At 40.7% G+C, this 72,089-nt stretch overlaps 1 protein-coding gene across 6 annotated transcripts; it reads left to right on the forward strand.

Moving 5' to 3' along the window:
• Positions 1-4,185: 4,185 nt before the first annotated feature.
• Positions 4,186-34,911, forward strand: phactr4a (phosphatase and actin regulator 4a). 6 transcript variants are annotated; one of them, XM_084563470.1, is made up of 15 exons: positions 4,186-4,712; positions 9,741-9,864; positions 12,067-12,111; positions 20,306-20,476; positions 20,581-20,661; positions 20,766-22,070; positions 23,344-23,712; positions 27,297-27,873; positions 28,970-29,205; positions 31,176-31,338; positions 31,544-31,599; positions 32,528-32,589; positions 32,687-32,824; positions 33,337-33,413; positions 33,563-34,910. In XM_084563470.1, exons 3-15 carry the CDS (start codon positions 12,099-12,101, stop codon positions 33,576-33,578), a joined length of 3,264 nt encoding a protein of 1,087 aa, XP_084419596.1. In that variant the 5' UTR covers positions 4,186-4,712; positions 9,741-9,864; positions 12,067-12,098; the 3' UTR covers positions 33,579-34,910. The 6 variants fall into 6 exon arrangements, with proteins under 6 accessions (XP_084419596.1, XP_084419599.1, XP_084419598.1 ...); XM_084563472.1 differs by lacking the exon at positions 4,186-4,712 and adding an exon at positions 5,191-5,627; XM_084563473.1 differs by lacking the exon at positions 9,741-9,864.
• The last annotated feature ends 37,178 nt before the right edge of the window (positions 34,912-72,089 follow it).

Raw genomic sequence — 72,089 nt, forward strand, 5'->3', positions numbered from 1 at the left:
CTAAGCATTCTTCATAGAATTTTTCCTGTCATTCTGGCAAAGGTTTATCTCACTTGGCTTGGAACTGGTCTGGCTTTTTAAAAGGTGCATTATTATTAATGAGCCCTGCGATAGACTGGCGACCTGTCCAGGGTGTCTCGCCCGATGACAGCTGGGATAGGCTCCACCCCCCCCCGTGAACCTTCACAGGACGAGCGGTTACAGACGATGAATGAATGAATGAATTATTATTAATATACTGGCAAAGTCTAATCTAGACTTTCTATTACTGGTCTACATTTCAGAGCAGCGTAGGTCAAGCATTCTTTGCTTGGATGTATGGATTTCTGACGCATTCATCACATTTTTTGCAGGGTGAAAGGGGGACCTGTTTTACTTCAAGTCAAGTCAAGTCAACGTTATTGTCAATCAAACCATGCAACAGTACATTACACAGCAGACTGAAATTGCACTGAGACCTCCTTTGAATGCATGTTGTGAGTTCACAACAAGAGTGCCTAAATGAAAATGCCACACTTTAAAACAACTCTAGACCATTTAACTGCTTTATTAAAAAATATATATATAAAAATAAGAATGCATAATGAATAAATATTTTCACACCTGTCCATGAAACAGCTTTTGGGTCAAATGTCAGATTTGGGGGGTACATACCTAAGATCTGCATTTCCCTTTGTTCCATTTGAAGGTGAATACCCCCAGCTGAGAGTCTGCACTTTAGACCTAGGTTTATTATGTAAGTGTAACTTCACTACGTTTTAGGAAGAAGCTACATGCATGGAGCAACTGTAACTGTATGTCTACACTCAGTGGCAGGGCCTTCACCAGGCCAGCAGGTGGCAGACACATCTGTGCTACTGATGTGGCACACAGTCTGCAAAAACATGCTCTGCCCTCCTGCCATGCAGTTCAGCACATGGCCAGAAGAGATCACAATTTTCAAGCTTTCCAAAAGTTACCCCCAGCCACACACCTACACACACAAATCAAACTTTTAATAGTTTGTTATTTCTCTTCCTATTATAATTTAAATTTGCCTAAACTCGTTCTAATAAACAAAGGCTTTAAAACACACAAAATGAAAAGATCATCCCTTCATATTACCTTCACTCCAAAGACCTAATGTCTTAATGTGAGGAGATATGCACTATTTGTCTTAGCTTATTTTCCTATATGCATGTCAGGGCTGGGGACAGATCAGTTGTAACTATTACTGACTGAATACTGACCTCTACAGTTACCAGCGACCAGCTTCTTATAATTACAACAGCTTTTGACTTTTGACTTTTTAACTAAACGTGACTCATTTTAAACATGCAGATCTTTTACTATCAGAATCACTTTTTGATGACTGTTTACTGTATTCTCTCCATCAGAATACTGTACTGTATGTGTGACATAAAAAAATAAAAAAGCACTATAAACCAGAAATACTAAGTGCTGTGCATCAAAGACGCATATCAAATAAGAAATCCACAACCAGCAATCGCAAATCAACCAGATCCAGAGATTGCAGCCGACGAGTACATGGCTGTAACAGTTTATTTATAATAGTATAGCAATAAAAAAGGATGAAAACAACCATGCTGACTTCCAATGATAAATTCATACTTCTGTTTCTTAAAGGCTATGTCAATAAAAAAGCAGTCACTGTTAGGTTTATTCCTTCACACATGCAGACCACTGGAGATTTTCTTTCCTGCCCTGTGATCAGCACAGGCCTTTACAATGTCTTCATTCACCCTGTATAACAAGTGCATGATGTGAGTTCTAGCCCCAACAACCCAAAGTTTTCTTCAGCTAACACAGCGGGAGAGAGTTCATTCAAGCTCTTCTAGGATCGAATGAAAGATTCTGAGCTTGGAGATTGTTGTTTCAATTGGAGTTTTCACATTGCGTGGAAACTGCACAGCTGGTGCCTCACAGACCAAACCATATTTACATGTGCATCTTTACCTTGATCATTGTTTTCCTTCACTTGTATCGTATGCGTCTTGGGGTTTGGTAGTATTCTTCTTTGGTGGATTAAAGCACTGTGAATCAGTCTTGGAGTGACCAGATTTTGTTGCATTGTCAAATTATGTTGCCTGGTATGCTCTAGATTTTGTCCTTGTACCCGTAAGGAATTCCCATGTTTTGTCCAGTCTGTCCTTTTTAAATGTTGTGTATTTCCCATTCCTCTTCCCACAAACAAGATAAGAAATACATATGTCTCTGGGAGCTTGAACAACAAATGCGAGCTAATTTAGTTAGCTAACTAAGCTAATGCTACAGCACAGGGATAGTATTCACCTGTTGCTTGCTCTGTCTTAACTGTTGCTTGGTACCACCTATTTGGTGGTGCTAACTTTACTTTACTGTTTTCTTTGTCCCACTACTTAAGGTATGTTTTGTACTCTCTAAACCAAATGAATACTACTCCACATCAAAAAAGCACACACATAAGAATCCTCAAGCGATTCTCCACACTTGAATCGTTTCAGTTTGTTCAGACACCGTTTCAAATGATGTGGCAAGCTCCACTGATATATTGTCCGTGTCGAGGAATCACACTGTTAATCAGAGCCCTACTATAATCTGTCTCAACCTGTGCCATTCATCTTATGTCACGATTTGTATGTGCCGGTGTGAAATAGATGGAGCGGCATGGCTCCCGGTGATCAGTCCTGTGACTGATCGAGGCGAGGGAGGCTTATCCTTGCCCACGTTGACTGAACTGCAGCACAATGCAAGACTTATTGCCTTTGATCTGGGATTTTCTGTGCCACACCACATAGCATGAAAGTAGTAGGTGACAGGTGATGGTCTTGTTCAGTGTTCAGCTAAAATCTTTATCCCAGTGTGTAAATGTAGAGAAAAACCATCTATTTGGTGGTGCTGAGAGCCTTTTGATGATGCACGACTGCTGACTTTCTTTGATTACTTTTTAAGTCAGCATAAACTGAAGCATCATGTCCTCATGGAGCCTTGCGCTCTTCTTTGATATTTTCTTCAAAACTTCCTTAGTGAGGCTTCTAGTCATGTTGCCAGCCACGATCTCTTCATCGGGTGTGTTTTTCAACTTGGAGTGATACTAATTGCTGACCCAGTGGCTTTAACTATTTTCTTGTGTTCTTCTCTCTGTATATCTACTAAGCTGTTCTATAACTAATATTTTGAATTCTGGCTCTACCTGGTCGTCCCAAGCTGATGGGTCCCCCCATATGAGCTGGGTTCTGCTCAGTGTTTCTTCTTGTTAAAAGGTACTTCTGTCTTCTTGGGGCTTGCTCTGGGAGTATCAGACTCAGGAATAAAGTGTCTTGAGAAAATTGAGATTGTGATGAGGATATTTAAGAATATAATAAGTTCCTTGAAGAGATGTCAGGGAGTGCTTCCCAGATGGCCAGAATACCATTCATCACATCCAAATTGCTGGGATTGGGTTGGGTTTATTTGCTCTGAAGACTCCCTTGCTAAGACGATATAATTATCTCTATACAATAAAAAACTGGTGTGTCTTATTTGTTCTTTGTAGTATTACAATGTGGCATAGGGTTGGTGTCACTGGCTCACATGGCATAGGAAAAAACTGCAGTCTTCTTATTATCTAATATTCATGTAAAATAAATTGATTACACATTTTGTGTGGTCATATATCTAAAAAATAAGCTGAAGTATATTATATATCTTTGTTTATGCTATATATATTTATTTTTATATATACTTTGTACATTTTATTTTATATATATATTTTGTATTTTTTATACAAAAAGTAAAAATATATTCTTACTTTTGTATATTTTATATATATCTTTGTACACTCTAGCTCACTATGCTTCTATCTATCTATCTATCTATCTATCTATCTATCTATCTATCCAAATGATTTGTGGAGAGCTGGGGTTACGTCAAACTTACCAACTTTGAGATGAGTCCAGGTCCTCTTACTGTTAAAACGTTTTGTGACATTAATTACTCATTAAAGTGGTGTTAGGTGATTGGAGTGAAATTATATTAGTGAAATTTAAAGTGAATTATATTTAATAAATGTGATTATTGAGATTATTATAGTATTTATGAACATTTTACCTTTATTCAGTTGGGCTTAAAATATTTTTTCAGATCTAATTCCTTAACACAAGGCAACAAACATCTTTATTCTATAATCATTTCAAAAACTAATCCAGCAGATGCACTGAAGTTTGTCAGTTGTAAAACCACAACCATATTTTAACCACTTCTTGTCCTCAATCTACCAAACCTTAACCCGAGAGATGTCATTTCCTGCCGGTGTCCGGTCACGTGGTTCCTGAGGTTAGCCCAGGGTTAGCCTGTGGTGTTTTCTCCAGGTGGGGGAGCAGCCACCATACTACGTAGTGCGCCTGCGCGGCAGTATTTAATCTTCCTATCGAGTTAGCGTGTGACACCTTTTGACAGCAAAGTGTTGACAAAGAAGTTGCAAATACAACATTTAACTTCTTTCTCGGGACCCGGTGTAAATTCAGAGGAGGCTCATATGCTGCGTCTTTTCCCACCCGCTTCGGAAAGTTACTTTTTGCACTTTATTTGGTTCAAAAGGTATTTGGTAGAGCTTGTTCCGCCTTGCTTTCTCTCTGTGGTTGACAGCGACGACAAGTGTCACAAGTAATCAGGGCTCAATCAAATACGGGGAAAACGCTTTTCTGTTCCTTTGGATACATTCCCACACAAGTTGACCGGTTACCAGGAAAGAGGTGAGTGGCCCGTATACGCCGAAATACATAGGTCTCTGTGAACTCCAGCGACAAAAACGAGCTAATTTAAGTTAGCTAACAAAGCTAACGCTGCAGTACAGTAGGCACCTGTTGCTTGCTCTGTCTTAACTTCAGCTAGCAACAGCCAAGGATTAGCATTATACAGGTGGTGCTGTAATGCGTTTCTATCTTTAGCTCACAAACCACGTTTTGATTGACCAACTTAGAAAGAAGAAATGTACAAGTAGACCAAAAAGGACTGCATTCAGACAGTGCCACAAAGTGTCTAACTTTACACAGTTAGCATCTGTTAGCATCATCCTGTGTACATACCTGTTACCTTTCTGACGTTAGCTTCTCAGTATATGTAACATTAGCTGGGGCGATGCTAAACAACTGAAAGTAGCTTTCTATTGAGTGCTGTTACTCTTATGTAGCTGTCTGATATTCTCACGATTCTTAACTAGTGACAATGTCAAAACCTTTGTTTTTTTGTTTGTTTGTGTAACTTAGTACATTTGCATCTGAGGCGTCACTGAAAGATCAGACCTTTGCATGGAAGCTGCAGCATTACATTACATTACAGCGACCCGGAGGAGTCCTCAGGTGTAAATTATTTGGCTGCTGGGGACGCAGGTCGCCTCTCTGTGAAGCATTCCGCTGCATTCCATTCTCAGGCCCGTCTACTTGTTCCAACAGGCACCCGGTGTTTTCAGTACACACTAAAAAGCAGCAATACGCCCTGGTGGACTGTACAGACTCTTAGAAAGAGGCAAGACAAAATGAGCTTTAGTGTATTGTATTTGTTCTAGACAGGCAGCTTTGTAATCAGGCCGGTCATGTTATTGCGCTTTGTATACAGATAGTCGTGGATTGTTGCATTTGAAGAGGGATTACACTTATCAAGCAGAAGCGGTGAGTTTGTGAATTTGCTCTCATTCTAGCTACGTGAAGGTAGGTGGCATTGTGGAATGAAAGCGACTGATAGGGATAGGGGCATGCTGCAAGGTTCAGATTTTCACAGGATTCAAACGGTGGAAAAGGGACTTGTTGCTAATCTTGTTTACCATAACCAACACTTTGGCAGATAACCAACTCTTACCTTGAGGAGATTTGTACTTCGGCCTAGGAGGTAACATTTTGGCGCAGTCGGTACGATAGTGAGGACCAATCCTTGCTTACTTGTGTTAAACTAAATTAGAAAGCTTAGGTCATTTATCAAAGCATCTTTTTCTAATGCACCACTGTGCTTAAGGAAAGGAATGTGTGGCACATATATAAATCTAGCCATAACATAGGTTATTTCTAAAACAACGTTATGCCTCCTTGACGGTATCTATGTAAGCATGCTTTGTGCGTTTTAATCAGTTTTGAGATTGAGCAGTAAAAACGGTTTCTACCAATCATAGGAGTTTTGTTAAAACAAACCACTAGGGTTGCTAGAAATAGAGAAATAAATGGGGAGAATGTGTTTAGATGACATAACGTATGCGCTTGAATCCTGTTAGGCTGTCCGGAAGTTTTATAATCTCAAGTGTTTACCAATATCAGCAAGCTGTTAACAGTGCTTCATTGAGATCTAAGCAGCTCGCTCCCAAGCAAACTGCAGCTTGGCACATCATTCAGTGATTGCCAGCTTTGCAGATTGAACTTGGAACAATGGCTGATTGTGCTCTCCTCGAGTCTGCAGGGCTCTGGCTCTTTATCCGATGAACTGTGAGTTCTTAATGAGCTAATTGACCTTTGGCTAAGCCCCGCCCTAGAATGTAGATTGACCAATCACAGCCAAGAGAGCTCCCACAGGGGTCCGACACTTTTTCCACAGCGCTCCATTGACTTTAACGCAGGCGTCTCATATTTTCAGTTTCGGCAGGCTATACTGTCGGTATATATACAGCATCCAGGGTATGGATAAGCCCAATGATGTGCGCGCAAAACCCTGTGGAGCTAACCAAAACATCACCGTTACAGCTTAAGTTGCATAGTTGTTGATACGCTAGCACACGCTGAAGAAATACAACGTTATACGTGCGTAACATTAGTCCGTTTGCTTCGTAATAACGATTATAGAAGTGAATAGAGACGTACCCAGCTTTGCATGTACAGTGTTGCTCCTTGATATTGATACCAGAGCCTTATAGATAACCAGAAAACCACAGCCCAGAAGAGAATGTCGGACGTAGCAACAGTAACTAAGGGGGGCGGGGCTTAGCCAAAGGTCAATTGGGAGCTTACAGTGCCCAAACAGGATTGTGTACAATTTATGAACTACCAAAACAATGCAAACACACCATAGATAATTTTAAATATTGGATTTTTAAAAGGAATCTTAAAAAGATTCCTTTTAAAAAGGATCATCGCTTTGCCAAGTCAGGATAGTCGATTGTAATAAAACAGCGGTTTGGTTTCATTAGAACTAATTATAATGCACATGAACAGACTTTGTTTACGGGTTTAGTTGTTGACTTTGTTATAAAAGCACAGTTTTGGACATTATTTTAAATAAATGTGAACAAACACTGTGACTTCAGTGGCTATGCTGAGCTGTTGTAGTCTCAGATGAGGTGCATATTACATTTACATAGATTTGCATGTATTAACTTGACACTTTTGTGCCGTTTTTTTTTTTTTAAATAATTTATGGATAGAGAGTGAAAGACAAATTAGGTGAATAAGCACTATCTAAAACACACATAACTATTTTGATGGCAGAGAGCAAGCCTGGCCATAAACTTTACCAATGAGCATGACACTAGTTGACTTTAGTGGTTTGCAAATTCTTGTCTGGCTTTACAATGTGTGCTTGGATTTGTGAGATTAAATAATAGCTTAGTGATCAGATTGTTTTGAAAAGTGAAAGTTGGAGGCAAAAATACGACTGAAGGTCTTGGTAAGAGAATCACAGAATCACATAAAACAAGACACAAGTTAATTCGAAAGAGGGAACAAGGAAACCGGACAAACCGGATGAGCTCATTATAATCGTCTTAATTCAGATGAATGATAATGATTTTACACGTTGTAATGGTAGTTTACCACTGTGTTGAACTACATTCCGTTGCCAACAAACATGTAAGAATGAAGGAAGAGATCATGGTTGAATACTCTGTATTTTTTCTACCCACTTCAGTGGTTATGGCCTCAATTTACAAAGCCAACATGTAAGCGATGACATGAAACCAAGGCAGATTAGAGGCCAGGCTATCTCCTTTTTAACCTTTGGATACTCTGTAAAATAATGACAGGACTGGGTGTGAGTCTCTGTGTTCGTCCACCTTCATGTGGTGTCTCAAAGCGACGCGGGGCTCGAGTCCCCTGGCTCGGTTGCTCTAGTTTATCAGTTTGTATGCATGCACACAAACTGGTGCACATTAACTCTCCTCTGTTTGCTTTGCTGCCAGTCTGCGCCAGGACTGGAAGGATATTTGAGAACAGAGTTAGGTTGCAGTGGTGCTGAACTTTATCTAGTGAATTATTTGTGAGTTTGACTGTGTATCAGCTACAGTCTTTACTGGCCATTTGGAAACAATCTATTATAAATGGATCGAGTTTGTTTTTTAATTGGAAGAAAATCAAGCTAAATCAAACAATTGCTATTGCTTTGCTCAGATTTACTAAATACTTTGTGTATTCAGTAGTGATTATATTATGCCATTGATGTCCAGCCAAAATAAGTGCGCAGTGATTGTAGTGTATTAAGTCTAGTTCCATCTGGTTTTCTTTTACATTTGCTCGGTTACTATTGACAGTGTGCATATTAGAATTAAGTAAAACATCAGTCATTTCAATGGTCATCTTTATACATGTACTGTACATACACCAGTGAAAGACCATTATTTCCTGATTATGGACACCTTGAATGGCATTCTCCCACTTAAACTATGACCTAACAAAACAAAACAAAACAGAGCTTTTATTCATATTTTCATACATTTTTTCAAATCAAATTTCAATCATGTTTTTTTCACATGCCTTAATTTGGTTTTCCTGTTAACACCCAAGGTTTGATTAGTTCCATTGCAGCTTTCATAAGCTATAAATACAGTGGAAATATTTTTCATGAAATGGGTAAATGGGACAAACCCCAGCTACAATTTAGTAACAAGAGGTTTTTCTAGTCCGCTCATAGCTAGTCCACAACGTTATGCATGGCTGACAAACAGTAAATATAATGTGACAGCATATTTGACAACCAGACTAACCAGACTAACTTTTTAAATGTGTCTGTAATCTGCAAGTGTAAATGTTATCAGACTAAGAGAGATGTCCTCCCTTTATCCTTGGAACCCACACTATTTGGCCACTGAACAGCTGGACTCCAGCTAGATATCAACTATCCTCGTTAATAGGTGTCAGTTTGGTGACGAGTTTAGCCAGAAAGGTGGCTGAAGAAGTAAAAAAAAAAGAAGGCACACTTCAATATTTGTTTATTGCAAGTCTTATCATCATGGCAATACTGACCAGTGTTACAACACATCATAAATACTCATATTGTGCTGGACCACTTAGTAGGTCATCTAGAATCAATGGACGCTCTACGGCCAGTCAGAGTCAAGTATTCACCCGGACCATAATATCAGTATCAGTAACATATATATGTCAGAGAAGTGGACCAGGTGAAGACACACACTGCTGAAGAGCATGTACTGGGGAGCATGCGCTGTGTACAGTACTGCCAAGACTTGTCAAACCAGTTGGACTGAACTAAAGCTGACCGGTTATAGGGGGTTGACGGCCTCTGTTACAAAGGGATGTAAATGTTTATAGCGGAGTTGACTGTGTAGTTCACATGCGAGGTAATCAACAAATTGATTTTGGAAGTCCAACAGCATCCTGAAGTTTTTGTCTGCGCCGAAAAAGGGTGATCCGTCAAAAGGATCTGTGCTGCTTTTCAAGAAAATGGCACAAAGTAACACCTTATCTAGCAAACGGCTTACTCAGCAGGTTTTTAAAAAAGCTCAGCACCAAGGAGGAAGTCAGCTCTGTGTCCTCATGCTTTATGCCTCTGTGTATTTGTTTGTGTGACAGGACTGCCAGAATCAAGTCGCTGCTGATTATTTGTCCCACTGGAATTCACTAAAAGTCACAGTCAAACTACAAGGACACAGTCTCCGAGGAGGATTTTATTGATGATCAATGGTCGTCACGCAAAGTAAGTTGGCTGAATAAATTTTAATTTAAAAAAAAAAAAAAAAAAAAGCTTACTGGACATTTCCTGCACAGTTACTACAACTGATTTTACAGCTGCTTTATCAAAAAAGGAAGAAAATGTTCACGCTGTGCAGCCTAGTGAGTCACATGGGTTGGGTTTTACCAGTTTGTTCTCAAAAGACATTTGACATTCCAAAGTGCAGCCTGATACTGCTGTTAGTACCTACCTCTGTCGACGTCATTGTTTAGCCACACCTACTGATTTTAACCAATTACAAACAGGGGCATTGTTAGAATAGGCGCTGTGAAGCTCTCTGGGAAAGAAAACACAAATTGTCAGTTTGTCTGTGTCAGCTTGTTATTTGTCCTTGCAATCTTGATCTTGGCTGTATCATCAACCAGCTATGTCCCCCCCAAACACACACACACACACACACACTAATTTGCTCTTTCTTAAAGTTACAGGACATTTGTATTTGTACTAAAGACTGTTTCTATTATTGCAATCTGCTTCATTGCTTCTTGTTTGCCACTGCTGATGCAATGACTTGGAAACTATCTGAGAAATCTATGTTTTTATGCAGAGTGCAGCAAGTATCAGCCTGACTCTAGTGCAAATGTTATTTCCATCAATGGCATTTTGTGAGTCAGTCATGAAGACGGCTTAGAAAAGCAAGGCTGGTCTGACTGATTCATAAAGTCAATTCAGAGCTAATGAGCTCTGTCTGTTTAAAGAAGTGCATGTTCATGACTTCGCACAGGTGCATTTCATTGTAGCTTACACAAGGCTTTAATTTAAACCTCCTTTCAGGATAGAGAGTTTCCTGAAAGTAAGAGAGGCTTAACTTGAAACTCCCATTAGGGAAGGTGTGACTGATATGTGGTAGCTACACATATTTTAGTGCAATAGCTGTAGCTTTGAGTGGGGTGTATATGTTGTTAACAGCATTTTGGCATACCATTTGACAGATCTATCTTTCAGGTCTCTCTGACTCTGTCTGCTTGTCTTTCTATTCATACATTTGGCTGATGTCTGGTCTTTACTTTTAAGCCGTTAGAGGTTTGTTCCCACCACTGGGAGGGGTGGATTAGGGGATATCTTGATCTCCTTCTATTATTTTCATGGACTTCTTGATTTAATTTGCAGCTCATGCAACACCCCAACCTTCCTGTTATCTGCACTTAATAAGAATGGCCTGTTTTAATTCATGACTTTGTTAAGATTTAACAGTCATGTAAGGCTCTGTGTAACTTCCAGTGCCTTGTGCTGTGCACCACAAATGTACTCTCATGTAAAAACGTGATTCTAGACCATATTCTTGTTGATTTTATATATTTAACTTGTACAAATATAACTTGATATATGTGTTGTTTCTGGTGATGGACACGAGGACAAGAAGTACTCCGCAACAAAACTTTGGTTGTTCAGCAGTTAAATTGTAAATACTCAGATTATTAAATTCAAATTCTGACTATATGTCCTGGTGTCAAGTTGTATGTCCTTTAACTGGATTACAGTACAGTTTGGAAATCACTCTAAATTATTTTAAAATGAACATACATTTCTAGCAAGGCTACTAGCCAGTGTGCTTTTTGTCTGTCAATATTGGTCTCTCAGCTCCTTGCAAAGAGTTTACACATTTTCTCCTCCTTACTGCATTAACTATGATAATATCTTAATTTTAATTTTAGTTTACACTGTTTTCTCCAGACTAATTCTGAAACAGACCAGTCAGTTTCCCTATTGGTTCAGAATAGATGTTTTCATTCAGTGTCTGAGTTAATTAATGCACTATTTTGTTTTAGCTAACACGAAACAGCTTTTGTTTAGCTTCAGTCTACTCCCCATTAGCTGCAGACAACATCTATTCTGTTGAAGTGCCCTTGGAGTCATTCATTGATTCACTGGGTTGTAATAGAAAATGCAAAGGCTTTTCTGAGTGGAGTAACTTCTGGTGTTGTAATGAGATGCAAAGCAGGATGTTAAACTTCAGTATCGGGTGCTCTGGGATGCCGTATTCCCTCATCCCCTTGATGAAATTGTGTTTCATTTCAGCCGTAGATTTTTTTGTATTATCTCTAAATTTAGCTAAAGTGTGTCTGTTTGATGTAAAGTGAAAGGAATTCTGAAGTAAAACATAATTCCTTGTTATCTGTTTTGTTGTGTCGTTCCTAACTGGTCTTATCTGTTCATTTGGTTCAGGAGCTGCTGACTACTGACTTTTGGACACTGTGATGGAAAATCCTGGTAAGAAAACTGGACTGCTATGCTTGTCTAATGTGTTGCAAGATTATGCCAGGATTAACACAACCTTTTATCTGTTATTTGTTAGTTCATTCGGTGTACTAGTGAAAATGAACACAACAATCCTGCACTAAATCCTCCTTCATGACTGTTGTAATGTTCAGTTGACGTTGAGACAGTGTCAGAAAGGTGGTCATTTGTGAACACAGCAGTCGTTCTCTTTGTTAGCCTAGCCCACTAAAATTGGGTTGTCAAAACAATAGAAACATTCAGTAGTACTCCAAAATGAAAACACAGTTGAATCAACAGCTCTCTGTTGTACGAAAATGCTGAATACCACAACCCACATTCAGCATTAAATCAAGTCAACCTTTGGAGCCTGTATGAGTTTGTGCTGATACACCATCTCATTTGAAGTGCATTATACAGTATGTTGGCTGTTGCCAGAGTGGGTACTGTGATGACAGAAAGTAGTGACTCATCAGACAGTATCAGGTTATGAAGCTGTCCATTGAAGGGTTGGCCTTGTGACGCATTGCGTTGTTTTTCAACGCTGCCATCTGATTGGCTCTCACCTAGAGGACACACCTGTAAGTCAACAGAGCCGCTGGTTTCTCTCACAGGCACACATGGCCTTGTGTCTATTTCGCCACTAACCTCGATCATTTCAGGACTTGTATCACGTAAACACTCGCAAGGCCAAGGATCTTTTCTCTAGACTGAATTGCTGTAGTGTAGTTGAGGTACCTGTGGGGAAAACATTTGGGATGGCTGTGCAGTCTGAATATATACGTAAGTAAACCTGTTTTTTTTGTCTTGTGGATGTTAAATGTTGACATTTCAGTTCTATTTAACTCTAGTGTACTTTCTTGACTATTTGATTTAATAGAACATTTGAGACGGTATTGAAAGTAAATATTAGTTTTTGCTTTGTTACGCTGAAATCCCAGGATGAGCAGGATATGGCTTCATGTTATAGGTAACTGGGGCACAGCAGGAACAGATTAAGAAAGGTTGGTCTAGTCATCCCTGCCTTTGGGATTTTTACAAAGCCAAGCAGTATAAATAAACTTCAGCCGAGGAGGGCTGTCTTTTAAAAGTGTTTCTGACGAGAAGACATGGCTGTTGTTCTTGTATTTTGAACCACAGAAGTCTTCCAACATGACTCTTCTTCCATTACATTAGTATATTGTATATTTTAAGACTGTCATGACGGCATAATATGGTAGTATTTCTGTGAGTCATCAAGTTGATATTTTTGTTCAGTGGGCTTCATGTTCTCATAGTTTGACAGCCGGAAAAATGTGTTTGTCTCCACCTGCTGCTGCTATTAGGAAAGTGTCATATGTTTCAGTAGTAGGAGTCATAAGTCAGAAGGTGTCAGAGGTTGCAAGCTCATTATTTACCCATGATGGCAAGGATTCTTGTTCTAATTAACCATCCCTCTATCGAAAAGCTGTGGTGGTCTTGCATTCCTCACATTCCTGTGTCAAAGTAGTTCATGCAGTAGCTGTAATTGGACTGTGGAGGGAGCAACAGTGATGCCTGACTTGAATGGCGGTGATTCAAGTCAGGCATTGAATGTCCTCAAAACACATGGATTGTTTTCTCTCTCACTTGCCAAACATATTCTTAATTTGCTATTATTTTGTTAGAATGCATTTTTGGGACCTTTGGTATTCTCTTCAAGTTTCTGCATATGAGTGACGAAAATGATAATGAACAGGTTATTTATAAGGCACATCTTGTTTTTTGAATGACACTTCCATCACTTTCTACTAGATAAGTTTTGTTTGTTTAGCAGTGGAAAAGATGGTGTGACTGTGTTTATGTCTTTAAGAAGCAGGAAGAGGCTCCTACTCACTGATAACATATAATCTAATCACACTGCTCTGATAGAAATGAGCACACACTGCCCTGTTTCTGTGGATGTATCTTGAGTTTAAGATGGTTTAGGTCTTACTTTCTGTTAAGGTGTCGTTTTATCAGTATTACATCAGGATAAGCAAAACGTTTCCAGCAATAGTCTAGTTTTTATTTATTTCTAAAACCAGTGCAGGTGAAGTTGGGATTGTATCAGGTGAAGGTAAAACTGACTTGCTACTATCCAACATACATACAGTTTGGCCCCTGTGTAGTTTAAAAGGACAATCCCCAGAGAGTTACTGGATACCTGCGCTGTGTCACTTCCTGTTTTCTGGCACTGAGCTCCACCTTGGCCCAGCTCAGCTTCCACTTCTCGAGTTACCTTACCCCACAGAGCCCGCCCCTTGTCTTTCAGGGAGTAGTGTCAGTCTGTAAAATGGTGCTAGCAGGGGGCCCCCCCATAGCATTTCAAATCCCTCAAGGCTTGATTGCTGGACTGGCCAAGCCTCAAAGCTCGCCCGCTGTGAACTTTGCCCCTGAAAAATCTGCTCTCAGGAATGAAAGGCATCTGAGACTGCTGGATTACCTTATTGGCCTACCTTATTTATGAAGTCAGAGCTCCTAGAAGGGAGGTACCTAAGAACTGAGCGAGTGAGTGTGTTTGTGTTTTAAAGCGAGAAGTAGGAGGGAGGAAGGGAGGAAGGGAGGGAGAGACCAAATATCACAGGCAGAAGGGAGGGGGAGGGCAAGAACTACAGAGACAAGAGAGGCTAAACGACACAAGTGAGCAGTCAAGACAGTTTTGGGTTACAGGAGCTGTGTCTAGTTGGAGAAGTGCAAGGTGGCTTTAGGTTTTCCTCTCCGGCCGCGGGCCTCTGGAGAGGCAGAACCTGGCAGGCCAGCAGGGACAGGAGTCATAGCATGGGACACAGTGCTAGCAGCGAGACTGTGGCCCAGCAACCAGCCCAACACAACACCGGTGAGTTTGAGGCCAAGCACCTTCTGGTTGCCATGAACAGAATTCTGACAGATTTCGGACGAGGAAACAACATGGCAGATGTGTTTGCGTTTAATTGAAAGCCGCCAAGATCATAGGATGTGTATGAGCAGGTGTTTTCAAAGCAGGGAGAAACTGGAAGGCGACAGGTACAGACAGGTGTAGAAGAATGCATGCAGATGGAATGTGGCGATTGTGAAATGTGCAAGCCACACAAACCTCGCTCTGTCTGCTCACAGAACTCCATCTCCTTATGGAAGCATATCTGTAAACCAAGCTTTGGGGGTACAAGGCACCAGCTGACACCAGCTCTGCTCATGTTTTAACTCAACGACTTGTTATGTAGTCCACAGATCTACGGGGAAACATAAAGATTCTTTCTCTCTGGTTAAACTATTAACAGTTTAAACATTCAGAACAGTTTTTTCTGTGAAAAGGAGAATTTGTATTGACATGCATATAGTTCTTTGTAACACTACAGCTTGCAGCTGTAGTAATCCAGCATCTATGTAATGCTGGATTGTTACCATTCCTCTGCATAATGTTACAGAATTACATTTGCTGACACTAATGTGTAGATCATGGCATTTTGTGTTGATCAGTATTTTCTCTTTATGTTACTGTACATGAAACAAGTAACATGAGAACGTATAGAATGTATTTTTGCCTCTGGTATGCTATTCTGTGTAGGTGGTGTCACCATGTCATATGATTGGCATGAGTCATATGGACAACTTGACCAGAGCAAAGGACCACAGGGAATTGAATTAGTGGCAGCTGGTTTGTGCAGCTTTCATGCTTTTATTAGTCCTTCGTGTTTGAAGGGCTGAACAGTTACTGCCTGTGCTGTTAACATGCCTGAGGGTTTGTTTAGAGTTCTTTTTATAAATTCAAACCTGTAGCTTGTGTATTAGTATTGTAAGATTTTATTTTTCCTCTTAACTGCCCCTTACCTAATCTCTCAGAGGTCAGGGCCTTTAGTTCTCTGCTTGTTCTGTGAAAAGCACCCATCTCAGTGTTCTTCTGGAACACAAGGTCACCACATTACACTTTGCTTCTGTTGTAGCCATGTCACATCAGTATTCTCAGTGTTTACTGCCAGCCCGCCCCTCCCAGTGTAACGTTCACTGGCGTCAGAAATAGCTATGGGAGACGGTGGTCTGCTCAGAGTTCACTGACCTCTGTATGTCTGCATTTCAGCATATGCCTTCACATATGCCTTCACAAGATAACATGGATACTTTATGGAAAAGGATGTTTTAAATTTTTGTTACAGCAGTGGGTCATCATTTGGATGTCAGTTTGCAAGCATTTAAATTATGACTGTAACTGGTGACTGTTTTATTTTTAAATTCAATTATTATCACCCAGAATTCACTCAGTTTTCTACTTCCCAATGTGAAACCGAATGTCTTTTTGTCTGGCCAACAGTCTAATTTTGTCCATTTGAAACAGTCAAACAGAATCGTTAAAATAATAAATGTTCTCCAGTGTCAAAGTAAATGTTTTATTTTATCATCAGCTAATCCAAAGTAATCTGTGCCTATCGGCTAACAAAAAATATTTAAATACTACATTACACTGACCAGACAGGCTCATCTCAAACGTACATGCGCCATGTCAGACAGACAAACTGTAACAACGCAGAACAACAATTGTAATCGTCAAGTATATACATGTGTTTCTATCTGTTTCTAGTACAGATAACTAGAATCTAGTGTGAATACAATGTGACAGAGAGGGTCAGGGTTGAAGAGTACAAATCCTGGCATGTGATGGATGACATAGTGCAGAACAGTAGTTTGTAGCAGTTGCATGCTTCCTACGATTATATTGGCCTTAGTATTCTACAAATAATCAGAATAAACATGCTTCATCCAATAACTTCAATCTGAATACTCTGGCCCGATCGAAAGGAGTTTTCAACTCGTAGTTGAGAGTGGTTGTGTAACGGTTTGATTATCTGTTCATTTAGAAAATATCATATATTGGCAAAAACCCAGTGACATGATGAGTTTCTGGGAGGAACAGAAATGGTGGGAATGAAACGGTGATAGAAAGAATACAAGTTGTTCAAACAAGTGTAAAGATAAGGGAAGCTGGAATCAATGTGGGCAAAACGTGGGTCTACCTTGGACATCTTATTCAACTGAATAAATTGAATTTTGTCATTAAAGTTAGGATTTTTTTTTTCTACTTCCATCCTTCACTCTGCCAGGGAACATATTAAGTGCCCAGCAGAGCTAGCAAACTATTAGCAGCACACAGTAGATGGACAACAGTCTTTAGTCAAGCACATGAGAGATGGGGCTGAACCTGGCAGGCACTTTAAATTTAATTGAAGTATTTATTAGACAAAATGGCTGTAGGCCACACTAAACTACTCTGCCTCATACAACCCCTTTTTATCAGGTCCTACTCGACGCATTGTTACAGCATTGTTTCACTAAGATTCTTATCTCACATATTTTCTTTTTAACCACGTAGAAGGTGTTTTTCATCATCATCTCTTTCAGTTGTGTCGGGGCTACAGTTGCAAGTTAGTTAAGACACATATTTATATGACGTCTGTGTTGAATAATTAATAAACCCTGTTAAAATTGGATGCCAGCCACTGAAAAACCCACACAGAATTCAGAACAAACATCTTAACTCATGAATACATATTTAAATACTCTCAGCTCTTAAACGCTTGCCTGGCCAAATTCTTGAAAGTGATTAATGTGTCATTAATTTACTTTTTTCCTGTGTAGCATCCTGAGTTTTGCCTTCACATTTTAACAGATGACAATCCACATGTCATAAACCAGCAACACGCAATGCCAGCCTGTATTTTAAGTGACAGGTTACCCCTTCAGCTGTTAGATAGTGTGTTTAACAGTTGTTTATTCTGTAAGGGATGCAGACATTTCAAGACTTCATTTCACAGTAACACTCGTTCACCCTACGGCATTAAAGGGATTTGCTGACTGGGAGCTGTTGGGTGTGTCAAGCTGTCTGTAGCCGGGGAGAAAGCTGTAGTAACTGTTAGTCCTCGTTTTAAATGGAGGAAATGAGAAAATATTTGTACAGAATTTGTTTTCATTTAGGTTTTCTTAGTCAAAGAAAAAACCTGCCCAACCTGCACAGACATAGTCATTATGACGTGGGCTATTTACCCTTGTCAATAAACGTGCTCCTCGCTTGCAAAGCAGTGGCATTCATGCATTTTAGATTATCAAATATATGGAATTCCCGGAAGATAAAACCGTTTTGTGAACAAGGATGTGTATTGCTGGTGTTTCCGCCCTTAGTCAAGAGGATCATTTTAAAGACATTGCAACTAGCACTGTTAGCCTCTTTCTTTGTAAAAGACAGCCATTCGTTGAACGGTTTCTTCCTTTCACCAGTGTAGACACACTAGTTTGATATCATGGTTTTGCAAAGCTCAACCTTTCTGGCCTAGATAAAATGAATTTGAGCTCAGAAGCATTTGGTCCCAAAGGACTGGACAATTTCGAACCGGTTCTTGATTCCCGTTCCTGTAACAACCAGGACACAGGCCGTACTGTTCCTCTGGTAGTCCACCACGATCTCACTGTTTTTGCTGATACTGAGCTTCAAGTGGTTTTTGTTGCATCATACGATGAAGCCCTCGTCTCCTCTGTACTTCGGACTCGTGCACTTGTATGCTTCGGGAACTCTGGAGGATGGGAGGATGTAGTACGGTCATTCTGGGATTGGACAGCAGCGCCTAGTTTTACCAACACACACATTGGCTCCCGATGCATCTTTGATAACACAGACGGGACCAAGGACACATCTTGGTATTTTGACTGTACTTGGCTAGATGCATACGTTGAACTGGAACAGTACTTGTCCAACAACTTTTCACAAGAACACAAGTACAGACTAGACCAGATAATGATAAACACCTAGTATATATATGTTTTATTGGAAACTACGGAATGGAAATGGAAATCCTAGTTCATTTAACCGTGACCTTTAAGTTCAACATATCCTGATTAAGAAAGTTTAATACACCACAAAGTCACAATTGTAGGCAATGCCACCTTCACACTGACTTAAAAGCACTTGTGTTTTTGCGCATTAATACTGTGGAACAGTTCCTCCCTGCGCTTAAACCACAGGCCTTTTGCTTGGCTCTGTGCTTGCTGCCATGCTGTGCTGTGTTGTGAAACCGGCTACTGCCTTACAACTCATCACACAAGAATTATAAGAGAGCTTTCACACCCACTTATTGCTGTCTTAGGATTTCATTACTCAATACATTTTTAGAATTTTCGTTGTTTATCTAATTTTCTTCATCCTTGCTATTTTAATGTCACTGCTCTTTTTTTTAAATCATGATTATTAAAAGGTTTAATTTTGATTGTGGCTGACTGAACATGTTGTTGTTACAGGACGCTGTGTCGAAGTACAGTGTCAAAAATCACATTAATTCACACTCCCCTGTAAATAGTACCCGATAAAGCTGTGTCCATATTTCATTGTCAGTGACAGATGGTAACAGTGGAATTTGGAGCGGCCTTGTTTATGACGCATAATTGAGGGAGCATCTTAGAGTTTGAGCCCTGTCTTACTTATGGACACGCTCACCTGACCAGGACACTCTGGTGATTGTTGCAGTGAGAAAGACAGACTTTTTGTTTTCATCTAAGATTACTGTTTGTGGAGTTTCAAAAATAGGAATGAGCAAGAACCAAATTGGAATTCAATTACTATATTAGGTTGGTATTGATATGTGTGTGTGTGTGTATAAGCCTGGTGTGCTGGATATAATACCACTTTTTATATCCTGTAATCTGTGCATGCATAGTTGGTAGTCTATAGCAAGCTCTCAAAATGATAATCTCACAACTTTATCATGACAAGTCATGTTTAAGGCCGTGTCACTAACCACCCAACAAAAAAGAAGATTCTTAAACTGCGTTGTGTCATCGTGAGGATTCAGTTGTTCAGGACTGCAGATTTAATTCCATTGTGCCAAATTTGTAAGAGACTGTGCCCTGTGTTTTTACCAATACAATGTAATAGCAATCCTTTGCATTTACATGAATACAATGAACTGCAGTGTGACTTGCTTCAGACTGCCACTGCATTCATAGAGCTTCTTGTCTCTTGTGCATAGAGACTCCTGGTAAAATTAGATTAACAGTGAAAACAAACTCATGTTTAATTTCAGCCAGCATAGATTTTATAGTTGAACCCAATTACTTTAAATGAGACTTTCTACCAACAACCACTATTACTTTATTTTTTTTTAAAAATGTTGATTGTGTGTAATATTGGCTTCAATTAAAACCTATTTTCAACTCTGTCACCTTCATGCAGACGATGAGGTTGACCTGCAACAGAGCTCAACAGGAGGTGAAGAAGGAAACTCGAGTGGGGGGACGCCTCCAACTAAACGCAAAGGGAAGTTCTCAAAAATGGGAAAGATCTTCAAGCCCTGGAAATGGAGGAAGAAGAAGACAAGTGACAAGTTTGCTGAAACATCTATAGGTACGCTTGCTACAAGAGTTGTTTACGTTTACCTGTTGTGTACATTACCACTTACTACTTTTTATTTTATAAATTATTTATGTATTTTTCCTTTTTTTTTTTAGCTTTGGAAAGAAAGATTTCTGTTAGGAAAAGTCGCCAAGAGCTGATTGCAAGAGGGGTTCTGAAGGACATATCAGAGAATGGTTGGAAGAACTAGTAGTGTTTTTTTGTTGAAAATGTTTCTGTAGATGAACTGGCTGTATCTTTATTGATATCTTATCACCCTGCCTTTCTATGCATTTGACAGAGAGCAACAATGTAAACCACTCCAAAGATCCACCAGTGAAAAACGGGCATCCTATGCCGGGGGATGTGGACAGGGCATCAGAAGCGGGGGTACGAGTGTCTCGAGGGGAGTCTGAGTCCAAGACAAATTCTCTCAGGCCGCAGAGAGATGAAGGTCGAAGCAGAGCGTCGTCTGATGCTTCCCGAAGTAACCGGGCACCGCTGGATGTGGACTCTCATGCACGGCTCCCTGTGGATGTAGACAGACGAAATCGACTGCCATCAGATGTTGATAAGAGAGCAGGAGCTTTACCTCGAGGAGGATCACAAGATGACAGATACCGGAGAGACGAGAGGAGAGATGGAAAAGATGACAGGGAAGACAGGGGAAGGAAGGACAGGGAAGATGTGGAAAAAAGGGACAGGCGAGATGAGAGGGAGAGGGATGGAGGAGTGGACCGGAGAGAAGACAGAGACTTCAGAGAAAGGCGAGAATGGAGAGATGACCGAGACAGGAGAGATGAAAGGACTGACAGAGACAATAGAGATAGGAGGGATCAAGGTGGGAAGGAAAGGAAGGACCGGGACGAGAGGGAGAGGAGGGATCGGGACGAGAGGGAGAGGAGAGATCGGGACGAGAGGGAGAAGGAGAGGAGAGATCGGGACGAGAGGGAGAAGGAGAGGAGAGATCGGGACGAGAGGGAGAGGAGAGATCGTGATGAGAGGGAGAGGAGAGATCGGGACGAAAGGGAGAGGAGGGATCGGGACGAGAGGGAAAGGAGGGATCGGGACGAGAGAGAGAGAGAGAGGAAGGATCGGGATGAGAGGGAGAGGAGGGAGTACGATGACAAAGAAAGGAGGGACAACAAGGAGAGGAGAGAAGACAGAGATCGGCGACCTGAGAGAGAAAGGAGAGACAATCGAGATGAGAGAGAAGAGAGGGAGAGGAAAGACCCTCGAGTAGAGAAGGACGACAGAGATGACAGAGATGACAGGGACAGGCGAGAAGACAGGGACAGGCGAGAAGACAGGGACAGGCGAGAAGACAGAGACAGGAGGGATGACTTTGCCAAGAGAAATGAAAGAGAGCGACGAGATGAGGGTGAAAAGAAGGAGGACAAGGAGAGAAGAGAAAGGCCCGGGCCTCAGCGGCCTCTAGATGACTCTCGGCCCGTGGTCCGGCCTGTCTCTGAGATGGACTTGCGGCCTCTTCTACAGAAGAGCTCCTCAGAGGAGAACAAAAATATTCGTCCAGCCTCAGAGGCTGACCGAAGGACTACCCTGCCCAGATACAGCAACCCAGCTGCAGAGTTCAGAGAACGCTCAGGTGAGATTTCTTCCTTGTGCTGAATTATAGTCGCTAACCTCAGCTGTGTCGTTTCTTAGAGCGTGTGTTCAAAGGAAGTGAAAGAAAATTCTTTGGAACATTAACCTGGCTCACTATTTGGCACCGTTTCCACTATAGAAACAGGAAGAGGCAAACATTGTGTAGACACACTATTTTTTTTTAGGTTTTATTGCTGCAAAAGGTAGAAAATTATAATATCCACTGGGTTCTGTAAATATTTTTCATGTTGTGTCTGCTGAAACATGAAACAATACAAAATTTTAAGTTTATAGTTTTTCAATTTTTAAAAACTATTTAGATATTTAATGTGTGATTGAACATTATCTAGTAAAAAACAATATATGTAGAAATATCTTGCGAAGTGGCAGAACCATAGACAGAACAAACACTCTTCTCATGGCCATCCACATTTCTAGACTCCGTGTAAACCTTCCCATCATCTCATTGTGTCACAAGGTGAATGAAAGAATGCAACCGTAGTTGCGTTACTGTGGTTAGAAAAATTGGATTGTATCGTTTGACTCAACCCTGTGGTGTAATGATGTTGCTGCGATAGATGCATAAACATAAAGTCAGATTGAATTTCATGCAAATTAAGCAGTGGTTTTAACGTTCAAGTGGAGTCATGTCAAGATAATGTGTTTTGATTGGAACTTTCCCTAAGGCAGTTAAATAGAGAAATAATTTAATAACTGTGATGGAGGCCCAGTTCAGAATATTAACCAAATAAAGTCAAAAGCTTTAATGCACCTTCTCTTCCTATGGTTTTATTTTACTTAAGGAACATAATTAGATAGTAAACAAAGAACTGTTGATCAAAGAATTAAATTTTCCTTACCGTGTTATTCTCCGGAGCCAGTTGATTAAATAATTTAACATTATTTCTGCTGTTCTAACAGTAAATACTGGGTTTTCATACTTGGATTTAGATGAAAAGACAGAAGAAAAGCAAATCATTAAGACAACTCTGTGTATCTTTGATCTTTATCCATATCTTGACTGTGTGTGTACCCGATTTGTCTGATTCATGTTTATCTCTCATCCACTAATGATTGGAAGGCCTTGATCCCCTTCCTCTGGCTAACCTTAAGTATATCTGTGAACTTTTTATGCTGGACAACAAGCTTATTCTTCAGTGTGCTTCTGTGTGTGTTGACTCTTCTGTGTTTCCTTTTTATGTTGTTTTCCAAAGAGCAGCAGTCAAACGCCGCATCTGTAATGTCTGTGTTTGTGTGTGTGCCTTGATCTATAGAGTCCACTGGTGTCCGCTTCGCCCCTGACCCTCACCCAACGCATGGCTCACAGCAGGAACCTCCCCCGCCCAGACAAGCTTTGCTCCCTCCTAAATTCCTCACTCCTTACATCGAGTCTGGCAAGAGTCCGACCCCCTCCCCTGCTTCGTCCACCTCCTCTTCTTCCTCCTCCTCGTCCTCTCCTCCCATAGCTGTGGCCAAGCCGCCAAGGACAGTCTCTCTAATAGCAGACGACCTGCCTCGGCCCTCGCTTGTTGCTGCTTCCTTAGCTGACTCCAACACGCCACCCCCTGTCCCTCCCCATGCCAAACAGCCACCTGTCCCTCCGCCCAAACCCACCAACCGAAACAGCAACCCTGCACTGCTTGGTGAGTTGTGTTGCCGCCTGCTTCTACAGTTTTTTTTGTATATAACTGTGACTGTATATATGTTTTGTTTTGTTTGTCTCTGTTGTAGCGTTGGTCAAACACTGTCCTGACATAGTTCTTGAAGCAGCCAGTATAAACAGACCCCAATGGAAGTTGTTTTTATCTCAAATGTATCCAATTGTTTGTTAAATGCTTTCCCTGCCATTCTGAGGATAAGATGTTTGTGAGTCCTTGTTGTATTGTAGTTCATACTTGAGTAGAGTTTGTGTATGACCTTTGTGTTGTGGTTGGGTATCCATTTTATGATTTGGTGGCAGTTGATCTGCTTAGTTAAAGGACATCTGTTTGCATCGTACTTTTGGTATCAAGTTGTAGTAACTTTAGTAGCTGAAGCTTATTGGCACACATTAATGTAGCACTGGATAGGTTTTTTCAGGGTTGTTGTTTTAGGTTTAAAATAAGCCCACAGCTACTTTGTTTCTTATTTTAGACAAAGAGGGGACCCCCTTTAAAACCAGATGTGTCACCAGCAGCACGTTTGCACAAGCGCACTTTACCGTAATTACATCACGGTTTACGCTATTAGAAAAATTCCAATGGTTTCTGAAAGCTGTGACGTGGAGCTTTACAGCCAGTATGGTTTCATCACAGCAGTTTCAGTCGGCAAAAGCTCTCACTCACAGGACATTGTAATGACCTTTATGTAGTCAAATTCAGTGCTTTATGTTTTGGGAGATGACCAAATTGTTTTCATGCTCGTGTAATGTTTTGCATATGGAAGATGCTCGTGTTTACCAGCTCCAATCATTCCTTTCAGTTTATCTAAATATTTCTACAAGATGACTTTGTAACCATTCAAAGCAAGAGATGGTTCAAATGTCAATGTTAGAATGTCCTAAGTAAAATTCCTGCACACCTCTAAACTTGTTCAATTAATTGGATTCCACGTTGGCTAACTCCTGAATCCAGGTAGCGTTGGTTGAAGTGAGTTGAAGTCATTAGCTGAGGGCTGAGTGTCTGAAATTAACTTTTTGTCTCAGTGGCCAAGAGGCAACTGAAAAGAACCCTCCGGCTAAGCATATTTTTAAACTTAAATAAATTGCCGTTTGTGTCACACAGACATTTTGAGATAATAAGATATTATGGTAAAAACTAATACAAACTTTAACAACATGGTAGAACAAAATCCTTGTTACGATAATAATAAAAAGAATACATTAAGAACATACAGTAATGTTTACAGCGAACGTAATAAATGCATAAATGAAACACTAAGTAAAGTGTTAAGAGAATGAAGACACTCAGTCATCCTCTTTCCTCTGCTGCTGCTGTGGACTCTCCTTTACGTTTAGGCATGCACCAGCAGAGAGGGAGAAACTGCTGTCTCTGCATGTAGCAATGTTTGTGAGAATTCGCCAATTCTGAAGTTATGTGACTAGCACTCTGCAAGGCAGTTTTTACTTTTGTTTTTGTTTGCGTGTAAGAATTCAGCTTAACAGGCCTGCTCTTGTGCAAACCTGGCACCAACCAGGCAGTGGATGGAAGCTGTTACACATATGGCTTTTCCACATGTTTAAGCTTGTTAAATAAGGGGGGGTCATACCGGAATGTCATTGGCGTTTTGACGTAGAAATGTTTTATTGCTCTTTCAGTAGTCTTATCAGTTAGATTAATTAAAATGCCGTCTTTTACTTTCACAACTTCAATGTGTGGTGGAGGAGCTGTGAAAATATTTTGCACTGCAGCCAAGTCTTATAATAGTAGAGAAGACGCTGTTAATTAAAGTTTCTTCTCACTTTCCACCGCAGTTACCTTATTCATCAGAGTAAGAGAAGGGATCCAACTTGTAGATTATGTGCGCGGGGAAAAAAAAGCCTGGTTGTGTGTGTCAGTCTCTGACGTCGACAGCTGAATACAGAGGGCACCCATAACTGACACCATAATGAGTTAGAGGCTTAGCAGAGGTGGATGAGATGTTCTCCGAATATCTCTGTTAACCATTACACGCTGCTAGATTCCAACTGCATATTTCAGTAATCCAAAACATCCAGTGTTTTTTCCAGGCTATTTCAATATATAATTACAGGATAGAGTCGCGAGTCCTCCCTAACTGTAAGCCGAGTGTCATTGTTGCCTAGGTGTTTTCGACTGCGTTGTTAGTCGTGCAGTTTCGGTGTGTGCAGCTAACAGTCTCTGGAGAGATGACACGCACCAGCTTGTCTTTGTACCTTTTTATGCATCACCATCACTTGTTTACAGCCCATCCCAGTACTGTCTGTTTGAAAAACACAATCTCTGGGGCAATGACACATACTCCAGTATCCTTTGTCAGGTGGGGTGCTACGCATAGGTTACTGCATTTGATTTCACACTGTTGCTAATAGTATTCATGGGTTTGCCACTACAAAGTAGACGCCTGTGATTACACCGGCAGTGAACTTTATCAGAGTGGAGTGGGAGTCTTCTTCCTCCATTATTTTTGATACCAAATTTATATTTGAAATCGTCACAGTCATTTCTTAGGGGTATGTCACAATGTGTTAAACATACCCTTATAGAAGAATAAGGTTTGATCACAAGAGTACACCTTTGCTGACATTAGCAATGAGCTAATCTCCGTGCACATACAGGCCTGGCTGATTCATATATCTAGCTCTAATGGGCAAGCTGAAACAAGGAGAAACAAGGAGAAAATGGGTTTTCCTGTATAACATAATAAAACTACTGTCAAAGGAAAGTACCTTTATATAACCAGAAGTGTTTCTTATCTTCATCTCAGTTGTTTTTCCTCTGAAGCAGTTTATTGTCTTATGATACAACTGTGCTCTGCTTCTGGACAGTGTAAAGCCAAGACAAACATCATCTGAATCCACCCTCTCGTATTTATCTCCCAGCTTGGAATGTAAACCGAGCCCCATCCCTCACATCTCCACTCATTTTTGCCAGCTTCCTCACTGAACAGGGGCTCTAAGGTCAGGCAGCCTTGTTACTGGACAAGCTGGAGACGCCAGAGTGAGCATGGCCTCTACCTTTCCCTCCCTGTGTACTTGCGCCACAGGGCTGTCCAGACCTGCTCAGGTACCCGGCGGGCCTCCGGACGACGAGCCGTCGTATTAACGCTTGCAGGCTGGTGTATAGATCCACCACCTTCATGGCATCCATTTTAACACCAGGCCTGCACTGCATGTGTTTCGCAGCCGTTGGAGATGTTATTAGCTTAACTAATGTATTCTAAATGCTGCCAAGGAAACATTGCATGGAAACTGAAAGACCCATTTTGTGTGCCAGAGTGCACTGAATGTGTTTGTTCACCCCAGTGAATGTTAAAAACTGCTGATACAGTTGTATGTTAATACGTGTGTGTTGACCTCCACTGACTCAGTAACCAACATAACAGTAACAAAAACATCTTTATCTCCCTGACTAAAACTGACATGTTTTTTTGCCTAGTTTTTTTTCTTAAACTAACTTCGCAGTTGTACAGATTTAATGTGCATCTTCCTATTCTGATTGTAGTTTTTTGTTTGTGAGCATTATTCTATCCAACAAGTACTAATTACTGTTGTTGGCTGTCTTTTTTACAGCAGAGCTTTCTCAGCCCGGCAGCGGTGTCATTGTGGTACCGGCGCCTGCAAAGCGATCACCACCAACCCCTCCAAAGAGGATGACCCCTGTCACCAAGCGCCATTCTGTAGATCCTTCTCCTCCCAGTCAGGTCCCGGAGTCTTCCAACACTGACCCTCCCTCTGCCCTTGTACTACCGCCCCCTGCTGTCCCCAAAGGAGAAAACAGTGAGGACAAGGCAAACTCAGCAGCACCTCCGACCTCTACGGAGCCTCTGCTTTCACCACCCTCCCACATACCTCCATCTCCTCCAAGAGTTCAGTCACTCCAGCCTCCCAGCACCACGTCCTCTGGTCCCGTGCCCAGCGTACAGACTGATCCTCCCAGCCCCACAACCGAGCCTCCCAGCCAGCCTCCAGCCATCCCTCTGCACATCCTCATCCAGCGAGCCCTGGCCAGCTCTGGCCCAGCTCAGCCCAGCCCAGACGGCTCCCAGAGGGCCCACTCGCTACTATTTGAGTCACCTCCAGATTTCACTGCAGAGGCGGGGGGTAACTCGCGGTACTCTCTTCCTATCACCATCGAACCTCTCAGACTGTAAGTGCCCCATAAACTGTACAATACACTCTTGCATAACAAAATAACTTTTTAAAGCTGAGAAGAAATGAGCACTTTGCCTCAGTCTGCCTGCTTAGTAAGTTATTTTTTTGTATATTTTTTGTATTCTTGTAGAATACACTGATAAGTCAGTTTTTTTAAACAAGTGGGGAAAAAAAGCTATGCTGGCATTTCAGCTACCTTTAAATAATACGTTGCCTATTCAGGTTAAAATGTCAGAAATGAAGTGGTTTAGGCCTCTCAGTTATGAAGATATGCAACTTTTCTTAAATGTGAAGATGTGCAACTTTCCTGTGTTATGGCCAATTTTAACTTGGCATTTTACTTTTTTACATTTTCAGAATTTTGAGATCTGAAATACACAGACCAAGCAAACGATTGGTTAATCAAGAAAATAACTAGTATACACTGATAAGGACCTATGTCCAAGTGTTCTAAAATGGCTAATATTACAGAAGGTCACACAGTATATGATGGTAATAATAATAATAACATAGATGCAGTGGTACTTGCACTTTATGCCTAAAGAAACTGTGAAGAAGAACTAACTGCAACATTCAACATAGAAACTAGCTATATAGATATATAATTTAATATAGCCAACAAGCAAAAATTAATAATGTAATTATTAATTGATCAACCTTCTTAGATTAGTTAATAGTTACGACATAACAGATGGCAACAAAATAAAGACTGTAATATGAAACTCAAATCATCCACTTTTTCAATCGGTATAAGCAATTTTCTGGAAAAAGATTGATTTGCTCCCCGGCTGCATTTTCACTGCGGTTAGTCATACTCTTTTTAATCTCTTTCTTAGATGTTCAGTTGATTAGTTTGAACTTGTATGACAGTCAAAACGCAAAGCTGTGATTAGAAACTGAGTGTTATTACTTGATGTAAAATGGACTTTATTCATCTGTGCGCTGCAGAATATCAAGTAAATATTTACAGTATGTGACAACTGTGTTTCCTGGGCTGTTGAGGCTTTGGACATAACATGAAAAATGAAATGAAATGGAGGAAAAAAAAGAAGTTTCCTCAGATCTCTCACAGCTGCTTTCTTCCTTAACAGTCCAGAAGATGACGACTTTGACATGGAGGAGGAGATGCGGAAGCTTCATCCTCCGAGGCCTCAGAGGCAGCCTGAAATGGAGCCTCGCAGCAGGAGGGGTTTGATTGGAGACCCCAGAGTGAGCGTTATCCCCGAGGGTGGAGGCCCCGGGGACAGTGAGGAAGAGTCCGACTCCGACGGCCCCATTCTGTACAGAGACGATGACGACGATGACGACGATGAGGAAGGCCCGCCAAGTAAGTTCAAGCTGTAGTGTTATATCCAGCCCCGTTTGAAAATTGTTTCAATCATTTACAACTAGAAAATAACTGTCACCTCAGCTCTTAGCCAGTAATTACAACGTCAAGTGTATGTTTTGACCGTGAACCTCTCTCAGTTCATGCATTCTGCATCACCAGTATCTGTAAACAAGTAGAGCTAATGGTTCCTGTTTTACATAAAGCATGCTAAATTGAAGTTGTCTATTATACGTAGACATAGCTGCAACTACTAAGTATGCAATGCGAGTAAGGCTTTCCATTTAAAAGTGCATTTACTTGAAATTGAGAAAATTCGCATCACTTGGATCCTGTTATTGAATGTGAAATGACTGGTACGTGGAATAACTAAATTTACTTTCAGCCCAGTATAGACTTATAAAAATATGTTGCCTCATTTCCCTTATACATCTTGAGGCAAAGAGAGTCATAATATTATTTATCTTACGAGCCTTCTTAAGCCTTCAAGAGTCTCCTAAAAGCATCTTAACTAAAAAAAAAAAACGCTTCCAAATTATGGTAGATTAATTACTTCCTCCTAGAGCGCCTACACCCGAGCGCATCTTCAATTGTTTCAATTATTTTTATTCCATGCGCTGATGTGCTTTGTGCAGTCCACTCTGATTTAAAGTCAGTCAGACATATTCAACACTTCTGCCAGTGTCTGTATCCATTGTCCTTTTCTCCCTCTACCCACTTAACGTCATGATTTCTTCTGGCTACGACCTTACTGGTGGTATCTATTTAGAGCTCATCCTTCTTACAATACCAGCCAACACTAACTACTTATTGAGTGATTTCCCTGGTGGGAACCGCACATGGCCCAGGGAGTTTTCTTCTTGTTATTCGTCTCCCTCAGTAGAGTTTCTTTGCAGCTGTTGAACCTGATTCGCGGTTTCCTTATATGTGGGTTCCAGTCTGTGGAGCTGTTATCTGGTGATTTCAGAGGCTGGTAATGAATATAGAAGGAACTGTTCATCTTCTTTCCTGGGCAACTCCTCTAGAAAGCCAGTTTCATTGCAGCATATTAGAGTGTTTGCAGCTGCATTTGAAGGCTCAGATTTCTTCAATTCTGGACCGACTGACCTTCAAGACTTTAAGCGTTGCTGGACTGTTAAGTGATTGTTAGCCTCATGACGCTGGTTAAGACCAGTGGCTACTTAGAGGAACACTTTTTGGTTTGCTTAATTCCATACATTGTTTCATAGGTTTGGTGTTTAGTTGTATAATGAAGAAAAGGTCAAAACAAAGGAAGATTTCACCACTTTGTCTTTGCAACAGATCTAAAAACATATGTATAACTTACGTGTATTGACGAACAGTTTAGGAAGTGTTGCTGACTAGTTTTAGGGATATTTAAGAGTAGCATCTGTCTGGAGCAACAACCTGTGTGATCAAAATTCACTCTCAGAGATGATGGTATAAAGATAAAGAGCCTTTATTTGTCATTATATTATACAAGTATCATATAACGAGATTGCATGGTCAGACATGGAGGGTTGGTCCTGAGCCGCTGCACTCGCGCGCGCCGCCACTGTGGCCCAACCTGACCGGTGCCTAAAAGGGCTGAAAGCTGCAGTGTGGTTACTGCTCATCAAGCCTTGCTTTTATACCAAATCATTTCAAGAACGAAATAGTTCCATTAAAGCAGAGCACCACTGAAAGCCGAGTACATTCAACATCATTTCATCTCCAGGGACGGCTGATATTAAGTGTCTCTGAATGCCATGTGGGCACTCAAGAACGGCTTTAGGAAATGTTTGTAGAATTGTAAGCATTCAGAGACTCACATAAATGCTCTCAACTTTTAAAGATGAGTCATTCTGATTCAGCAGAAAATCTCGTAATATGACTTAAGAGCACAATTGCAGCAATGCTCTGAGGAAAATTCAGTTTTTCTCCCTCTGTAAGGACTGTTTGTCTAAACATATGAGTTAATTGTGTGACAGGTGGGCTGGCAAGCCGTGTGAAGAGGAAGGACACGCTAGCCCTGAAGCTGGAGAGACAAGAGAGGGAGGAGAGGGACGCTCAGGAGAACTACGACGGTATGAGCTGGCAGAGCAGGGAGCAGTGGTTGGCGGTGAGGAACAAGATCGGCACCACTCTGAACAGGTAAAGGGCATGACAGCTAAATGGAAAAATAAAATAGTGTCACAACTAGTTTTGATTTATCAGAAAACTTCACCCAAGCCTCACCGAACCTCTGACAGCAAACATTCTCTGCAGTCTGATTGATTGATTTGAGAGGATTTTCATCCACCTCAAAATACAACCCATTCATCATGTTAAGTTCAACATAAACTGTGTCTGTCTTCAGGCGGCTGAGTCAGAGACCGACAGCAGAAGAGCTGGAGCAGAGGAACATTCTTCAAGGTGAGACCCTCCCTCCACCCGTCACTCTCTCCGTCCTTCATTTCCTCTTATTTGCATTCCATTCATCTGCACTGTAAGGTCAGAAAGCACACTTTTCGGTTTTCTCATCTTTGCTGAGATCAATAGACCGCATTAGTCATTCGTCTCTAGGCTGAAGTGTTTTTATTTTTTTCTTCCTAGCTCAGGTCGCTGAGCTCTCAGCAGTTCAATACATTATTGTTACTGAGGGCTCTTCAATAACGTTTTGCATATGGTTTGAATAATAGTGACTCGCATATAAAGAGACTGAATCTATCCAGTAGATAGGCTGTCTCACAGAGTGTGTATGAGTTTGTAGCCTTTTTGGGGATTAGTGCTAGAAAGGTTATTCACATTAAAAGGATGTAAAATGGCAGCTTGGTGGTGAACATCAGTTAAAGGGGAAAAGTGAACAGTGAGTAAATGAATGACGTTCATATAGCAAGACAAAGACTCCTGGAGCTTATTGGTTCTATGGTTCTAGACCAACAGTTCTGGTTATTTTCTGGGTGTACATGATTTGGCTGAAGCTGTACATATGCAAAAGTCAGCAACATTCAGAAGTTTTGATAAGATGTATACATGCAGCAGTACCCCACTGTGAGTAGGGTACAAGATTGAATCAGTGGAAGAAAAAAGGCCCACCGTGATGGAACCAACATGGGACCAAGTACGAACAGAATACTTCTCAGAATCTGTCAGCACATTTTGATCCAGGATTCATACCACCTCGCTGCTTTTCGCTTGTCCTCAAATGACTATCCTCCTAAAAACAATGCAGCGCCTTGTGCAGAGCCAGGCGGTGATTAAAGATTCCCGTTACTGCAGCACACAGACAGCAGCTCGGGTGAAATCTACCTGACTGCCTTCAGTGTTTCCCTCTCTCATGGAATGTCTCCTTCTCTTGTAGCCAAGAACGAAGCAGATCGACGGCAAGAGAGATCCGAGATCAAACGGAGGCTCACCAGAAAGGTCAGGATGCAACAAAGTAGCTGCATTATGTACAGCTGACAGTTTTTATTATTAGGAGCTAGAAACTGAAAACACACCCTGTTCATTCTACCATCAGCTGTCCCAGAGACCCACAGTGGCCGAACTCCAGGCCAGGAAGATCCTGCGCTTCCACGAGTACGTCGAGTGCACCCACGCCCACGACTACGACCGGCGAGCGGACAAACCGTGGACCAAGCTCACACCTGCTGATAAGGTGAGATTAAACATAACCTCAACCCCCGCAAACTCCACACCTCTCTATAGTAACAAGGCTCTTGTGGATTTGAGCTGCTTAGCAAGAGAGAGAGCTTAAGCCCGGTGATGTTTTAACAGCAGCGTTTTTTTTCTTTTGGTTAACCCGGAGAGGATTTGCATTCCAAGCAGGTTCAGTATCAAAGAAGGATCCCAGGAATGCAATGCAGACGCTGCTTAATGGTTGGCTTGAGTGTTACCATATGAATTACCTGGTCCAGTGAAGCTCAGAAAATATGTAGGAGCAGAAACCATATACAGGTCAGACCGGAGAGTAGGTGAGAAGTGACAGGATTTCAAGTGCAGTCAGATTTATCTTAAAAACTAACAATAAAGTTTTGTGAAACGTGAGCAGTGAGAAAATTCAGCAAATATGCAGGGCTTTGATCTCCCTCTTTCTTTCCTTTGTGCCTCTCTGTAAACAGTAAAAGCCATTCTTACTAAAGCGCTGTTTCTTTCATGTCTCCTCCTCAGGCTGCCATCCGCAAGGAGCTCAATGAATTCAAGAGTTCAGAGATGGAGGTTCACGAAGAAAGCAGGATCTATACCCGGTCAGGCTCGTATACAGCTCTCATTAATAATTCACCTCAGTTCTTCTGTACAGTCAGCAATACTCGCTTTCTGCTATTTATTCTTTTTGGGAGTCCCACAGTGACACTCACATAGTCTCTTGACCTTTCCCTCCTCTTGTTTCCTGCAGCTTCCATCGGCCCTAGCTGTCCACGCTGACCAGTAAAGCACTCAGACTGGGAGGACCTAGGAGGCACAACCTCCCCCCGCGCTGCTCACTGTGAACTAAACATGTGGTCCCTTTGGTCCCACTGCCAACCTGCTCCAGCAGAAGACAGCACTGATAAATGGAACCAGAGCGAAAGCAGCCACACATCAGTTCAACCACAGCTTGTTCTCTGACAGCTCTTAGACGGTACAATGCAGAACAGGAGGAGTTTGATGGTGCATTCATGCTGGAGGTGCCCGGTGCCAACGCTAAAATAGCGAGGGAGCCCTTCCCCCCCCAACCCCCACCCCTCTGCTGAGGGCTTGGAAAGACTTAAAAGGAGGCTTATCACACTGTCTACTTTAGAAGAACCACTCTCTCATGCCTTTACCTCCCTTCTTGTATATATGCCCTCCTCTCAGCAGAACAGAAAGACTATGCACACTACGATCTTTGCAGTTCACATGAGCACTGTTGATGGTACCACTAAACTAATCGAGTTTAAACACTGTCTATATGCATCTACCCTAAGGTACCACACAGCACCTGCCTTATTCCTCACATGAACTAACACGCACAACTAATTTAAGGCTCCAGACAAAATGTGAAAGTCTCATTTAAAACTCAGTGGTAGCTCTGTTTGAATCAACAGCTAAGCTCGGCGTGTTGACCTTCGGAGCACTGATTCCAAACCTAATAGGTGTGCATTTTACTGTATGTTGTTGATCATTTTGGTGATTCTCATGGAGCACATATCACTAGTTTAGTTTCTAAAAAGGCACCTTACGTTCTTTAATTAGGTGTATAGACGATGGAAAGGTTTTGAGCCTCTAATTCTATGTTTATAATTGAATTATTCAAAGCAGGAAAATGTACATATTTTTTTTTTCCTGGCCATTTTATGGTACTTTATATATGCAAGTCACTGGCTGCAATTGTATAGATCAATTATGTAGATTTAATTGACTTTATATTGTAAACTACTGACATATAATGCTGACATGTTTTAATTGTAAAGTATTTCTCTAATGTAATTTCCCTGTAGTAATGGTACAGATTATTATTACTGTTTTTTGTTTTTTTTTTTGATACCGAGTACTTTAAACTGTTTTTGCAAACACACTGAATCACTGAACAATCCACTCAAATTAAAATATGTGATTTCCATTTCAATCAGGTGTGATTATTCCAGTCTTTTAACAGTGTAAGTGTATGGTCTTGGAAAATGCCCAGATGGGGGCAGTGTTATATAAACGGATTCACAAACCGGTGGCCACCATCTCCGTGCTTAAATGCAACAGGCAAAAGAAGCGGAGAGTCATTCAAAGCTGCAGGCCTGTGTGGGTTAATGTGTTACAGATAAAGATGATGATCTGGAACAAATGGCGCATTAAATCGACATTTTGCTGTCAAATATTAATAATAAATTAACAGATCAGTCACAGGGAAAATCAAGCACTTCCCTACATTTATCACATGTTCAGATCCATAAAATTAGATGCAAGAGTTCCAGGTTAGTGATTAAGAACCTCTCCAGGGAGTGAGAGGTGGAGCGTTCCTATTAAAACCTCTGACAAGTAGCGCTTTGCTCCTGAAGTGTGGGGTATCATCATTCCATCATCTAAAGAGCTCTCTGAGGCCTTCAGATAGTCTTTAGGGACTGGCAGTTGATTTAATAATAAAAAAAAAAAAGTCTTCAGAACATTTTAAATAAATCTTTCCTCTGTAGAAAAATCAGTTTTTCAGGACAAAAACTTCAAACCAGCCGCGAAGCATGCCGGTGGCAACTTCCGCGTCATTTCAAAGAGTGCTTGAAGATAATGTGAGGCCATAGGTCTGAAAGATGGATCAGAAGTGGACTTTCCAACAGGATAATGATCCTTAACACACTGCTAAATCCACCAAGGAATGGCTCAGAAGGCCGTAATGGAGGATTATTGACGGCCTAGTTGAGAAAAAAAAACAAAAGCTCAGATTGGAATCCAATTAGACTGCATGCGGAACTCCTCTGTTTTTCTTTCAATGGCATATCCTCTCTCTGTCATACTGATGCTGCTTCTGAAGGATCTCACTGATCGTTTAGTCAACATCATCAGCTGCTTCCAGATTAGCTTCATTTTTCATGTTGCTGTCACGAACTCACAGAGTGCTGACACACTGGCACGGCGCCATCACGTCCCCGTGAAAGAAAAACAGCCTTAAAGCAGCTACAGTGAATTATTTTCCAGGTCTCCAAAATCTTTATTACCCCAGTGAAATCTCAGTGCTCTCTCAGAGCATCATCATTCAGCCACGGACAGAAGACAGACACAGTTGGACACTACCTGGTGAAGACAGCGGTGCATTTAGTCGCTTTAAAGACAGAACTGTTCCTCGGGAGTTGGTGGAGACCAAAAATGGAGCTAATAGAGATTACTGGACTTAAATTCATGAGTCCAAAATAAGGTGCTTTGTAAGAAATGGGTGTAAATATGCAACAGTTTGTTACCACGCTCACTCTGTTCACTTCAAGGGTTTGTCACCTGTTGTGTTACGACTTGTTTCTGCTGGCCCCTGTGGCCAAAACACTGTAATATACTATACCATGTTACAGTAATTTTATTCTTAGAAACTTGATTCTTTTTCCAGTTTATTTATGTCACGACACAAAATTTACCCAACAGAGGAACATAGCATTAGCTCAGCTGTGACTATGCTGAGAAGAAAAAATACACGAAAGAACTGCTGAAAACAAACTGTTGCTGAGCGTCTTCCACTCGAATCCTTCTGCTTCCTTTTCACGGGCCTCGGCATGAATGATTGAAAAGCAGGCACAGTCTGTGTTGAGATGGAGTCAGCATCGACTGCGGGTGTCTGCGTGCCAGAGCAGGCTCTTATCAAGAGACACCTGGTTAACCTGTGAGCTTGATAAGGTGTCTAATGTCCCTCATAGGCTGCCTTAAATGAACCCAGTAATTACATTACCTCTGAGCATGTAGGCTCTTATCAGCACATTGTCATCTGTGAGTTGGTTAGCAGGGTTACTGCGACGTCAAACTGTTTTCACAGTGGAATATGTGTGACACTAATTAAAATGTATGCATAAAAATGACTCAAAACCTCAATGGAAGTCTGACACCAGACTAAGAGCACCCAGTCAAACTAATGAAACAGAAATATTATGCTTTTCTGTTGGTTTATTTAAGAAAAATAATCATTTGTACATATCTGTGAGGCGCAAAAGTAAGTGAACCCTTGTTTTCAGTATCTGGTGTGACCCCCTAGTGCAGCAATAACATCAACTAAACTTGTCCAGTAACTTCTGATCAGTCGTCTACAGCGACTTGGAGGAATTTTAGCTCATTCCTCAGTACAGAATCACATCACTTGAGATGCTGGTGGGTCTCCTAACATGATCTGTTTGCTTCAGGTCCTTCCACAACATATACTATTGGATTGAGGTCAGGACTTTTGAATGAGCTCACGGACAGAATATTTTTTTGTATAATTCGAAATCCATTGATTCATTGGTGATGACGAGCCATTCTTGCCCAGATGCAGCAAAATATGCCTAAACAAAGACATTACCACCACCATGTTTCACAGTCAGGATGAGGTTCAACATGAGACTCTCATTCAAACTAAATAATTCTACTTTGATCTGATTTGTCCACAAAACATTTTCCCAGTAGTCTTCTGGCTTGTAAACATGATGTTTAGAAAACTGCAGATGAGCAGAAATAGTCTTTATGGAGAGCAGTGGCTTTGTCCCTTTGTCATGTTTGTTCAGTGTTCTCCTGATGGTAGTCAATGTGAAAGAGGCGTTCAGTTGCTTAGAAGTGACCCTGGGTTCCTTTCCATTTAGTCAAATTTGAGGAGTGTTATTTCTTTGATATTGTACAAATGCAGGATTAACATCTTGATTAAAATGGTCAGGTTTTAATGAATATATCCTGTTCCAGAGGTACTCCGGCTTCCTCCCACCATCCAAAGACATGCTCATTAGGTTGATTGGTGATTCTAAATTGGCCGTAAGTGTGCGTGTGAATGGTTGTCTGTCTCTCTGTGTTAGCCCTGAGATAGACTGGCGACCTGTCCAGGGTGTACCCCCGCCTCTCGCCCGATGAAAGCTGGGATAGGCTCCAGCAGACCCCCGCGACCCTTAACAGGAATAAGCAGGTACAGAAGATGAATGAATGAATGTTCCAGAGGTATGTTTTTGGAATCGTTAGTCATATAGACTACTAGTAACCTAACCTTAGCTGTGTTAGATGGTTTAGGTAGCGCCAGGTGTGAACCTAGTGGCCACTTGTGGTATTGCAACAAAAAAATCGCAGCAGAACTTTTATCATTTGGTTTTATTTATTTGCATGAACTTAAATTAAAATTTTTACTTGCATAGTGTCATCCCAGCTCAAAGACAATGAGCTGAGAGCATTGTCTCTGGGTCAGTGGTAAAAACTAGATAAATAAATCAGAAAATCACCAATCTATGATTTTTAATGTAGGATTTGTGATTTGAAAGAGATTAATTAGCTTTCACGTAGTAGCCACATCCCAAATCAAGTCCCGGATTCTTACAGCACAATGCTTCACCATTGTCACCATGTACTGCTGCTCACACAGTACAAATGAATACATTGGTGTGAAGAGATTGAGAGCTTGTACGGGGTGGCGGTGGGGGGAGGGGTCATCGCTGAATCATTAGAGAACCTTGGGAGTTTCCGCGCAGCCTTTCCTCAGGGGAAGGCTCGGGAGCTGATGCACGACTATAATTACATTTTGTTAGTATAATGAAGTCTGCTGTCACTCTCTGTCGCCTTAGTGACGCTCGCAATGCTCCTTGGTTGTGGCTCATTGGGAGAATGTGTTCTGCCATGAGGTGCTTTGTGGTCGAAGGGTGGACGAGGAGGAAGGGACCAATGAAAGTGAAAATCGACACATTTAGACCATGTGGTTCTGCTTGGGATGCAACTTGGAAAAAGGTCAGAATGTGGGAATTTCACTAAACGTTGAGCTCGATTAGTTTCGGAGATGTCTGCCCTTTACAGCAAACCAAGGAAACAAGAGTGGAAAAAAAGATCCAACCTCAGGGGGTAAAGTGATAGCCAGTGTTATCTGTTTTTGACTTCCTTACACAGAAATCAGGACACATGATCCCATTACAGTGCACAGATGATGGATCTGGAGAAAAAGACAAGGAGACACACATTACCAGTCTCCAGTTCAACAACTTCTGACACCATGAACTAACTCACGCCTACCGTGGGATAATTATACCTCCGGTGAGTGCTTACTCTGAGTCAGAGCTACACTATATTCACCCATCATCCATAACATACAGTATGGTCATTATCCCTTATTTAAGTGACACTGATATAGAAGAGTTAACTGGCATGGGATAGCAGCACTGGAAAACATTAATGTCAAATCAACTGTGTCACAGAATAATAAAAACATAATAATAATCTTAATTGTATTTTAAATCTGTACTTAGTATTTCATGAGCAATTAGCTACATCGCACAACTGGTACACAGACACAGCAGGGTTTTTTTGTGCTATATACGGCAGTCTAGTATTCTCACCATACATAGCCAATGTGGGCCTAGGTGGGCCAGGTCCCATCCACCTGGAGCTCACGCCCAGTCGTTTCAAACCCAGTAACGAATCTGAACCAATAAAGACCAATGAATAACTACACGCGTTCTCTAGATTATGTGGTGACTGAAAACATTCACCACGCATGATTTTGGTAACCAGGAACTCACCTATGGATCATAGTCCTCTGCCACTCACAGGCACTGTTAGAATAGCCTCATCTCTACATGTACATCTTTGTTGCTTACGTTTGTCACCTGACACGAGGAAGAGAAAAAAACGTATCTTCATGTGTCATGCTCAGATATAAGAACTTGATCCATTCTCTCCACTTTTGCTAAATGTATTGACCCATATCAGTCAGAACTGTGGACACAGTTAGTTAAGTGATCCAGAGATCCGTGTCACACTGTAAAAACTCAACACATACTGTCTGAAACCATGGTGTTTTTTTAAATGCAAGGTGTATGCTGCAAGCCTTCCATTTCCCTGAAACTCTGGCTGTTGGAAACTTCTTTTGCGCCTCCATCCAGCATCGAGCTGAGTCGGAGCCCTATGCAGTGAAGTCCTTTGTGAAAACTGAATGTTACAAACGGAATGAAAGCTGCCCGGAGAAAAAGCAGTGGGGTGTCGGAAATGGGGAATATTAGATGAACATGAGCAATGTACCATTGAAATCTTGTGTGTTTCTATAGAAACACTCCATGAAGGCTGTGCAACTTTCCAACCATCAGCTCTGCTATTAGGCAAGGAGCCCTGTGAAAAAAAAGATTCGTCATCTCTGCTTTCACTCCAGTTGGGCTTTTCCATGACACCGCCTCCTCAGATCTCAGTTTTTTTTCATGTTTTGATTTAAACAAAAAAATAAAAAATAATAATTAATCTTCACCCCTGTTGATGAGCCCTCGACCCTGATCCCCTCCTCCCACCTTGAATACTCCAGGGGAGATGCAGGAAGGAGCTGAGCTCTGCTTTGACAAGCGCCATGGTGACTGGGGTGTAATTGCAGAAGTGCCGCTGCATGCCGAGCAATCAGGACTAATTAGCAAAGCTTTTCTGAATTCTCAATCCACAAGGGCCCCACATGAAGCGAACAGAAAATATGCTAAACTCACTCTGGGGTAAACAGACGGACAAGTATTGTTGAGTCACTATCTTGCAACTGAGACTTATGGTGTCCTTTGGCAAAGCGACACCAGTATCATGTGATAACACACACACAAGACTGAGATGACAAAGGAATAAGTGAAAGAGAAATTCTATATTTCAAGCAGCTGGACCCGATGGCGTGCTCAACAAAGTATGGAAGGCTTGTGCAGACCAGCTATCAGGGGTTCTGACGAAGATATTCAACAACTCCCTCTACTCTCATCCACTCCTCCAACACCGTCATCGGATCGCCTAATAACCAGACGTGAAGATTCTGCGTACAGGGGTGAGGTGAGGGCACTGTCCAAGTAGTGCCTGGCCTTCAACATCAAGAAAACCAAAGAAATGGTGCAAAAGGCGTTGCAGGAAAGGCAGGGTAAAAACACAACAACAAAAACAGGTGAGGACCAAACCATACCATGACAAGTTCAGGGGCCGGCTGCACCAGCTAGATTTAAAAAAAATCGTAGTAAACCTTATGTTGGGTTTAGTTATCCAGCCTTGTGATGCACGAGCTACAACTACGACTAGGTGCAGCTAAGTTGAGTGTAGAAGATGTGTGTCTATGGTGACACATACTACTGCCACGGCTGTCACGTTGCTATGGTTACTTAATTTATTGTAACCCTGGTTTCTCGAAATGACCTTCTCCAGACTCTCTGGGCTGAAGGACAGTCCCCTAATTGCCCCACCGTAGACAAAGAAAGGTAGGAACTAAAATTACTCTATAAGGGGGTCAGATATCAAAAGAAATGATAAACATGTAAATAAAGTGCAGGAGCGGATGAAGAAATAACTATGAAATAAATTTACTCCTGCAACGTCCTAAAAAAATACTGCACAACTGAATACACAACATAAATTATGATAAAAATGTAGCCTTAAAATAAATCAAAATGAATGTGTGCAATAACTGAGGTTACATTATCTTAATTTCCACCTGCAGTCCTGTTTCTCAACTTTTAGAAGCCTCGTTTGAAGAAATGGATGTTTGATTCACATCTGAGCCAAACCATTTCCAAACACAGTTGAAGCTTGGTTTTTTGGAAAGCAAACTATTCCTCAGACTCATGTACTCTGCCTTTTGGCATTTTTCTGTAAGAAAACGTGAGATTAGGGATGGTTTAATGGCACTAGCACCTGCTGATGGTCTCCCTGTGCTAGTAACATGAGTCTCCAGTCCAGTCTCAGTCAAAATCAACTGCCTGATACACCTCTTTCCCCTGACACCTCTTATTTAACGCCATTAAGTCTTTTAGTATTTTTGCCCAGCATTTCGCACGCAATTGTAAAGCATCATGGCAAGTTATCAGTGAAGTAACCAGTAAGTGCCTGTCATCTTTAAGGAGCCTTGTACGTTTCACCTCCAGTGTTACACGCTAAAAGGTTTCAGGCCTCACCGACAGCTCAGAGCAAAGTGAAATTCAACTTTTCGTTTGTGCCAGGACTATTCATATAAGCGACAGACGTAATTTGAAAGCTCCAGAAGTGAAAAGTGCTTTAAGTAAATCCTCTATAGAAATGGTTTCTTGGAATTGGAACTCTTTCACAACTCTCACATTATATTTCATGGTATTCCTGTAAAAATACCATGAAGTATAATCTTCAAATGACATTTCAAATGGGAAATGTCACTCTACCAGCCAACACACTGAATCCTATCATTTTCTCCTGGGAGAGCATCTCACCCCCAGAACTTTATGCATTTCTGAGAAACTGCTGATAAAGACTAGAAGTCAGTATATATTGTTTTAGTAACTGGCCCCAAATGTCTCGATTTCTTGTCCAGATTATAAGGAAAACATGAAAAGGTGGAAAGGTTGTGCATGATAGCATTAAATATTTCCAATAGTAAGTCAAAACAGTAAATCAGAATAATTGTATATGAATCACAAATGTTAAAGTTACATGGCACTGGATGTAGATTTAGTTTCAAAAGGCTGTCTAACACATAAGACACTAATTATTTTTGACTGAACTACTGTGTCACAAATTAGACAGTGAAAGTAAAAATTATGAGTTACTATCAATATGATTTGTCTTATCATTTAGTATGTGATTTTATTTTTTTTAATTCAAAGCGATTTAGAATCTCATAATGCTGGAGTTGGGTCTTATAATTAACCAACTTCCCCAAACCACACAAATTTTTTTGTGGCGGAAAGATGGTCTAGAACTGCTCCGTTTAGAACTGATTATGCACCGGGCCAGTCAAATCATTTGGGTGGGCATTATGTGGTGATGGACCGGAGAGTACGTAGTCATCCACATCGTCTGTGCTGTGGAGTTGAATTTGTTTACAAAACTACTCTACAACTACTGATTGGTTGTAGGACTATCCAGTTGTACGCAATGGTATTTTTTTTTCTCTGTATCAGGTGAAATGAAATCATTCAAATAATGAAATCCCAGTGGTGTGTTACAAGACAATATGTTTGGATAAGAACTGAGTTTGACTCATATACTGTAAAAATATGGACACCGGTAGGGCACCTCAAAAGTGAAGCCAACGCTAGTGTATACAGTCAGTGAGTCAAAGCAAATAGAGCTCCCCCTGGTGGCTGGCTGCAGTATAGGTCATAAGCTCCAAGGGGTTTGATTGGGCCAAACTAAAACACTAAAATACACTTCAAATATTTTTTGGATGGATATTTCAGTCATTTTAGGTAGTTAATATAATGCTGATTCATATTCAAGTTTCGTTTTAGTTAGTTATTTGACGTTATAGGAACAGGATGTGACATCATCATCAAGTTGCGATGCCAACTGTTCCTTGAAGTAGTCCCGTGGGACCGTGAGAGTTGAAATAAATAAATAAATAAATAAGTACAGTGTATAATCCAACATTTCTTTGTAACTGGTGGAGGTAGAGCAGAGTGCAGTATTAATTAAATTAAATCCAGTGAGTCTGTTGGAAGTGCGGGCAGGTCATCCATATATCGCGGCTCCACGTGACTCCACTCTTGGACCACACTCTGGCCAAACCCGCAAGATGGCAGTCAGGTTGGCCAGTGCAAGGGAGAGGGGACGCCTTGTCCATATTTATATACAGTCTGTGGTTTGACTATACCTGCCGTCTCATAATATTTATTTTTTTATCTGATCCTTTCAGTTTAGTTGTTCTTACCTTATTCTTGTTCTTGAGACTCAACACCTCATGATTTTAAGATACTTATATTCTTATCATTATAACATATTTATTGTAAACAGACATGGTTATAATTTAGACATAATATTTCATAATCTTTGTATCTCAGAACACTAACATTTTTGTGCCTTATAAATTTGACAATCATTTTATTTTTAATGTTATAAAACTGACACAGTATCTCAAAATTATATAATTAATATTTCATAATTGTAACATTTGAGTTCATTATTTTGTATCTGATATTATTTTAGTAAAGTAGTAAATTCTGCTTCTTTTTCTTCTTCTTGGCAGCAGTGGGCTTCCATAGAGTTAACCTGATAAAAAACACATCCTTTTATTCATGTTATTAACAGTGGTGGTCATTCTATTAACTAATGACCCTTTAATCAAAGGTAAAAATGATACCTTCTCATTCCTTTAAACTAATCCCATATTTAGTTACATAAATAAATGTATTTAACATAACTTTTAACGTTTACATGTATTTGAATTGTTAATAAATTGTGTAGTAAAATATTATAATAATCATTTTTAGAGAACTCAGTGGTAATCATTGCCTGTAAAACGATGGTGGTAATATCTCCCCGTTACCAACCAAAAGCATAAAAGGCCTATCACAAAAGAATCAATTTTAAGAGCTCATCCAGAATCTACATGAACTGTCCTTTCAAAATGCCGTGATCATGTCATATAAAAGTTAAACGTACTTTTCACATTTACATTTAAATCACAGCACCGTTTGACAGCTGGTGTTCATTTGAATTTCCCCACCGGTTCTTATAATGTGAGCGATTTATGAGACTTATGTGAGGAAAAAAAAAGAATCGCTGAGGAGCACTCAGGCATTAAGTGAAAGACGTTTCCAGAATTTTCCCATGCCATGCTGCACAATGATTGCTGTATTTTTACTCTTCATCCAAATGTGAGAGTCTACAGGGTGACACATTTATGATTATTTGGAGTAACTGTGTAGACGGGTAGGGGTTGTTGCTGTAATGAAATGCTTTTACTCCTGTTTTTCTTTTTCTTTTTTTTCTTTTTTACTTTGGTAATAAGATAAATCCACAATCTCTAAGAATGTATGCTCAAACACTGAAAAGCAGCTGTTAGACTTTTTGGCCATTTGTCAGTCTTGCATTTTTAACTATCAGCTTTGCAGCCCTCTTGTTTAAACTTAAACTAACCAAATAATTGTCGACAGTGTCTTTCAGACAACATAATTATATTTAAAGAATAAATTATGGCGTAAACACTTTAGCATGTGGCCATCACTGTTAAAAATGGTCATGCATTAAACTTATTAAAGCATTTTCAGCGGAAGGTAGTTCATACATTAAAACCATGTATACACAAACATTGTGGACAGCCTGTAACCAGAAGAGTGCAGTTTATTGCAGCAGCTAGTTAGTGCTGGCATACATACACATTTTAAACAGAACCTCTGTCATATTCATCTTGACAAATTGACACCAGGTTATTTTATACTTATACATAAAAGACAAGAATTACACTGTTACAGGTAGCATTCTAACATCATCCCAGCTATGACGTTTTGTATATATGGCAAGTGAAGTGGGTGTATTGGGACCAAAAAGTTGCACTTGAATACACTGCAAAGACTACAGCCAACGACCAATGGTAATCTACTATAGTGCCTTTTAGCAGTACGATTATTATGACTTGTTAACCATACCAAAAATGCTTTCATGTACTTTTACTGTTTACCAGATTTACTGTAAGTAGCCAAGAACTGCCCTTGTAAAGGTGCTCTTATTATGACATGCTATACGACTTGCGTTTTAGTGAAGGATGCTGCATCTCTTGGTGACGCCCTGCATTTGAATGAAAGGGCATGTTCATGGCAAAATGGAAAAAAAAAATGGAGTAATGTTTTATTGATCCCTCCTGGGATCAGAAGCAGACTGCTTTAAATATTAAATTAATGAAATAATGCACTGTGATGAATCATTGAGAGTTTATCTTGCATATTGCACATGCTGCTTCATGATATTCCGGTCTGAATAAACAAAAGGAACTAAGGACAACCGACTGAGACATTTCCTAGAATTCAATGACTACACTGACTACTCAGGCTCATTGTATAGTAATCAAGTAATTGAATCAGCATATCCAGTTCATTGTTCAAAAATTGCAGATGCTGAAAAGCTTTGATCTAGTAGGACTTAATCCATTTGATCTCATTCTCATTTTAATAATATCATTTGGGATACTTCTGCCCAAGTGTAAAGGGTATAGAATGTGATATTCTGACCTTCATGAAGAGATACAGAGCTTTGAGAAGCTTTTTCTTGTAATGGATTCAGGTTATGTTTGCTGTTGTGAACAACATATGAGAAAGAAGGTGTTTGGATCTGTGGGGTCAAGCTTACTGAAAAAAAAAAAATCAATGTATAACTTTTTCAACCTGATAGTCCTTGACCTTGACCCCATACACACATTTATATTACATACTCTATACTGTGTTCGGGTCCACTGGTCCAGAGGGAAATAAAGAACTAGCAATTGAAAAACAGTGATGTTTACCAGTTATGGCTGATGCTACCAAGGTGCACTATGAGGAACAGGGAGATTTAAAATGCAAGATATCTTGCTACTTTGATTCATAGACTGTATATAAATATGGACAATGTGTCCTCACTTGCTCTCATTGGCCAAAAGGATACGGATGGTGCCATGTTGCGGCTTTGGAGCCAGAGTCTGTGCAGTATGGTCCGAGAGTGGAGACACACTCACTGCCCTATGGGACCGCTTCACGGAGCAGTTGGCATGGCAACTTGTAGTCTTCACGATGACACATCCTGTTTCTATAGAATCAAGTAACTAACTGAAATGGAAGTTCTCAGAAAAATGGACACTTGAATATGCATCTGCATTATATTAACTAATTAAAATGATTGAAACCATCCTTGAAAAAAAATTGTTTGTATGTGTGCTTTCCCAATTCCCATCCACTAACATGAATGGGGTGGAGCATATGAGATACATTGCAGCCAGCCACCAGGGGGAGCTCTATTTGCTTTGGCCTCACTTTTCAGGAGAAGTTCCGCTGTCCATCTTTATACAGTATGATTTTATTTTCACTTTTTTTTTTCTGATCTATAACCTGCAGACACCCTGACTTTATTGAAATGCGACACATGAAGTTCCATTTTGGGCAGCACAGTGGCGAGGTGGTTAGCACTGATGCCCCACAGCGAGAAGGTCCCGGGTTCGAATCCATGGGCTGACTGGGCCTTTCTGTGTGGAGTTTGCGACCTGGTAACCCTGGTGACCTGTCCAGGGTGTACCCCGCTTCTCGCCCAATGACAGCTGGGATAGGCTCCAGCAGACCCTGCGACCCTTTACAGGAATAAGCAGTTACAGAAGATGAATGATTGAATGAATGAAGTTCCATTTTGACCTCCATGTCTAGAGAGTTGAAGAAAACCAATGGCCCATACGGACATGGAGGAAAAAACACAAGTTCACAAAACTGACAAGGTTTCGGTAGTCAGTACTTTCTCGCACTGGCAACAAAAGAAAACTTCTTGAGTAGACCACAAAACTGAACAGGAATAACCATTTCAGTATGAATGAATAGGTCTGAACTGAGTTCTGAATAAATCTGAGTATAAAAGCTTTCATCTCTGCCTTGAATTTGTCAAGGTTTCGTCAGCCTGGGTTATGTCAGCCTGTCCTAACCAAAACATTTGACATTATCCTCCATTCCCCTTTCTTTGCTGTTAGGAAGGTAGTCTGAGACACTATACTCCAGATGCAACCATGACCAATAGTTCTTTTTCAACTACTTCTAACATTATTGCCTCTGCGGATTCTTCATCATCTGCTATATCTGAAGTGTGCTGCTAGATTATCAATCCAGGCATTTACTTGGTTATGAAGCAGCGTGGCATTAGTTGGAGCAGAGGAGTAGAATAAGACTGATGCAGCCAGACAGAAGACGGGCATTACTACTCATGCCCTCGACGCTCATGAGTGCCATCCTGAATGATGATCAATCACTATGCCGCCGTGCGCTCCTCAGCTCTCAGACTCTCACTAAAAAGCTGTCTGAAGTCCCCCTGGCCCTCTTTTATCAGGTTGTGTGAGGTTCGCATCAGTGCGACCCAGAGGAGCATCAGGACACCGCTGGATTTGGAGCTTGTGTGGCACTACGTCAGACACATCTGACAATATTATTAAAGCAGTGATTAACACTAGTTGATCAGTAACCAGGCCTTTCATTCATTAGAAGAGAGAGTGGTGTGTGTCTAACTTTATCTGAAAAGACAACTGATTATTCATGATTCACATGCGAGCTCAGGGTGAGGTGTCTTGCTTAAAAAAAATAATATAGAAAATAAATTTAGTATATGTATTTATATTTTCACAAAAATAGATGGGAAAAAAATACAAAATGAAAGTACTGCAGAGGAATGCAGTAGGGATGCAGGGGATTTTTTTTTAAATATATGTTCATACACTGATCAGGCATAACATTATGACCACCTTCCTATTATTGTATAGGTCTTCCTTGTGCCTCCAGTTGTGACTCATCAGAGAATGGATATGGGCCTTCTGAGGGTGTCCTGTGGTGTCTGGTAACAGAATGTTGTTAGTGGGGGCCTTTGGGTCCTATGGGTTGAGGGGAGGGGCTTCTGTGGATCATCCCACAGATACTTGATCAGTTTGGGATCTAGTGAATTAGGCGAGGTCAACACCTTGTGCTGTTCTTCATGTTTTTTGAGTTGTTCCTCGTGCTGCCATCAAGGAGTGTCATTGCTATGGGGTGGAGGTGCCTGGTCTGGTCTAGGTGGGTGATACATGTCTAAGTAACATCCACATGAATGCCAGGTTCAAAAGTTTCCCAGCAGAACATTGCATTGTCACAAGATGGTCAATGTTATTTACTTCTCCTGTCAGTGGTTTTAATGTTGTGGCTGATTAATGTGTACCACTAATGCTTCATTCCCATGACTACTAGCTTTCTGACCTTCTACTGCGGTTTCAAAGTCCAAGCTCCACCTCGCTATGAAAAACAACATTACTGCTTCAGTCAGTGCCTGCACATGTGAACCCAGCTCCCCTCTTTAAATCACCATTTATATCTTAATTGCGTCTGCTGGCGTGTGACTTCTTCGTTGACCTCACTGGATTATGAATCAATCCCTCAGTGCTGGCTAAGTATGTTTCGTTCTCAGCTCACAGAGGTGGATGCATTGATCTAGCGAGAGCCCAGCGGAGCCCGTAAATTTGTCATTTAGATCCCACGGCTGCTCGCGGTAAGCACCCGGAGAGAACCAGTGATTTGATTCTTTGAACCAACACAAGTCCTGTCACGGTAACTTGAGCTGGTGATTCCCTTGAAAGGTTCACAGTTTTGAATAATAATGGCAAACAGTGGGAGTTTGGAACAGCCGTCGCCCACATCATGCTTAACCTCTTTTATTCTCTAATTCAGGGCTGCTCTGCATCGATTCGCGACCATGAATAAATGAAGAAGCAGGTCAGCGTGTCAGCATGTCAGGGTCTCATGACAATACTGCGAGCAGAGCCTTGAGCTGGTGATGAATGGCAGCTCAGATGAGCACGGTGACAGTGGACACGCTGAGTTACAAGGATATGAAAATCAGTCATTACAGCTTATTGCCGTGCTAAATTAAAGGAAACCTTCCGTATGCAAGACAGCAAACTAAACGTCTTCCCAAAACATTATGCTACTTCTTTATTAAAAAAAAAAATAAAGAAAATGAAACCAGTCAGAGGTGTTGTTGTGTTTTTAACCCTTGGGTTGCTTCCTCATCCAGCTCCATGCTTTAGCGTCATATTTATTTTCTCACCCAACTCACAGTGCCAAGCTGTTTCATTTAAAACAATGTAAGTAAATAAATGAAGTCAACTACATTGCATTTATAAATTTTTTGTATCTTAGTGTCACAATCTTGCATGTTAAGCATCTTATTTACACTGTTATGACTGTAGCATAAGTGTAGTTTATCTGACATGGACTTACTCAGTCTGAATGAGCAATATGCTTCCATGTTCAGGGGGGCTGCAGTAGTGAATATCTTTCTTTTTCATCTGCGAAGCCACATGAATTGAGTGCTGCAAGCAGTAAAGTGAACTTGATGTTGTAATACGGTGTTATCGATCGGTGAGAGGTGAAAAAAGAACAAAACACAATAGTGCAAATTGGACTGCAGTTAATTAACTGGGACCTCCTGTGTGTTTTTCTGTGTCTCTTTGAAGGGCTCCATTAAGTCGTCTTTTTTGGGAACATAATAGAATAATCAGGGCGGTCAGTACACTGGCCGAACTGATGTCAGCAAATGCGAAGCTTTCAGGTTGAAGGCTTTGAAGTACACAAGCATCAATTATGTCTTTAGTGCGGTACATGCATTATTATCTCGTGTGTTTATTATCACATGCAAGGAAGAACAGTGAGTTTCTTTTTTGGGCTGCAGCTCTAAATGGCGCCTTTAAAATATGCACCACCATACACGTAAACCACCTGTGTGTAACGATGTTGTCTTGTCCGCTCCTTCCTGCCGACTCTTCGCAGCCTTGCACGCTCATGTCGTTCCAGCACCTTTGTCTTTTCCCAACATATTCTCTGCTCACAATTTCAAAGTCCTGCACTGCAAATGTCAAACCATTATCGGTTTTATACCTTTTTTCAAAAAAAAAAAAAGACTTCATGACTTGACTTCATGCTTCACTAATTCAAAACTGAGTTAGTTTCAGGTTTTCTAAGTTTAGAAAACCTGAAACGTAGTTTTTCCAAAGTTTGAAACCTAGGAAAATAGATTGTTAGGCAGAAAAGTTTTAAATGCTGCAGCACACTTTTTACAGTGTTTCTCCAACATGTCTTCACATTTTCAAATTCATCATAAGCCTAGAGTAGCAGGATATGGGTCTTTTTCAGTTTGATTATGAGGCAAGCTTAAAAAAAAATAAAATACATAATAATAATAATTATGCATGCAATTGGATAATCCTGCAACCAATCAGAGCCATTTAGTCGTAAACTAATTCAAGTCCACAGCGCTCAGCAATGCTGTTACTCTTCTGTCCATCTCTGCATTAAGACGTCCCAAATGATTTGATTGGCCCAGAAGACCTTTGTAGAGACATAATCAGTTCCCAGCGGAGTGACTCCAGACCAACTTTCCCCCACAAATTCACCAGGTAAAATTGGCACTGTTCTCCCGGTGCAGTGGTTTGAAACAAGCTGGTCTGACAAACATCTGGTCTGAAAAGTACTCTGGATGTGTTTGTATAAAGAAGTTATGAATATTTCTTTCTCGTTTGGAATTATTGCATGATCATGATCCCACCAGAATCGCTCTGAAAAGAGTGGTGCAGCTGTGAAGAAGGAAAACTGTAATATTAAATCATATTTGCAGAGAGTATATAAGCCTTCAAGTTTATATTAGGTTACAACCTAGTGAAACCTTCTACAGATTCAATTTATGGCATCAAATTAATCTCATACTGGTTCAGAACAAGGTTAATTCAGAACCCCCTCCACCCACCACATCACCCCTGTTCTGCAGCAACTCCACTGGCTCCCGGTCAAACTCCGCATTGACTTCAAAATCCTCCTGTTTACATTCAAGGCCATCCACAATCTTTCCCCTCCTTATCTGTCCGAACTCCTCAACATCGCCACCCCCTCCCGTTCCCTCAGATCTGCATCGTCTGTCCACCTCTCTGTCCCTCCCGCCCGCCTCGTCACCATGGGGAGCAGGGCTTTCAGCCGCTCTGCCCCTCAACTCTGGAACTCACTCCCACCGGACCTCAGGAACTTGGACTCTCTCACACTCTTCAAATCAAGACTAAAAACTCACCTATTCCGAACTGCCTACCCAACTTAACCATCTTCATTGTCTCTTCTTATCTGTTTCTTATTTCTTCTTAGTGTTTTTATTATTATTTATATGTTGTACGGTGTCCTCGAGTGCCCAGAGAGGCGCCTCCAAATAAAATGTATTATTATTATTATTATTAAATCATCTTCCCTACATCTCTCAGAAAAAAAAAAAAAGAAATAATGTCCACTGTCTTTAGTCTTGCATCATTTGTTAGGGGAGCTCTCTCATTGTATAAGTTGGTCTGCCAACACCCCTCTCTGGGTGTCTGGATCATCCTTACATGCTTCATTTGACAGTCAGTGGAGCTGCATAGGCCTCCCAGGACAAGGGTCTTTGCTTTTTGGAAGTTAAGCTGCTTGTTTAGTTGATGCTGTTCAAGCTGATTTTTTTTGCTGAGTTTCTAGGACTTTTTTTTTTTTAAATAATTAACTTTATAATTAACTAGTCTTGGTAACTTTGTTATATGTTTTAGCAGTGTCTTGCGTCTTTTCATCACACATTCTTAAAAGGTCTTGGGTAAAACCCTTTTTGTTCCTCCCTGTGTTCATTTCACACATTGGGCATCATTTATGCATATGTGTTAATACAAGTAAATTTGGGTACAACCATTCTGACAATAAATTAAGAATTTATCTTCAGTTTTCTTATCTGAATTTGTCCATATAACTATTTTGGAACTGCATCTGACTATGTTTAATCTTCCAGTCTATCGCAGGGCTAACACGGAGAGACAGACAACCATTCACACTCACAGTCACACCCACGGCCAATTTAGAATCACCAATGAATCTAACAAGCATGTTTTTGGACGGTGATAGGAAGAACATGCAACCGCCACACCACTGTTGTCGCCCATGTTTAATCTTACATCTAAAAAAAGTTTTTTCTCTATCCTCATTTCGTGGAAGTATACCAGCATCTATCTCATGGATGCTTGTCCAGTAATAGCAACGAGTGATTCATCTGGCAGAACAAGTGCTCCTTATCCTTCAGTTGCTTCCTTCCTTTTCTTCTGGTCTTTTTTTTTTTTTTTTTTTTTGCTTCCGCTTTAATGACAAACAATTTACCTGTGTCACAGTCCATCTCTCCAGGAACCCAACATTCACTACGGTATATAGGTTATTTTGCAGCCCTAGCCATTTTTACCACTCTGTAGACAGAACAGTGGAGCAATTTAGTATTATTTTCCTTATATGCTGGGAGTTGGGAAATGCATCTATGTTCTTTGTACTTGTATTTTGTCTAAATCTCATATATTCTGCGCTATGTCCACATTCTCTGCCATGCAAATGAAATATTATAGTTATATTGCTGCTAACAAACCAGGCAAGTGAAGTGTGAGTCTCAAGAAGAACAACTGCTAAAAACTTATGAGTTACTGGTATTTATCATCAGTAAGCAGCTGGGTGGCGGTCATGTATATCGATCATATGGACACTTTGCGGCCGGATGCTGAGTTACTGTAGCTTTAACATTACTAACTGCATGGAATGATTCATTTACTCTACTTTACATTTTGTAACACTTATTTTCCCAGCCTTCTTCAAACTACCTGTAAATACTTGAGAAATGAACTTAAAATATACCATCGATTCAGACCTGGTAGTGGAGCTGATGAAGTACATCGAATGCTTTACATCATTTTACAATAAAGTACATACAGGAGACAAGTGTAGGTGAATATATCCATAGATGCTGATTAACGTAGGGTTTATTTCAAATTACCACCTCTACTGAGACACTGTCATCTGTAGGGGTCACACTAAACCCACCGAGGCTAAAAGCATGAATATTTTGTCCTCTGACTCCACTTTACATAAATCAGACATGTCTGCTAATGTGACATACATCTGCTTTTGCTGCCAACAGCGACATCTTTTCATTGACTACACCGTAGGCTGTTAGCAACAGTCCGAGCTGCCGAACATCTCCATGGGATAATCCGTCCTTTTGAAGGCGACTCTTGGGAACATTCCATCATCTTTAAAATATTGCCCTTGGATAAAGTATTCGGAGCTGCTGAAAATGCGTATAATTGTCTTGGCTGCGCAAAGCGCTCTTGCTCCTGCAGGTCACGCGTTTTAGAAAATAAGCAGAGGGGTTATGCCAGGAGGAAGGGGGGCTTTATTTCATGATTATGTTGGCTGGTATTGCTAATATGATTATGATTAATCCCTGTGATTTAGCCACAAATTTATCAACAACAATTTTATTTTACATTTTTTACCTTTATATTTGAGTAGCTGAAATATTTTAGGCCCTAAAACATTCACAGCGGACAGAATAAAACTGAAAGTACACCTTTAAGACTTTTAGCCAAAGCTCGCAGACTGCAGATTCAATCCCTGGCCATACTAACCTGCTACAGGGACAAAACTGTTTTTTTCAAGGATGGTTTCTGTCATTTAGGTAGTTAATATAATGTTGATGCATGTTGAAGTGTCAATTTGTTGGATAAGTTTCATTTTAGTTAGTTATTTGACACCATAAAAGCAGGATGTGACATAATGGCGAATACGAGTCGCCATGCCAACCGCTGAAAGTTGTAAAAAAAAACATTGAAAACAAGTACAGTGTATAATCATTCAGTGTATAATCATAACATTTTCTTGTAACTGGTGGAGGTAGAGCAGAGCATAGTATTAACTAAACAAAAATGAGAGTGAGTCTGGTGGAAGTGCAGTGCGATCATCGATATCGCGGATCCGCATGGCTCCACTCTCGGACCGTACTGCGCAGACTCTGGCTCCAAAGTCACAAGACGACGCTACCTGTATCCCCGGGAAAATAGTGTCAGTTTGGCTACTGAGGAAGTTTGGAAGTGGAGACACATTGTCCATATCTGGTCCACCTGATGTTCTGCTTTAGTGTTCAAAAGCAAAGTTAAAATGAATTGAACTGCAGTACCACAAAGAAAAAAGCAGCTTTGTGAGACTCTAGGAGCCATTGAATGCAAGCAGACTGACAATCCTTGGTGGTAATGTAGAAAAGTGATTCACAAGTGTTAGCCATTCACTAAATAGTAATTTACTGAGTGTTTATTACGTAGGGAATAGAGAATGAGTCATTTAGGAGTGACGCAGTAGGACTCTAACATTAATAGTGACATTAAAACGCGTGGAAAGCCTCATACTTATTCATCCTTACCACCATTGATTGTTGGCACCTTCGCATTGCTACGAAGCAATCACAGCAGAAAAATGCTGTGATAGATCTTTACATTATGCTGTATGCTTAAATACGAGTTTAATAGAGTTCAGCTTTTAAAGGTGATTTTAAAATGAAAGAATCTGGTTTATTCATTTTGCAAGAGCTTTGCTGCTGAATTCAATACAACACATCCAGGTGAAACAAGTGAATCACTGTCTTTTCTCATGAGCCATCTAATACTCCAAGCTGATGTCTGTTATGGACTTCTTGTGGGACTTGTGTGGCTAGCACAGTCCAACAACATAACACCACTCTGTTTCAGGTCAGGCAGGCTCCTTCTTCCAACCACTTCCCTCCAAATTACACCATAGCTGAAGTCTACTCAAAGAGCTATGGAGTCCCCAAACAGAATGCCTTCCAAGACTCTGAAGTATCCAGCCTTCGGGATAAGCACAAACAACAGCTAGAGTTTTTCCCCCTTGCGGCTTGCAGTCACATAGAGTTAGCCCTCTCATTCCTCGGGATGAAGTGCCACATGGACGTGTGAGTCCACCTGGGAAGTTATGAGCATCGCCTGCCGCCTCTCACCTTGGACAACTGCAGAAAAGGAGAGAGTCCAGCACCTCTCCAGGATTTTGGGTCCAGAACCCCTGCAGGTGAGCCCAATTATATCTAGCTTCCTTCCCTGCAAGAGATGTGACCTTCCATGTACCTAGAACCAGTCTAGAATGCCAGGATTCGCCTCTGGCACCCAACCCAGATGCTTTTCCAGGGTGGTGGGTAAGGAAAGAAATGAAGGGTGAAAGAAACCCTGGCTACCAGACACTAGCCAGAAAGCTCCCCACCCGGGTTTGGGCCTGGTTTCCCCTTTCTGGACGAGGTACTGCAGCTCTTACTTTATATTATTTTGTCCTAGACTTGAGTTATGCATTTTGTTCGTTTCATTTTTTATTTTTTTTTTTGTAGTCAGAATGACAATAAAATGTCCTTGAATCCTATTTGACCGATTCATTAAAGTTTATAAATCACCCTTACTCCAGCCCTTCCCCTGAAACCAATTGGCCAGTGACAAAAGAGCTTCCAGGATGAAAAGCATGTAATTCAGAATAATAGACCCTATTTCACATTTGTTACACTTCAAAACTTATTCATCTTCTTAAAATCAAAACAAAACCAAATATGGAGGCAGGAACAACTTTCTGAACAGCATGAAGCTATCAGTGTGTGCCAGACAGAAATGTAGAGCGTTTTTAAGTGAAAAACACCCTGATAAGGTAGTTTATTACAGCCTCTGAGAAATGTCAATGATAGATGTCCACCAGATGTCTGCAGGAGAGGTTGTGCAAATCAAAATGCAAAATGTGTTTTTGAGTTATTATGTCATGAGTTCATAATAAATGCCAAAAACTCTAATTAATAAACATTGAACAAAACTATAAAACAGTGTTGTCACCTCAAAATGAACTCTTGCAACTGATGAACATATGATGAGTGTACGTGCCATCAGCCTCATTATTAGGTCATTCTCATTTTATATCATGTCTAACATAGAGCACACATATGGGAGCCTTCAGCATCTACCAGAAAGGATGAAATGGAATGCATTCTGAGATTTTATTTTATTTTATTTTTTTTTGGTCCAGGCCACAGGAAGCCATCAGTATCTCAGGCAGCGTTTCCTCTGGCCAAGCTGCACGGGGAAAACAATCCCCTGGCATGACATACCCAGCCCTGATATGCTTCAGTAGCCACATCACCGCATGCTTCCCCTGCTGCATGAAAAGGAGGGATAAGGTTCGGGGAATACTCTTTACACGCTCTGACACTGGGCTGAAAAATGCGCTCAGTAGAAAAACCTTAGGCTATTGTCTTATTAAAGCCGTAGACACTACGAGAACAAGTGAAAACTAAAAGAACTCTGCACACAACTGGATAGAGCTACAACCAATCAGAGCAATCAGATCTTTGCCAGAGCATAATCAGTTCCCAACGGCACAGTCCCAGTCCAACTTGCCACAACAACCGGTTTCTGTTGAGTGCCTGTTTCATTCTTCAGGTTTGTTATATTTTTTTCACTTCATCATTTGGTCAAGTTAAACAACATACTTCCAATCACATGCTTTTAAGACTCTGATACTGTATTTCTTATTCTTTCCACAATGATCTAAGGAACAATTTACTGACCTCAACATGAGCAATTGGTACCCCTCAAGAACAGCTTTAAAGTAATTATGTCATGAGTGGAATCAGACATTTTTACAGCAGTTTTCCAGCTCCAGCACCTCACACGGTTTCGAAGGACATATGGATTTGGAAGTCTTTTGCTTGTCTTATCTCATGTCTGCCTATCTTTTGATCTGAGACGTAACTGAAAAGTGGACACAAGGGAGTGTATAAAAGTGTGCATACTTAGCTCTGTCTGGCTGTCAGAGTACAGAGCAAACAGCTCTTTTATAACTGTTCATCATTACAGCAATTTAGAGATGACATTATGGTAATTGAGTCTGTGAACTAGTAAAGGTTAAAGCATTTTAGAACTGACAAAATACCGGAGGCAACTGTTTTAGAGACATTAGATGCATGTGGCATTATCTAAAGGACGGATCCCTGAATTATGACAGTCTTTTAAAAATAATGGGATAAAGTTTTATACTTTTTTAAAGTTCTAAATGTTCATATTTCGTTCTAATGACTGTAAATAGATTTGCAGCAGGGCAGGTGATGTGCTCTTCTTCTAAGTCAGTGGTTCCCAAACTTTCTCTGCTGGGCCCCCCTTTGGTACATAAGAAAATCTTCACGCCCCCCTCCCCCCCAGAAAACAGGACACACATACAAATAATTTGTTTTCACACTCCATTGTATTTTATTTCACACATTGTAATTAATACAAACCTCAACCTTTTTTGAACAACTAAAAGTAAACTTTACTGTGTAATTGTGTTCAGTGTAACAGGTTTGCGTTTGTCCGTCAAAAACTTGTCCATCTCATCGCTAGCAGTGTCCTTTATTGATTTATTCATTCCATCTGCGCCCTGCCCTTTTTTTGCTATTTTCACACAAACCGTTCCCCGAAAATGATCACATTGAAGAAAGACTGTAAGGCTGCAGCCAATAAGTACTCTCAGTATCAATAAATGTGGCAATTATTCTTTAATAAACAATTGATTCCTTAACGTGTAACATGTGAAGAAATACTGTAATTCTTGTTCCGTGAAGTCCAGGTCAACATCAATCAAACGTCTGAAAACAGCCAAAACCCCCAGATTTTGAGTTTCTGCAGATAGAAAACTGGAAACTTAATGAAATAATTAATCTGTTGTCAAACGGTCGCCAATTTCAGATTTTGCCTTTGTTCTCAACTATTATGTCGTCTCTTGAGTGCTGTTCGGTTTCTGAGTAAACTTCCACATGTAGCGGAGTGTTACCATCCATCTCGAAGGCCACAGAAAAGGCCACGGAGATAAGACGGTGGAGAAAATGAATGGTTTATTTCTGTGTGATGCATGAAAAAAAAATGGTGACAAAATGAAGCATTGGTGAGTTTCTGCAGCCGAAGAGAGGGCTGACTCCTCTGGCCTTTTCAGACCAGCCAAAGACACTTTCATTGCCACTGCGAGGCCAGTAGAGGTGCCCCTATAGACCCATAGAATGTCATGAGTGCAGTACTGTGTAACGAAACTGAAGTTAGGAAAATAAGATGTCGACAGATTTTGGATTGTGTGTCTTCTTTGCTTTTCTTGAAGTCTTATTCTGATTTACTTGGGACCCAAGCACAGTAAATGCAGTGTGGAGGTTTGATTTAACAGAAGTCATAATGTGCCTAAGGGCTGTTTGAAAGGCACTGGACAGTAAAACAATAGAAACAGGGAAAGGCCACATATACATACATATACATACATATACTTGTAAAAACCAGCCCGCACATACACGTGTGCACACACACTAGGAATACATTATCACTGATTGGATTAAGCAAAAGGTGAGAAATGTGACTTTTGTAAAAATTTTCTGGTATGTTCATCCTGCACTGCAGCGGCTTATAAGGCTGGAGTAGATACACTGCACAGGAGGGAACACTATAATTAAGTCTAATAATAATGAAACATGGCAAATCTTCTATTGTAATTATTTTAATTGCACAGTATGAATGACATGTTTGGACGGTAACGTGATGCCTTGATTGCTTTTAAAATGTCACGTGTTTTCCTTTTAATCAGTCGGAAAATGAAGGATCTCTTAAATGATATCTACAATCTACACAGACTCTGCCGCTGATGGCATTATATCACATGAAAGCGCTCAGGCAGCAGAGAGTTCACAGGAACTATAGCAATAAATGATGGCTGCATTTTATAGTTGGTTTATTCATGTGGATATCAGTGTCAGTCTGTGGAGCTTCATCACCTTTTACTGTGTCAAGCTGTGTGTGAGTCTGTGAGCCATCAGAAATAAAGCTGTCAGAGCTTGTTGGAGCAATGCGTATTCAGGCTCTTTGTGGGATGTGTGTGTGCGTGTGTGTTGTGAGTTTGAATGTTTGGATCAGATAGATAGTAAAATAAAAAAGGCCTCTGTGTGATCTCTGAACTTTGTAGTAGGTCCGTCAAAGCACACACTTCCAGACTTAGGGACAGTTTTCACCCCAAAGCTATTACCACAATAAGCACTGCGTTGAAAGCTGAACCATCAAGGCCAATGAAATAGTAACACGTGCAATAGCACCTATTTTTCTTATTATTATTGTTTTGAGTCTTAAACTTAATGTAAATGCGATAAGCCATTTGTTAATTTCTGGTGCATTTATTGGCTTGTTTTAAATGCACATGCGGTGGAGTGACTAAGTGGGATATTTTTTTTGTAAAGATTATGTTTACTTACCCATTTGTTTTAATACACTTACTAAGCGTGGTTTCTGGCAGTGCAGCTGAATTTCACTGTATCCAATGAAATGTACAATGACAATAAAGAACCATATCTTAACTTATCACAAAGAGACCATAGACTGTATATAAATATGGACACTGCGTCCTCACTTCCTTGCATTGGCCAAACTGACGCTAGCTTCCCGGGGATACGGATGGTGCCATTTTCCGACTTTGGAGCCAGAGTCTGCACAGTACGGTCCGAGAGTGGAGCCATGGGGAGCCGTGTTGTTGATGACTGTCCCACACTTCTGCCAGACTCACTCGCCTTTTTCTTTTAATTAATACTATGCTCTGCTCTACCTCCTCCAGTTACAAAGAAATGTTGGATTGGATTACACACTGTACTTATTTATTTCAACTCTCATGGTCCCGCAGGACCGCTTCATGGAGCACTTGGCATGGCAATTTGTAGTCTTCGTGATGTCACATCCTGTTTCTATTGCGTCAAATAACTAAAACGAAACTTATCAGAAAAACGGAAACTTGAGTATGCATCAGCATTATATTAACTAAAGTGACTGAAACTATCCCTGAAAAAAAAAAAATATATATATATAAGTATTTTAGTGTTTTAGTTTGGCCCGAGACCCATCCACTAACATGGAGGAGGTGGAGCTTATGACCTATACTGCAGCCAGCCACCAGGGGGAGCTCTACTAGCTTTGGCTTCACTTTTGAGGAGCTGTTCTGTCATCCATCTTTATACTGTCTATGAAAGAGACCCAGATACATAATTCAGTTTTCGGCAAATGCATAATTTGAAAAGAAATTGTTAGGTTACTGCTGAGCCACAGTGCTACCCCAATCACTCTCCCACTGATTTTGATTTAGGCTAAAACGTATCACCTGAAGCACAGGTGATACGTTTTGAAGCACTGACAAAATCAGAAGGCATTGTAATGAACAGGAAGGTGATTAAAATACATCTGTATGGGAGGTGTTGAAATATCTGCTGCAAGAGACTCTGACACTGTGGCAGCATTTGTCTCATAATCACCCTAATAATCTACTGATTTAATTATGTCTTGCACATCCTGAGACGGATGCAGCAAAGAACCATAACACAATTGAACCTCTTCCTTATATCACCGTGGATTTTTTTCTTTTTTCCTTTAAAAGCTTTTTATTTTCTTCTGTAGAGCACACATGGCAAGCCAAAAAGTTCTCCATCTGTCCAAAGTACATTCTATTACAGGCTTTCATGCAGTTTAACTTCAATTAGGCTTTTTCATTTTTCAGATGTAGAGACATTCAGGATCTTCTTCTTTGGAGTCTAATTTTATTGAATCATATCACACCACAGGACACCCTCAGAAGACCCATGTCCATTCTCTGATGAGACACAACTGTTTTGGAGGAACAAGAGAGACCTACACAATGTTAGGAAGGTGGTCATAATGTTATGCCTGATCGGTATATATGCAGCTTATAACCAGTGTAATCAGGATCATTTTGCCCAAGCACAATGGAAAATTGAGAGGGAGCTTAATGGAGGCTCTTATTAATGGACCATTAACCTCTAAATGTCGTTAACATAGACACCCACTCCCACTTTTTGTGTGTCTTTTAAAACTAACAAAATTCCTGGCTCAGCTCAGCTGCACTGGCACAAATGGCATTTGAGGAGAAAATGCTCCCTGTCGCTAGACATTCCCTTTTCATTTTGTGTCTAATGATTTCACTTGTGAGTGCCCAAATCATTGGGGTGAATCTCTGAACTGTGAAATGAGGCGAGTTGGGGCCCGGATGCATGAGGACACCTGGTTCAGATAGTGTGTCCTTCATGTTCTGTCCCTGACAGGGGAATGCGCTTCATGAATTTATTCACAAATCATACATATATAAGAACGTGTTTCCAAAGACATGGTGCTGCCATGAGACTAACAGGCATACCATGGTGGTAGAATATACAGTGTTAAATATGTTTTTCATTCCTGACTGCAGTAGCCACATGAGGAGTTCAATTCGATTCCATTTCAATTCAGTTTTATTCATATTGCGACAATAACTGTACAAATAGTCTCTACACATAACCCAGAGCCTCAAACACACAGAGTAAGCACTGAGGAGACGATGGCAAGAAAGAAAATCCATTTTAACAGGAAGAAACCTTGAGCAGAACCCAGCTCATATGGTGAAAGAGCACATCTACTTGAAGCATGTCAGCGAGAGAGGGAGAGGAGAGGAGAAGAGAGGAGAGGAGTGAAGGAGGAACAAAATGACAAATCCATTTGTCATAAATACATCTGATTAAAGTACATGCAGCATCTAAACATGATAAAACAACAGAGATATAGCTGTTGCGAGATACACAGCAAATTGTTAACGAATTACAAATAATCAGTGTTTGGAATAACGCCGTTTAAAGTAACGGCGTTAGGTAACGCCGTCATTTTTTCAGTAACGGGGTAATCTAACTAATTACTTTTCTCGTCGTTACAACGCCGTTAACGTTACTGGACGTTAAATGCGGTGCGTTACTATGCATTGATTGAATAAACTGTGTAATCCGAACGCACCCCTGGCTCACCGCTAGTGAGGAGGTGGGTTAATAACGAGGTAAGCGATTATGATTGGCTAAGGCAGAGTCATGTTTCATGGTAGCCAATCAGAGCCAGTGGTTTTACACACATGCCAGCACACGCGCCACACACACACACAACAGCTCAACAGAGATTCGACGAAGCAGCAGAGATGGCGAGTCAGGAGCAATCCGATGAAAAGTTGGCATTTTCAAGGTGGAGATATAAGCACTACTTCAATAAATAAAAAAAATTCATTGTGGTCAAAGGGAGGAACGTGCATGTAATGTGTACATTATGTCCAGGAGCAAAGACTTTCTCGACATCCGTTGTAAGCAACTCTAATTTAATGAAGCATCTCACAACGACACACGCATTTACAAAGCTAGTGGCCAAAAACACCGATACCTCCACCACAGACGATAGCTCGCCATCTAAACCCTACCGAAATATAAATATTATAAAAATAAATTTAATATAAATATAATTATAAAATATATATATAAATATCAAAAGTTATGTACAAACACCTGTCTGTTCTACTCATTTCAACTGACTTGTGAAAACTGCTCAAAAAAATCCAAATTCTTTGACATATAGCAACTTTTTTTTTTAACAGTAACGCAAATAGTTACTTTCCCTGGTAATGAGTTACTTTTATTATAGAGTAATTCAGTTACTAACTCAGTTACTTTTTGGAACAAGTAGTGAGTAACTATAACTAATTACTTTTTTAAAGTAACGTTCCCAACACTGCAAATAATGGATAGAGCCAGCATTCAGAATATTCATTGTTGGATGGTTTAATGGGTATACAGAGTGCTCATGAAGTAGGAATAAGGAATAAAGGAACAGAAGGGCATAAAACTGTCAGCGAAAATATATTGCAAAGTCTAACATGATATTTAATCAAATAAATATAGTGACCTGACCCTAACTATTGGATTGAAAAATTCGACCAACTCAATGTTTTTAAGTTTCTGGATCTTCAGAATTCAGGATCTTTTTTTTCTTTTCTTTTTTTTTTTTTTACCACCTGATCAGTCCGCCACAAATTTATTAAGAGAACTGAGTGACTATGGAGAGCTTTTTTAATGAGCTAATTTTACGTCCTGTTAAATGACCGGGTACTTTTTGGGGTGAAGTCAACTTAGATTTTACAGTGTAGTAACACACTTCAAAAGTTGTAACAGTTGTAGACATAAAAATGTGTAAACAAAGCAAAACGGGTTTCATATTTTAGATTCCTTAAAGCATGCTCTTGGCCTTGACAACAGCTGGTGGTAATTTCTTTGCCGGCTTCGTGGTGCCTGAAATCACCTGGAGTGACTTTCATTTAACAGCTGGCCCTGTTGAAAAGTTAATTGGTGGAATGTCTTGGCTTCTTAATGCATTTGAGGCCATCAGTCGTGTTGTGCCAAAGTGGTGTTGGCAGAAAGCAATTAGCCCTGTTTAGCTACTGTAGTGCGCTAATCATGAACATTTCTGCAATGCCGTGATAAAACAGCTTCTCAGATTAGAGCCCGCATCAGTGCTTCCCAGAGATTAAGCAGCGGGCGCATCTCAGGATCAAATGAATAAGGTCTTCGTGGCTGAACCGCTGCAAATTAGCCACTAATGGGAGACGTCGTCGAGAAGACGAGGGCTGCAGTGTAGTGTTTGTTGTGAAAGTTGCAGTAATTACAACCATTTTAACTTCAAATGGCATGCTCAAATGTATGTAGATTCACATCATGACCTATTGACAAGGCAACACTAAACACAACCTGGGTTGTATTTTAATATCTGATGTATGTTATAGTGACGAAAAGAAAAGATTCAAATTTGAGACAACAGTGCTACACTCAAACGATCCGTACAACGCACATGCCCTACTAATTATTGAAAAGGGGGGAATAAAAACAGCAATAGCAATAGCAACATAACACTTACGTACAAAGTCTGGCACTGAAAGGTATACAGTATGAAAGGTGTGCTGACTCTGAGGGCGCTAAGCTTTGTGTTCTGTGAGATATTACTGGTGCTATAGAAATGAAACTGAATTGGGTGGAAAAGCAGTTATCAAGGCTACTTTGACTAATATAAAAATGTTTTTATATTCTGCAATCTAGAAAATAATATCAGCAAACAAAATATGTAATGGCCTTCAGTGCTTAGACTGCTCTTTACATTTGAATGCTCTTTAGTATTGTTTTACATTTCCTTATTCTTCCAACTCACACGAGCCAACCACATAATTGGGCCACCTGAGATTTAGAGAGACAAAAACGTGCAATGCCCCAAACACACAGGTTCCGATTTTTTCTAATGGAGAGATGGACAGTCCATTTGGCTGCGAGGCAGGCGGCCAGGCCGGGGGAGAGCTTCTCTTTTGGTCCGGTCCCCATGAGCCACTCATGCAACCTGTGAAAGTCGCCTCCGTCAGCGCGATCAGCCACACACGCGCCAGATAATATCCCTGTACAAGCCTGATAAGGTGGACAGTTAAATGTAAGCTGGCGCCTAAGCCCTGTCGTTATGTCCACATGCAGTCTGCTGTAAATCCTGAGGCCTATCTGCTTCTGACTCCAATCCCTCCCATACGATAGCTCCATGGGTTAAATCAGTCTACGGTTCAGCAGTCAGGTTCTGCTGGCAGACGCTGTGCTGACTGTGGACTGGCAGGGCTTTTTGTAGTCATGGCAACTTCAGCTGAGCATGTGACAGGGCTCAAATGTAGTCGCGTACAGACAATTTTAATGTTTAGATGTGGTGCGTGGTGCCACCCGAACCTACAATGAATGTAAATCCCCTATAGAGTTATAAACATACAGTGTTTGGGGCATCTTTGCAGGCTAAAGTGACATTTCCACAAACTTTTCATTTAAACAAACGTCTGTTAAGTCACTATCTATCACCCATATAAACTGCAGTGAATATTTTCTACTGCTGCAGCTTCACGTTAAAAGCATTTAACTGGCAAAAGACAAGCTGGCTTTCATTATGAAGTAATCACAGGAAACATGATGCACTTGTGAGTAAACTTACTGCACATCTAACGAATAATAACGGCAATGACAGCGGTCATTTTGTCATATTTTTAAATATTGCAGGGAGGAATAAGAAAGAGCAGCTATAGAGCTCCTGGCGTCACGTGACTTTTTTGTTTTTGTTTTTTGCTGCCATTTTGGCTGGAAAACTCTGAGGAAAAATGAATGGCACCACCAGCGCTGATTTCAGGCCGTCAGAGTTTACTGCACACTTTAAACAGATAGAAATTGACCAGTACAAGGCAAAACTCAACAGATTAGATATCACGGACCCTTATCATGCCCCAGGTGTGCTTTTTTCGAGCATTGAAACAGCCAGTGCAGACAATGTTCCTGACCTGCAGTATTCGGATTACCCATATACCCTTGTTCGTGTAATCGTCTTATTCGTATCATTATCCAAAATTCCGGAGTATTTACACTTGGAAAACGCTGGATTCTGTACCTGATATAAAGTGATGGCTACACAAGCGAAATCCGTTTCTTGGGGGATCCCACCGCTCCGTTTTCTCGTGCCTGCTTCTTGAGCGTTTTATTGCAGTAATCTACATCTGCTTTGTCCCCGACTAATGTGGCATCCGGGTGCACAACAGTTGTCGACCATTTTTGGATGTAATTGGTAAAAGGATGAGTTAGTTACTTGCTCACAGTTGTCAACCGAGTTATAATTCGAAAAGCACGCTTTTCTGCCAATATGGCGGTGTTGTGATTGCCAGTGCAGGATGACGTCAGCTACCGGAGCTCTATAGTGAGCTGTTAGATGAAGAGCTACAGGCGACAGGCTGCATACCAGCTTAAGTTCACAGTATTTGAGAGCAATAAGGTCAAAGTAATGCTGCCTTTTTGTCAACACTGAGGCCTTGTTTGAAGAAACTTTATTGGAGTGGACAAAACAAGAGGAGGTTTGGTGTTCATGTGCAACTTCTCTGTAAATCACACATTCTTACTGCAGGAAGGCAGATTGAAACATGCAGCACAGAGGTAACAAACAACACACAATGCAACACCTTCTGTGGAAGACTGTAGGCGCAGTACACGGGTAAAATCCAATCAAACAGCATAAACCCTCTCTTTTTAAACCTAATTTCTACAAAATATTGTCTCATCTTCTGTTACTTCTTTTTCTCTGACAAAAGTATGAAAGCTCGTGAAAGTGAGATGATACGTTTGGCCAGACTTCAATGCAATTAGCTCCGAAGATCAGATCAAACACACATCAAATGTTCCACGTTGCACGAGTACACATGACTGTATGATGCAAGCAATAGATGCTTTTCAAACAACTCTGCGTACTTCGAAACTCTGCTTTAGTGCGTCTCTAGTACGAGTGAACGCCTGAAGTCAAATTTTCAAAAGAAAATGAGGGAGCAGGCCAGTAACCTTGGGAGTAGCGCTGAGATTAATGAGTTATGTCAGTGGTTGTGATAAATGGCAGAAAGGGAAGAGATGAGGAAGCTAAAAACTAAACAAAAACGACCTTGGTGTATATCCCTCAACTTTTATCTGCAGATTTTTTCTGATTATCCTTATGTTCAGTCTTCCTGTTTTGTATTTGATCACTTAAAAGTATTATAATGTATATGCAGAAGACTTTAAAATATAAGTAGCTAAAAGAAATGACTGCAAATGCCTGAATGCCTGAATCCCTTTGTCCGTCTCTTATCCTCACTCTCTCTTCTGTGTCCCAACTCTTTCTACTCCCCACACAATGAAAAGAGCATATTACCATACATCCACCCTGCATGTTATCCATCACTTGTTTACAACCTCTGATCTCAAGTGTCTCCACCAATGAATGTCTCAGAATAACTCAAGAGTCTCTCTTCATGTCCTTCCATTAGCCTCCTCATTACGCCCTGTCAAAGTCAATGGATTGCTTTCTAACAATGACATCCATGTATGCCCTCTCATTGTTACTTTGCTCAGCTCGAACTACTGTACATCGGAAAAGCTCTCAGTTTTGTATTCAGACGTTGGCCATTCTGGTCAATTTTCAAAAGAAAGGCATATTTTGATATTTTACATACTTTCATGGAGTCGGCCTGGGAAAATGTAACCGTAACTGGATGATGATAGAACATTGTTTAGCAGTCAAAACGGTGCACTTTTAATATTCATTTTTATTGGTAAGTTCAGGCTTATGCAGCTTAACTAAGACCCAGATGTACAGTATATTAGATAAGTTGAATTACCAATGGCTTTCGCATCGGAAATGTGACCCACAGTTGGAGTTCTTCTACGGCTTGGATCAACAGAAAAGTTTCCCAGTTTTAGTTTTTCAAGAAAAGTTCACTCTGACTCCCAAGTTGCACGTTGACAAGAAACCTCCCATCACACACGAGAAAACCAAAAACAACATTTACAGTTAAATCTGTTCTCTTTTTTAAAGTCTGTTCTGGACATCTGTTTTGGAGAATTCGGCCACAACGGTGCAACATTTTGTTAACCATGGCATATTTAGAATTTTCTACAAATTTTCACTTCACTTCTCCTTGTCTATTGCAAAGATGCCCAAAGATAGACAACTTTTGGTTCTCCTGGCTTGTTATCTTTCGTTGTTATTTGCCATTTGCAGGTCTTCTAGATGATATTTTTAAAAAACATTTGTGACTGGCGAATGGATCCTCCTGTCCTTGGTCTGCTGACTGTATCCCTGCTGTCGCCATGGTGTTAACATTTTCAGTAAAATGTTTTGATACAGACATTCATGCCACCTACAGAAAGAACTGTAATAACTTTGAAGGGGAGCTTCACATTATTCTGCCTTCATGGGCTTTAGTATATCTGTTGTATATGAACAACAATTACTGCCATCTTGCATGCACTGAGAGCCATCAGATTCCCATAGGTCTACTACCAGAAAGTAAGATGTATCTTGGTATGCTCATCATCCAGACACTCACAGTTTTCAGCCGACAGATTGCCTGCTGTGAAATCAATGGGAGATTCCTGAATTGCAGCAGAATGTGTTACAGGAGATTTGAAAGACCACTGTGGGTCAAACTGGGCCAGCAAAACACTTTTTAGGGCCAATTAACTATGAATGACTAAAAACTGACTGAAAACACTCATTATTGCAGAGCAATACTGAAGAAACAAACAACTCAAAATGCAGTATTTTGTGGGAGACTGTTGTTACACTGATAAGATCAACTCAAACATGAGACACGTTGCCCAAAGGGACTGAGATAATTAGTTCTCAGTACAATTAACTAAATCAATAAGAGGTTTCACCCCCGTTCACACCTAGAGACTGGAGTATCTGGCCAATAATGGGTTGCAAGAATACCATTGGGGAAAGAAAATGGCCACTGGGCTGCTGTGGTGCAGTTTTGATCTCATATCCAAAATCAAAACTTGGTGAGAGACAGAACATCTTCAAGAAACCCTACAAGTCACCCAGAAAAATGTTCTAGCCTGTTTAGTGCCCTGGGCAAACATCACTACATTACCGATCACTCAAGAGTGAGGACTACACCAATTCACCTGGATGGTGAACTCTCTGCTTTAGTATTCTACTCGAATAACAGTAGAATGAATTCGTTAGTTATCTGACAGAGTTTCATGGTGTCATTTCAAATACACTGTAGTCTACTGTAGAAGTCTTACACACTCCAGTGGGGCAGCCTAAAATGAACTGCTGGTGTCCTCATCTCCCACTATATCTGTGAGTGAGGTCGTCTGACCCGGAAGCAGAAGGCTGCCTATTACCTACTCATTATCAAGTTGCGCCCACTTCAACCCACAAACTGAAATTATATCAAACTGATGGGTGACAGAAAAAATTCAGAGTGAATGTTCGGATTTATTTTATTTTATTTTATTTTATTTTATTTTATTTTTCGTATGCCACACTGGGCGGCTGCCCATGTTGCCCATACCTAAGTCTGTCGCCATTGTTTCATTTTGTTTTTTTAGTTATACCATGACCTGAATGACTGAGATCCAGACAATCAACCCCTAAGTTTAAACCAGAACTCGACAAGTACACAACAAATACTCTGACTTCAATACATGTTTTGTTGTTGCTGTTGTTGTTGCAATTATACAGTGGGGGCAAGTAAAGGTTGTTGTGTTGGATAAGGTGACATGACTGCATGTTGCAACCAATTGTGAAAGTTTAAGCATGGTTTTCAGTGCCAGGGTCAATTCTATCCAACAGCATCAGCCTGGGTGCAGCCTTGGAAGGAACAGATCACCAGATCACACAGCAGATTGTTGCAGGATCTTCCCTCTAAAGCAACAAAGAGGGTTGGTCTCATTTTAGGACATAATTTGTATTCACTCATCCATCGGGTGAGAGGTGGGGTACACCCTGGACACTTCACCAGTCTATCACAGGGTTAACACAAAAAGACCCATTCTCACTCACATGCACACCTACAGCCAATTTAGAATCACCAATTAACCTAACCAGCATGTCTTTGGACGATGGGAGGAAGCCGGAGTACCTGGAGAGAACCCACATAGACACGGGGAGAACATGCAAACTCATAGAAAGGCAACAGTCGGGTTCTGGGGTGGATTTGAACCCAGAACCCTCTTGCTGTGAGGCATCATCATCCAATTAAATGTACCTCATGTGCCTGGTTTGTGGCCAAATGTCTGCAACATTCATAAATACTTGGCAACTTCTGTCTGTGTTTGCCATCCTTGAGTAAGCAAGCATTATGCATTACCATATCAGAGTTGTCATTGTGATCACGTTAGCATGCATGTCTGGATTTCGTTCAAAGCATGGCTGTGCGTCAGTACAGCTCCACAGCTCCACTGTTCACTGAGTATACAGCATGTCAGATAACAGTAAAGATGGTGAATGCTAAAAGCACTCACTGTGTGTTGGAGTTCTTGGTTTGTTTACTTTAAGGAAAGCACGCTTTGCAACTTGATAGATACGCTTATTAAGACGGTTTCATAAAAAAGTTTGCGATTACTAATTCAGACAATATTTATAACATTTCTCTCCAAACACATTTGCAGTTGTTGATCCCAGTAGGAGGAGCACAGCCTCCTCTTCATTAGAATCCATATGCAGAATTGCTATTGAAAACCACACTAGGGATATGAGCCTTCCCCTCAGTTGTTAAAGTGGCCAGCCCTCGGCTAATCAGCAGGGAGGCCTCTCTGTCGCTGTGGATGGAGCAATCAGGGTAATTGATAAGTGGCTGCTACTGAAGGAAAACCTCCACAATTAAATTGAAACTCTTCAGCTCTTTCACTGGAGTATTCTGTGGCTGAGATGCTGCCGGTCTCCTCTGCAACAGTAGGATGCTGATATGAGTTTGGACAAGGGATGCAGGGTTGGGTGTTTAATTTTCTGATAGCTGTGGATAGCACCGTCTGGGACTCAGAACAGCCGTAGGTCATCTATTGTGTGTTTATCTCAGCGCTGGTGGAAGTGCACTTTGCCATGACCGACTATTCTGAAGCACTCTCGGCTTTTAAATCACGATCACGTAAGATGCTTTATTGCATTATTGGGCCAATCATTTTCTGGAAAATATTATGCTATCCCATTTCATAGTTTCCAGGAAACTAGATTTCAGGAAAAAAAAAAAAAAGAAAAGAAAAGAAACGACGCTCATGCAGTTTTCTTTTACATTATTATCTTTATTTTTTCCCAACAATTGTACTTATGTTCAAAACACAGCTGCCACGTGAGAAATGTTTGATACGACATTTGCAAAAGAAGAAGCTAACAAATAACATGTTAATACTGCAGACAGGGAACTGGTATAGTATCAAGTGGGGTGAGCACTGCCTTAGACACTGTTCTGCACTCAAGTGTTACACAGCAAATTAGCATCTTGCACAGTTGTACAGTTTTTTATATTCACATAGGATTCTCAGTGTTTAGTTTACAGTTTTAAGCACTTGTACATCATAGAAAAACGACAAAATTGTTCAAGTACTAATGCAAGGTAAATTACAAGTGTACGAATAAGCAACACGTGAGAGGTGAGTGAAGGAAGTAGATTAAAGGAGCAATCAGTTATATGAAGACTTCAGTAACACTGATAGACGATCAATATGAACGCTGCTCTTCACCTTCTTACCAGGCTTCCGTACCACAACTACCACACTCCTTAGGAACGGTTTCACCCATTGTAATTTAACCAACCGGGATGTGTTTTAACCAATACAGAGAAAACATTCAACTGTATGCAATGGGGTATTCCTACAACCAGCCAGAGCTATAAATTATGTGACGTGTGCTTCTCGACAATATGCCTTAGTCATTGTTAACCATGAATCCTTTAAAGGTATTTTGCGGTCAATATCTTTTACAACAAATCTGAATCTAGACATCTTCCTCCATGGCGCTCAGACGACGTGGATGACTATGTAGCTGTTGCATTTCTGCCCATCACCACATAAATCTGCCTGGACAATTTTTCATATTTCATATATGCATAATGAATTCTGAACAGAGCCACTCCAGATCACAACTACCCACTTGAATTTGGCAACTGGTAATCGCCATTATGTTACATCCCGTTTAATGTTTAGGTCAAATAACTAACTAAAACGAAACTTAAGAAATTGACACTTAAACATGCATCAGCATTATATTAACTACCTAAAATGACAGAAACCATCCTTGAAAAAAAAAATATGTGACGTGTATATTAGTGTTTTCGTTTGGCCGAAGTCCCATCCACTAACATGGAGGAGGTGGAGCTTACGACCTATACTGCAGCCAGCCACCAGGGGGAGCTCTACTAGCTTTAGCTTCACTTTTGAGGAGCAGTTCCGCCTTCCATCTTCATACAGTCTATGGTTTAACCAAAGATTTTTCTTATTGGATGAGTCTGCAAACATGAAATAATCAACAACAAAGCCTACTTTTAAGCTTGACATCTTTGCACTAGCCTAGAATGCCAGACTAACTTCCCTACTTAAGCTTTTTTTTTTCAGAATTTTTTTTCTCTGTATTGTTTGAAGCATGTCCCGTAATGAAATCCAAATGATGTGTTACCAAGCATGTAATCTGATAATAACTGAATCCAGCAACAGTCAGGGACAGTGACTCGAACAACACATCTTCTATGCAAAGTGGTAGATCCAAGTCAAGATCCAAATTTTGGCAAATAAATCAACTTTGTGCACTGACAAGGTGCACAAGGTTGATT

The sequence above is a fragment of the Chelon labrosus genome, assembly GCF_963514085.1.
Source record: "Chelon labrosus genome assembly, chromosome: 16".
In the NCBI taxonomy this organism is placed as follows: Eukaryota; Metazoa; Chordata; class Actinopteri; order Mugiliformes; family Mugilidae; genus Chelon; species Chelon labrosus.

Coding starts and splice junctions, on each gene's coding strand:
- phactr4a (XM_084563468.1), top strand. CDS start 14,896: ATGGGACACAGTGCTAGCAGCGAGACTGTGGCCCAGCAACCAGCCCAA. Junction 22,071..23,343: donor AGAGTTCAGAGAACGCTCAG/GTGAGATTTCTT, acceptor CTTGATCTATAG/AGTCCACTGGTGTCCGCTTC. Junction 32,825..33,336: donor AGCTCACACCTGCTGATAAG/GTGAGATTAAAC, acceptor TCTCCTCCTCAG/GCTGCCATCCGCAAGGAGCT.